Genomic DNA, 72,089 nt, shown 5'->3' with positions numbered 1-72,089 from the left:
AGTGCTGTTGTAGTCACAAAGCCAAAACAGCAATGAAAAAAGCTCACTCCATGCCAGCCAGACCCAGCACTCCTGGGAAGGAGGAGGAGTATCAAAGGGGGAGACAGGGAACGTAATCTCAGTAGCATTCCTGAGTGGAAAGGTGATACTGTGGGAATTCACAGTGTGACTGGACTATGAGTGGAAGTTTGGTGATTTGTCCCAAAGAAAGGGTCATTAAGAAAAGCAGTGAAAGAAAAAGCAAACTTGCATACAGTGTCTTTTAGATATGTATATGAACTATTGCAGGGATTGGATAAACATACAGTGTTAAAATGCATTTCTCAGATTAACGTAATGCATAAAGCACCTCAGAATTTGTCATCTTTTATGCAATTGCACCTTAGGTCTTTGAATACCAGTGATGTTAAACACAATTATTTTATACAGAATTATAAGAGTTGTTTTTGTAATTACTCTAGACCTATTAAAGCTGCAATGCATGAGAAGAGACAAACTTTTGAAGAATTCTTGGAAGAACAGATACAACTAGAAGAACAGCGTCTGGAGCAAAACCAGAAATTACAGGTTATTTATTATTACTTTAAAAACCTTCATTCTTCTTTATATATTGTGTCAAAATGTGATAGGTGCCTTAAAGTGTCCAAGGAAGATGCTTGCAGGGAAAGCTAACCCTGAATCCAGCACTCACATTCTTAAAAATAATAAGCCACAAATACTCCACTTGCTTACATCTTCAGAAATCCAGCAGAAATGTACCACGTAAATTTCTACTGATACATGGGATTTATTTGAAGAGGTCTTCAAACAGTGTCAGGAGCTTTTTAACATTTTATCATTTGCTTTTCTTCACTCATTTTCAGGAGACGAATGGATCAGCTGTCCAAAAACCAGTGATCAAGAGACCATTCCTGAAAAGAGGAGAAGGTTTAACAAGATTCACTAATGCCAAGTCTAAAATGACAAAACTTGGAGAAAACACCTCAAAATTTCAACAGAGGGCTTCAGATGATAAAAATGTTATTAAAGTGGACAGATCACAAATACAGAAGAAAACTGTGCCTCCTGGCAAAGAACTGGTTTCTGAAAATCCTTTTGCACCATGTAAAAAATACAACCACCCCACTAAAGTAAAACGTCCTATTCAGAAGACAGTGGTACTTAGGAATCACAATGGAGAAAATATCTTGCCATTAGAAACAAGAATGCAATCGGGAAAAAATCATGATGGACAGATGAGAGATTCTTACCCATCAGAAATGAACAACAAAATAGAAAATAAAGAAAACAGAATAGAATTTGCTAAGTCTAACACTGGCAAAATCAAAACCAAATTACCTGGTGCAGAAAAGTCTCAGTTGTCTCAAGAACTGACCAGTGCCTTTTCTAATTCTACATGTCCCATAGGTCACCCTGAAAAAGATTCAGAGCTGTCTTTTGAACTTTCATTCCGGAATAAACTGGAGAACTGGGAAAAAGAAAAAGAAAAGGAGAACCTAGAATTAGATGAATTTATCTTTCTTGAACAAGCTGCAGATGAAATATCTTTCTCAAGTAATTCCTCATTTGTGCAAAGGATCTTGGAACGAGACCAGCAAACTTTAAAAGGCCGTAGGATGTCTTCTACTCCTATCAAGGCAAAGCAGCAGGAAGTCAAGGCGCTGGCCCTCGAACTTACAAATGAGAGAAATAAAAGGGCAGACTATGTGGCACAGAAAAGTATAAATGATAGCCCAGTTATGCATACAGCCTCAAATTCAGGAACAGATTTTAGAATGAAGGATCCATTGAGTAAAACAGGTAGTGTAACATTCTCAACTTCTTCCATGAAAGCAGCTCCTGCTTTAAAAAGTAATCACTGGATTGTAAATGAAGATAGGAGTGAGGGTAATAGTGATACTACTACAGATTCTGAGAGTGAATTTGGGGACACATTGAAGCATGATGACAAAGATGCTAAGACAGCTCTTGTGACCCATAGAGAAAGTGATCCAGAATTTTTTGATTGTGGAAGTTCTGTTACAGACAGCAAAGAGAGCAAAAATGGGGATGCTGACCTTGGTTTGTCAGACAAAGATTGTGGTGCACTGTCAAAGCAAAAGATCAGAAAAGCTACAGAGGATCACAGAAGCATGTCGTGTATAAGTAGGAATAAGTTTGAGTTTGATGATGAAAGAACATGGAGTGATCTTGATGAAAATTATGTTAGCATTGATTTACCTGAAAAATATACTAAAACACCTTTGCAGATGGACTTTTCCTTTAAGAATGATACAACTGTCCCAGATAAAGCAGTAAAGAGAAAAGTTGCCTCAAAGAAAGGAGATGAAATGTCCAAAGAGTCTGCAGTGGACAGTGATTCAAATGGACCTCCTGTATCAAACCTGATGATGAAACTGTTTCCTTCACTGAAGCCAAAGCAGAAGGCACGCTGCCATCCAGAGCGTGAAACCAAACCAAATGTGGAACTGGAGCTGGGAGGTGAGAGAACAGCAACTGGTGGGAAGTGGTGAGGAAGGTGTATTGTACAAGTCTTCCCTACTAGCGCTTAAGCTCCAAACTGAAATGACACCAAAGGGTTTAAGTACAGACTTCTGCTGCAAGAAATGGCCCTAATCTCCCCCTACATCTCTGGCTGCAGATTGGTGAAAGCTTATTTTTAAAAATCTATTTAATTGGTGGGTTTGTTTGTTTGTTTGTTTGTTTTTCCCCTTTGGAGGCTTCAGCTTATTGACATATCTTGATCTGAAGCTGCTTGATCACTGTTTCTGAATGAAGGAAAACGTCTAGGGCAAGCTGAAAATGAAGCGTTACCTTCCTTTCCACCACAGTGGATTTACACCACAGTAGGGGAATGCTATTCACTGCTGGGTTTACTTTTTCCTCTTATGAAAGGACAGATTGGGGAATGAGATGCTACAGAGTAGCGCTGCACAAAGGGTCCTCGTGGTCCTGGTCGATGGCAAATTGAACATGAGGCAGCAGTGCCCTGGCAGCCAGGAGAGCCAACCCTGTCCTGGGGACATCAGGCACAGCATGGCCAGCCGGGCAAGGGAGGGGATTGTCCTGCTCTGCTCTGAGCTGGGGCAGCCTCACCTCCAGTGCTGGGGGCAGTTCTGGGTGCCACGAGGTAAAAAAAGACATGGAACTATTGGAGAGTGTCCAAAGGAGGGGAACAAGGATGGAGAAAGGCTTTGAGGGGAAACCATATAAGGAGTGGCTGAGGTCACTCGGTGTGTTCAGCCTGGAGGAGACTGAGGGCAGACCTCATTGCAGTCTGCAGCTTCCTTGTGAGGGGAAGAGGAGGGTGCCTGCCCCCTCTGTGGTGACCAGTGGCAGACCTGGGGATGAAACACAGGCCTCGCTTGACATCAGCACCTTTCTTAATTCATAAATATGAATTAAGAAAAACCTAAGTGTGGCTGCTGCATCTGACTGTAAGCACTTTTGCAAGGAAATGGCCTACACAGCAACATCAGTATTTTGTCTTTTCTGTTGAATACTTGGACTCTGAAACCCCGGGGATTCTTAGGTAGTGAATGAACAGCAAACTGGGATGGAAAAAAAGGCACTAAAACCCCCTCCATATTATCAGCCTCTCCAATAGATTCCCCATCAGGGATGGGTGTGAACAGACTTTGTAGTGACTAAAACTTGAAAAAATTTACCACCAAAAACTTTCCTGTTTGATATACCCTATACCATCATACTGTGTACATGTACCTGGCACATATATATGGTATGTACCCACACATGTGCCATATACACTCATGACACCCTTATACCTTCATTTTATTTCTCTGGTTTGGTGTGAACCCCTTCACACTCCAGTTCCAAATATAGCTTTAGTTCTACTAAGATGGAAGATATATTCAGTACTTAATATTTCATCACTACAAAAAGTGATGGATCTACTCCATATTTGAGGTACTTGAGTAAAGAGTGCAGAGTGTTTTAAAACATAATTTCGGTGTTATTTGGATAGTAGAATTTCTTTGCAAAATTACTGCTGTCTCTAAAATAGTATTTACTTGGTTTTTCTTTTTTTTGGTAACAGTTTTTAATCTGGTGTGTGATAATTGTTTACTTCAGTCTTATGAATGCTCTTTAGGTAACATGCATATGGCTGTGCTTTGACAGGAAGCACTGTTCCATCCCAGCTGCTGAGAGAGAGACTCGCTGAGCTGGAAAATGAAATTGAGAGATTTCGAGCTGAAAACACAACTCTGACTAAACTCCGTGAAGAGAGAGAGCACGCCCTGGCAAGTATCAGGTAAGGTTTAATTGAAACATTTTGGTGCATTCACTTTCATAGCGTGTTGCAGACTCTCCTAATGTCCAGTTACAACAGCACAGGTAAACAGTTCATGTGCTTCAGTTACAGTGGAGATAGGTCTAGACACCAATTGTTGCTTTGTGTGTATGTTAAACCGTAATTACACACAATTTATAGTGTTAAGAACCCCTGCTCAGTTAATATGATGTCCCTAAAGCCTGTATTTTGGAGGATGTATACTTCTGTTCTAAAGGATAACACAATCCTAAACTGGTCACGTAGAACTGGTCTTAATGGATTTGTTATTTTTGTGTACACACTGAGAATCTTTTAATTTGAACTGGAGCAATTACAAGTGGCATATAGAACAGAATAATTACCTCTGATGATGTAAATGGGGCATGCATGTTCCTACCACAGCCACTTTTGTTTTATTTGGGACCAGCATTGTGTCTTTGCTAATGTTTAATTTTTGACCTCCTATTAGCAGATTCTTTTCTCTGGTGCTTTTGGGGGATGGTGTACTAATGTTTTGGAAGAATGTAGCAAGATTTTAGCCAAAGCTTTTCTAAATTCAGGATAATGTTTGTGACTAGAAAATATAAAAATATGTATTGTTGGACTTCAAACACCCACTATGTGACAATTCTTACTCCTTAAATAAGTAATACCATTTATATGTAAATCTTCCCGGGGTAATAGATGCTGAATTGCAATCTGTGACCACAAAATACCGAGTCTTCACTTTTTTTCTTAAAATCCAGATGTGAAGGAGATTTGGGCTAAAACAACAACTTTGTTTCATAATTGTAGGAAAGAAATTGCAGACTTTGAACAGAAAAAAGCCCAAGAACTGGCTGAAATAGAAGAATATAAAAGAAAGGAAATTAAAAAACTGCAAAAGGAACGTAAAGTTTTTGAAAAATACACCACGGAAGCTAGAGCAATTCCAGATAAAAAAGAACGGGATGAAATTCAGGTATAAGAATATAATATTCTAGTCCACACAGGAACATGTAAGTTCACTTTAAGGGCAACCAAGAACTAAATTCTAACTTTGTTCAAAGATTACAAGTGATTTCAAGCTGGGAACTGCTAGCAGACGTGGGTTAGTGGTTAACTTGGATTAACAACGGGACTCCATGATCTTAAACTCTTTTTTCCAATCTAAATTATTCTAACTGAGACAGTCTTCACAATGCTGTTTGATGGTTTTAAGGCAAAAACTCATGAGCAAATCTTTTTTGTCACATTTCCATACTAAAAACTGCTGGGGACTGATAGAATGATCTTCAACTTTGAAACAAAATGGCCAAAGTTAAAATATTAAGTTGTAAGTTTTTATTCGTGGTACTGGATCAAAGCGCAAACTAGAATTCCACAAGGGTTTTAGTCTGTCTAAAACTCTTGTACAGTCTATGTAGTAATCTTTGCAATTTTCAAAGTTACATTTTATTATCACTTAGAGGTGTTTATGTATCAGGGATGTAAGGAACAACATCTGTTTGTTCCTTCATTGTCAGGATGTATGGTATATTAGATGTATGAACAAGCCACATTAAGCACCACGCAAGGATTTCCCTCTTCCTTCCCTACAAATTTCCCTTACTTCAAAAAACTGAATTGATATTTGCTAAACTAGGCAGATTTACATGTGTTTTGTGTGATTGTGTCCTCCCTGTTTTCCTCTGCCAAGATTTTTGAAGGGCCCTCCAAGGGTGGCATTAATGATTTTGTATTTCTGTCTCAAATGTATTTGTACTGGCCAGTCTAGCAAGTGTAAAGGATGCCAAAAGAAAGCAAGAAAAACAATTCCTCTGATTGGAGTAGAGCTTATAAAGTTGGTAGTCTAAAGTAAATAATCTCTCTTTCAGGGAAGAAAACTCTTCTTACCCTTCACCCCTGCGCTATTAAGCTGATTTGACTTTTTTGCCACTTGTGCCTTTTTTGCTTGTGTTTGAATTTCTATTAGAAATGAAAATATATCATTATATTAGAAATGACAACTCTTTATAAACATGCATTTTTCTAAGGCTTTAAAACAGCAGATTGCAGAGTTACAGGAAGATCTAAAACGAAAAGAGGCAAAATGGTCAACCACCCATCGACGCCTGAAAGATCAAATAGAAGCTTTAGTAAATGAGAATTTCGAGTTAAAAGAGGAAATCAAAATTATGGAGAAATTTCGTCTAGAAGCCTGGAAGAAAGTAGAAGCTGCTGGAAGCAGGAAGAAAGTAGAAAGTCCTGGGATGAGTTTAAATAGAGCAGAATCTGTAAGTTATTAATCTCAGTGCTTTAAATACATTTGTGTGAATACTGGTGAGTTTTCTGTTACATACTTGGACTCTTAACAGCTAATAACTTAGCTCTTTATTTTTAATTTACTGATGTGGGGACTACACTAGTGGTGACAGACACAGAATTTTGTTAATGTTATATTCTCTGCAAATGCCAGCGCTCACAATGTGCAGCATCCCTTTTGTTGTGGAACTCACCTTGGAAATTAGAAATGATGCAAGTATGAAAGAAAAATGATTGATGGAGTCTAACCTGTGAACCTTCTGCCCCTTTAGGATCAACCAGGCAAAGCAAGCAGTTGGCAATTGTCTAAAGCAGTTATATTAAGTTTTGAAACTATAACTATTATTCTGGATTGCTTGCATCAAATTACCATTCTGGAGTTGTTGATAGTGAGGGAGCTGATGGAGGAAGAGCTCCAAAGTGCAGCTTGGGCTACATCACACAAGCCTTTCTGCTGATTAAGTCTCAAAACTGTATAGTTTCTGAGGAAAACTTCCAGTAAATTTTATGTCACAAGGTCTATAAATTTTGTTGACTCTGTATGAACAGTTATGATTACATGTCACATAAATCACAAATGCTTCCTTTCTTTTAGTGTCTACCAAATAGAGGACCAAAAAGTCGAACAGCATCTCCGCTTCTTCCAGTACAGAAGTGCAGCAAGATAAATGGCAAAAGTTATTCACAGGCAAAAGGTAAAAATATTTGTCTATGCAGAGAATTCTCTGAAATCTTTAAAATAAAATGAATGTGAAGTTTTGCTCTGTGGAGTGCATCTCCACCTCCAAAGAAGCTAGAGTGGGAGCTGTCATGGGCTTGAGCATATGGATAAATACCTCATAGGGTGGGATTCTGGTGAAAGCTGTGATGAGACCAGTGTTGGAGAGAAAAATACTTCTGGTCATACTTGATGGTCTGGAGCACTGCAGAAGCTGCTTTCTGTAATCAAAAATGACATTCAACTCTGGTGTTCTCCAAGCTGCAGATGTTGGTTAAATCAGAGTCACAGAATGGTTTGGGTTGGAAGGGACCTCAAAGATCATCCAGTTCCAACTCCCCTGCCATGGGCAGAGACACCTTACACTAGACCAGGCTGCTCAGAGCCCCATCCAACCTGGCCTTGGATCATTCCCGGAATGGAACCATCATCCTCAGCTTCTTTGGGCACCCTGTGCCAGTGCCTCACCGCCCTGACAGTGAATTTCTTCCTGATGTCTAGTTGAGTGTGTTGATAGCATCAGAACTGCTGCGTCCCTTCAGAACCTTCTCTTACCAGGATCTGTAATCATATGGGCAATGCTGCGGCAGGTGTTCCTTGTTCACACTTAGGAGCAAAGGCTCTCTGCCATCCCAAGGGATAATCACGTATGGAAAGTAACCGCAGGGTACTTTTTTGACACCTCTGACAGCTCCTCCAACCACCATGTTAGATGTTAGAGGAGTATGTTCCAGAATTGAAGGTAGCTTTATTTTGGTAATATGATAGGAGAGATGTGGAAAAAATATGCCAATCAGTTCCTGTTAAAAGCTGATTTCATCTTCCTTTGTTCATTATAAGGTGTAGCTAATAACGTTGTCTAAATTACTAAGAGGAGCAAATCTTTTGTAAATCTACAGCCATGAAATAGGAAAGTGCATTCAATGTCCATTGTAATGACTCTTCAGTTCTAGCTTCTTGCTGACATGCAAAGCAATGGCAGTGATTCATTCTTTTCTGGGCATGTGCCTATTCTTTTAATAAATACCCCGCTTTTAGTTTCTACTGCAATTAAGAAATGTGGGTGTCCTGTATAATTTTAACTCTTAAACCATATTTTAATTTCTCTGTCCAATTCAACTATTACATGTATCTCAGTAGGAAAACTTTCTAGAACACCTGCATCAGGACCTGCTAATGACAGAAACAACTCTGAGGCAATGACAGCACTAGAAGATTCTTCTCAGACTTTTATGGTAGTAAGTCCTGTGTCTTGATTTTATTTTCAAAGTAGGGAAGAAAAAGCCTAAAACAGAAAAGTTAATGAGTATCTGGAGGGTGACTGATGAGGCTATTGAATCATCTTTTTAAGTTCTTCAACTTTTATTGTCATAACAGAAAATGGCTATGTACTAGTCAATGAAAGAGTGTTTTACCTGTGTCTAGTAGTTGCATTATTATTTAATTGCATTCTTCTTCTCAGGAAAAAAACCAAAGTAATAATCTCCTGCTCTTTTGAATTTTGCAGATTTTTTTATCTTTTAGGAGGCCTAAAGAAAGACAGATGTTCAAATGTTCCATGTAGGGCAACTGTGCAACAATCTTTTAAACAGTTGAATTAATTCTGACATTAATTGCTGTAGGTTGCACTTAGGCTTTAGAGAACTTGTTTCATACCATGATGTGGATTTCTTTAAGGAAATTAAGCACTGTGTTACAGCACATCACTGCATTCCGCTTTAGTCCAGACTACAGCTGACCAGAGATAACCAGTGACTGCTCTATTTCTTGTACCACTTGAATTATACTAGGAGTTGCTTAAACCCCAAATTGTGTTTATGCCTCTTCATTCTGTGATGTTGTTTCCTAAAACCTGTCAGCCTAGGAAAAAAGAACATAAAAACAAAACTTGATTTTTGTTTGTCATCTCAGGACACCTCTCCTAATGAACCGTACATGTCACCACCATCTGCTCCTGCATTTACAGGCAGTGAAGAGATTCAGAGGGAAACTGCTTATCCTGATGGAAAGGTAAAATGAGAGCTTGGCACTTGGAAATTCTGGAAGACAGCTGTTGAGGAAGATGAGTGAGAATGTGAGTGTGAGGGCTCAATACTGACCTTGCTCATATTTTTATTAGGTTGAGAAGGTTTTGAAAAATGGCTGTCACCTTGTATTTTTCCCAAATGGAACATGGAAAAAAGTGGGTTCTGATGGGAAGACTGTAACTATAACCTTCTTCAATGGGGATGTGAAGCAGATTATGCCTGATCAAACAGTGGTAAGTGTCCTGCATTCTTCAATAAATACTTACTTATCTGGATGCGTACATTCATTTAAAACTTCTCATCAGTTACACTAAATCGCGGTTGTTGTCTGCAGATTTATTACTATGCTGATGCTAAGACTACTCACACCACATACTCTGATGGCTTGGAGGTCTTGCAGTTTTCAAATGGACAAATAGGTAAAGAAATCATCCAACCCAACTGTCTGAATTACTGCCCATATATAGATATTTATGTAATAAGCATATTGTCTCAAAATACATTTCAGAGAAGCATTATCCTGATGGCAAGAAGGAAATAACCTTCCCTGATCAAACAATTAAGAATTTATTTACAGATGGCCAAGAAGAAAGTATCTTTCCCGATGGCACCATTGTTCGTGTGCAGCGGTGAGCTTTTCCTTCTCGGGTCCCTGGCCCAGGCAGGGGATGGGAGCACCTGGGGCTCAGTGACAAGGGCACTGGATGGGGACACAGGTGTGTTCCTACAGCTCCTAAAGGTTTACTTTTCAATGGACTGTACTGTGAACACACATTTACCGATCAGGTTTTGGGGTTGGGTGGGTTTTTGTTGTTTGTTTTTTTGGTAGCGTGGAAGAGGTATAAAGACAGTATATTGTCTCATACCCTACCCTAAAAGACTTCTCTATTTGCACATAATTCTAGAAAAAATATCTAGCAGCCTGGCTGGCGGGGGAAGGTGTGACTGACAGCAGATAACTAATAGTGCTCAAAATACCAAGTTTTAAACTTCCCTTGGACTCTAGCCGTGATGGAATTGATGCAGATAAAGTGCAGTGGAGGCTCTCAAGTATAAAGAAGCCATATCAGTTTTTCAGAAACAGGTGTTTGAGTATGAACCAGCTGAGACAGAGATTTTTCCACAAACACTGTTTTGAGAAGTCTTCCTTCATTTAGGCTTACATATCTGATGCTTGTTCTGAGACTCGTCTTACACCAATGCATAATCCTTGGGGTGGGTTTTTTTCCCCTTTAATGCAGAGATGGAAGCAAAACTATAGAGTTCAATAATGGCCAGCGGGAACTGCACACATCACAGTTTAAGAGACGGGAGTATCCAGATGGGACTGTCAAGACTGTGTACATGAATGGACAGCAGGAAACCAAGTACGTCTCTGGGAGAGTCAGAATAAAGGACAAGGATGGTAATATTATCATGGACACTAAATTGTAGAGACCATGTCAAAACTGCTGAAGTGTTAGCACATCAGCAAAAATAATGTACATTCTGTAAACAAGTGAAAATGCTTAAAGCTTGTTGTGTATATATTATTTATAGTTTTCTCTAAATAAATTTTTCAGTGGGTGCTACTACATTGAAGCTTTTCCTAATTCTTTTTTCCCTATTTCTACATTTAAGTAAGTTTATTGATTCAGTATCCAGCCCTGTGGTGTTAAAAGGGTGGTTTTTAATCAGCTGCCAGTGAACACTCCAACAGCTGTAGACCACACCTTATTTTGGCCATCAGTTCACTTACTGTTTGACTTAAGATACCAAAGGAATGGCAGTCTTGAGCTATTCTTTTTCCTTCATCTTATTTGCTTCACCTTGGAGTTAGGAGGCAACAGCAGCAGCAGACTGAAGTGTATGTTCTGTAAACTGCTCCTCTGTACTCACAGGGCTGACACAGGTTAGACTTGGGGACAGGCTCATTCTCCAAGCTACTCAGAAACACTGGAAAATTAACAAAAATCATCTCATGTAGTTTTGCCACCTAACAGGTATTTTTAAGCTGACTTGTCTTTCAAAATTCTGCAGTACCTACTATCAAAAGGTTGCTGCTGGGCTGGCTGCTTTAAATCTCCATTCTTGTGCACATGCTGAAAAATTTGTTTCCTTCTCTCACAAGGCAGAAGATACTTTCTTCTCCTTGCCTCCTCTGCCCCCTCACTTTTCTCCTCTACAAAGCAAGCTGTGTCCTGTGCTGGCTTGAAGGCAAAACCAGCAAGAGACTCCAAGTCAGAAAAAACCAATTTAATAGGAGAGGAAAAAAAAAGGTAAAATAAAATAAAATAAAACAAAACACATGCAATGGTACAAAAGATCACTGACAGAGTCAGAATACAACCTGAAACCGTGGTGGTAGCAGTCCAGATGAAGTGGTCTTGTTGAAGCAGTGTTCTTGCAGCAAGGTCTGGTAGCTCTTGTCCTCTGGGAATCCAGTGGGTAAGGCTGCCTGTGCTGTCCCAGATGCCAGATTATATCCAGGTGGGAATGCTTGGCTCCTCCCCCTGGGCGCAGCATCTCACAATGGACTGATATAATTTTATCAGTTTTGTAATGGGTCCTTGATTGCCTATTAAACAGAGATAGCTCCTGGAGGGAGTTATCTATGAGTCATGCAGGAAGGCACTGATGGGCCATTAACAGAAGATAGTCTGGAGGGAGGGGGCAAGGGAAACAGTGGTGCACAACTTAGTTTCAACATTTCATGTAGATGGTGATAGAATACATACTTTGGGCACATTTTACATTGTAACCTAGGACATAATCCACCCCTTATTCTATGACCATCTACATCATACCTAAATTAATACATTCTTACAGCTAGATAGATAGATATACACATATACAGAATGAAACCCTACACCCAGTTCTCACTTAAAATTAGGTTTCCCTGTGGTACACAACGGGTTTCCCCATCTTTCTGCATTACCCACCAACTGGAACCAGGTCCTTGAGCAAAAACAATCCCACGGATGGGTCTGCCTTTGCTTGATGTGGGATTAATCCAAACAGTTTTTCCTAAGATGCCTTTCATGTGTACCACAGGGACTTTATCTCCATCCACTGTGTGCAAGGGTTCAGACTGGGCAGGACCAGCTCGATTGATTGACCCTCGAGTGTTGACCATCCAGGTGGCTTTTGCTAAGTTCAGTTCCCAATTTTTGAAAGTCCCCCCACCAAGTGCCTTCAGGGTAGTCTTAAGTAACCCATTGCACCGTTCAACTTTCCCGGCAGCTGGTGCACGATAAGGGATGTGATATATCCATTCAATGCCATGTTCTCTAGCCCAGGTGTTTATAAGGCCGTTCTTGAAATGGGTCCCATTGTCTGACTCGATTCTCTCAGGAGTGCCATGTCTCCACAAGACCTGCTTTTCAAGGCCTAAGATAGTATTCCAAGCAGTAGCATGAGGCACAGGGTAGGTCTCTAACCATCCAGTGGTGGCTTCCACCATGGTCAGCACATAGCGCTTGCCTTGGCGGGTTTGGGGAAGAGTGATGTAGTCAATCTGCCAGGCCTCCCCATACCTGCACTTCAACTGTTGTCCACCGTACCACAGAGGCTTTACCCGCTTGGCCTGTTTGATTGCAGCGCAGGTCTCACAGCTGTGGATGACCTGTGAGATGTTGTCCATAGTAAGGTCCACCCCTCGGTCACGGGCCCATCGGTATGTTGCATCTCTCCCCTGATGACCAGACGCATCATGGGCCCAACGGGCTAAGAATACTTCTCCCTTGTGTTGCCAGTCTAGATCCACCTGTGATACTTTCACCTTGGCGGCTTTGTCCACCTGCTCGTTGTTGTGATGCTCTTCATTAGCCTGACTCTTGGACACATGTGCGTCCACGTGTCAAACCTTCACGGTTAGCTTCTCTACTCGGGCGGCGATGTCTTGCCAAATCTCAGCAGCCCAGATGGGTTTCCCTCTGCGCTGCTAATTGGCCTTTTTCCAGCGGTTCAGCCATCCCCACAGAGCATTAGCTACCATCCACGAGTCGGTGTAGAGATAAAGTCTTGGCCACTTCTCTCGTTCGGCAATATCTAAAGCTAGCTGGATGGCTTTAAGTTCTGCAACCTGACTTGATCCACCTTGTCCTTCAGTAGCTTGTGCAACTCGTCGTGTGGGGCTCCATACTGCAGCCTTCCATTTCCGGTTAGCGCCTACAATTCGACAGGAACCGTCAGTGAAAAGGGCATATTGTCTTTCAGTCTCCGGTAGCTCGTTATACGGTGGGGCTTCCTCGGCACGTGTCACTTCTTCTTCTTCAGAAGATAATCCAAAAGTCTCACCTTCAGGCCAGTTAGTTATAATTTCTAGAATCCCAGGGCGATTCGGGTTTCCAATACGGGCGCGCTGTGTTATGAGGGCAATCCATTTGCTCCATGTGGTGTCAGTGGCATGATGCGTGGAAGGAACTTTTCCCTTGAACATCCATCCCAGCACTGGTAGTCGGGGTGCCAAAAGCAGCTGCGTTTCAGTGCCAATTACTTCTGAGGCAGCTTGAAGTCCTTCATAGGCGGCTAAGATTTCCTTCTCTGTGGGAGTGCAGTTGGCTTCAGATCCTCTGTAGCTTTGGATCCAGAATCCCAGTGGTCGGCCCCGAGTCTCCCCAGGCACCTTCTGCCAAAGGCTCCAGGACAGGCCATTGTTCCCAGCTGCTGAGTAGAGCACATTCTTCACCTCTGGTCCCGTCCTCACTGGGCCAAGGGCTACCGCATGAGCGATCTCCTGCTTGATCTGGACAAAGGCTTGTTGCTGTTCAGGGCCCCAGTGGAAATCGTTCTTCTTGCGGATGACCAGGTAGAGAGGGCTCACAATCTGGCTGTACTCAGGAATGTGCATCCTCCAGAAACCTATGGTGCCTAGGAAAGCTTGTGTTTCCTTCTTGCTGGTCGGTGGGGACATGGTGGTGATCTTATTGATGACCTCAGTGGGAATCTGCCGCCGTCCATCTCGCCACTTTACTCCCAGGAACTGGATTTCTTGAGCTGGTCCCTTCACTTTACTTCGCTTAATGGCAAAACCAGCTTTCAGCAGAATCTGGATGATCTTTTCTCCTTTCTCGAAGACTTCCCCTGCTGTGTTCCCCCATACAATGATGTCATCAATGTACTGTGGATGTTCAGGAGCCTCACCTTTTTCCAGTGCAGCCTGGATCAGTCCATGGCAGATGGTGGGGCTGTGTTTCCACCCCTGGGGCAGTCGGTTCCAGGTGTACTGTACATCCTTCCAGGTGAAGGCAAACTGGGCCCTGCACTCTGCTGCCAAAGGAATGGAGAAGAAGGCATTGGCAATATCAATGGTCGCATACCACTTTGCTGCCTTGGACTCCAGCTCGTACTGAAGCTCCAACATGGCTGGCACAGCAGCGCTTAGGGGTGGGATGACTTCATTCAGAGCACGGTAATCCACCATCAGTCTCCATTCTCCACTGGACTTACGCACTGGCCATAGAGGGCTGTTTAAAGGTGAACGAGCCTTGCTGACCACCCCTTGGCTCTCCAGTTTCCGAATCATCTCATGGATAGGAGTCACAGAGTCTCTGTCAGTGCGGTATTGCTGTCGGTGTACTGTTGTTGTGGCGATTGGTACCTGTTGTTCTTCAACTCTTAGTAGTCCCACAGCACCGGAGTCATCTGAGAGACCAGGCAAGGTACTCAGTTGTCTGATGTCTTCTGTCTCTACAGCAGCTATCCCAAAAGCCCAGCGATATCCTTTTGGATCTTTGAAGTATCCATTTCTGAGATAGTCTATGCTGAGGATGCATGGGGCCTCTGGGCCAGTCACGATGGAGTGTTTTTGCCACCCATTCCCGGTTAAACTCACTTCGGCCTCCAATACAGTCAGCTGCTGGGACCCTCCTGTCACTCCAGAAATAGAAATGGATTCTGTTCCTACATACATTGATGGCATCAGGGTACATTGGGCACCAGTGTCAACCAAAGCCGTATATTTTTGTGGGTCAGATGTTCCAGGCCATCGGATCCACACAGTCCAATAGATCCGATTGTCCCTTTCCTCTACCTGGCTAGAGGCAGGGCCCCCCTATTCCTGGTCATGGTACACGTTGCTTTCTTCCTGTAAATATGTTCCTGAGGTCCCTTCAAGTGGATCAGTCATATCATTCTTCTTATACTGTCTGGGGTTCTGTGCCTTTGAGACTGGAGCAGTGTTGGCTCTAGATGAGCTCTTCATGGTAGGTGTCTCTCTCTTCAGTTCACGTACCCGGGCTGCTAAGGAGGAGGTGGGTTTTCCATCCCAATTCCTCATGTCTTCTCCATGCTCCCAAAGAAAAGACCAGAGGTTACCCCATGGAGTGTATCCTCTCTCCCTGGCTGGTGGGTACCTGCTCCTAATGGCAGAGACTCTTGTTGGTTCTGGCGAGATGTGGTAGATTTCTTCCTTAAGTTCCTTTTTCAATTTCTGATGGCCCTCTTCAATCAAACTCCGGACTTGCTCAGCCAGCCTTGTTTCCATGGATGAGACATGGGTACGAAATGGGGCAGTGACAGTGTCCTCATAAATTCTTAGTTTATTGACCAAGACGCCCACCTTGTCCTCACCTTCCCTCCATTGCAGCGTTGCCAGGTAACGGGAGTACATCTCTGGTCTAAGCCGTGCAAATCTCAACCACATCTGCGATGTGCACTGGACATCATCTGGGCTTTTAGGAAATCTCTCGTCTTCTGAGAAAATTATCTCCAGCACAGCCAATTCCCTCAGGCATCGGATACCTTGTTCCATTGTGCTCCATTTTCCTTGGCGCACCTGGAGGTCTTCTTTACAAAGGTATCTGTCCCTCACACTTGTTAGCAGTCGCCGCCAGAGGCTGAGAGTTTGTTGGGTTCTCCCGATCCCCTGGTCAATGACCACGTCCCCAGACAGCGATCCCAGTTGCCTGGCCTCACTTCCATCCAGAATGGTGTCATTGGCTGCAGCGTCCCAGATGCGGAGCAGCCAGGTCAGGATGGACTCGTTTGTCTGGCGGGTGAATTCCCTCCGCAGGTCACGCAGTTCACCCAGGGATAGAGAGCGGGTGATGATCTCTGGCTCTGTCTCTTCTGCTGGGTGTGAAGGTCCTGCCACATCCTCATCAGTCATTATGCGGACTGATTTGCTCTTTGATTTCTTCTTCTGAACAGGGGCAACTGCCACTGGTTTAGGTTGTTCTGCTTCGGTGACAGTTTGTGTGGAGATGCTGATGGCACCTTTGGTTTCTTTCTCCTCTGTGACAGCTTGTGTAGACACTGACACTGTTGCTTTGTTTTTGGTTCCTTTCTCCTCTGTGATGGTCTGAGTAGATGCAGAAACTGTTGCTTTGTTTTTGGTTCCTTTCTCTTCTGTGACAGTCTGCGTAGATGCGGTTCCTGTTTCCTCTACGACAGTTTGTGTAGACACGGATGCCGTTGTTTTGCATTTGTTTCTTTTTCCCTCCTCCTCAAGGAGACGCTGCACCACCCCATGTAGTGTTTGATTTCTAAACATGGTGCAGGCCGTGCAGAGAAGGCAAAGAAGAACTAACAACAATATTATACTGTCCTTGACACCTAGAGAGAACTCAATACTTTCGAAAACTGCTGTGCCATACCTAAAAGACTGGAAAAAATCATTCTTTATCCCTCCCCACAGGGGCTGGGTGCGATTGTTGAGAGCCCAGATGTAGCATTCTGGACCAGGACAAGAAAACAAAATAGACTATATATTCCGAATGATGCTCATTGCCTCAGAGGTTATTATACAATAAACATAATAGACCAATAAAGCGATTTTGGTACCATACCCTGGTCTACACATGAGCATTAAGACCGGCAAATACTGCCCCATGTGTGGGAAAATGTAGAGAGCTAGGTATAAGATATATGAAAGCATGTTGAGTATCATAGCGGACAGCTGTTTGTGGTTTTGGTTTTTTTTTTTCCCACGACAAAATTGTAATCCTGACTTTTCTCAATACCTCCTGCCCCACGTTGGGCACGAAAATATATGTGCTGGCTTGAAGGCAAAACCAGCAAGAGACTCCAAGTCAGAAAAAAACAATTTAATAGGAGAGGAAAAAAAAGGTAAAATTAAATAAAATAAAACACATGCAATGGTAAAAAAGATCACTGACAGAGTCAGAATACAATCTGAAACTGTGGTGGTAGCAGTCCAGATGAAGTGATCTTGTTGAAGCAGTGTTCCCACAGAAAGGTCTGGTAGCTCTCATCCTCTGGGAATCCAGTGGGTAAGGCTGCCTGTGCTGTCCCAGATGCCAGATTATATCCAGGTGGGAATGCTTGGCTCCTCCCCCTGGGTGGAGCATCTCACAATGGACTGATATCATTTTATCAGTTTTGTAATGGGTCCTTGATTGTCCATTAAACAGAGATAGCTCCTGGAGGGAGTTATCTATGAGTCATGCAGGAAGGCATTGATGGGCCATTAACAGAAGATAGTCTGGAGGGAGGGGGCAAGGGAAACAGTGCACAACCTAGTTTCAACATTTCATGTAGATGGTGATAGAATACATACTTTGGGCACATTTTACATTGTAACCTAGGACAGTCCTTACTCTGTCTATGCCCTTTATTACTCACAGGGTGGCAGTGAGAACTGTGCTCACTCACCCCCAAAAGTTACGTGGTTGGGTGGAGACAGGTCCTGGCCTTTTGGGTCAACCTGCTCAAACAGCAGCTGTTACGTAATTCAGGGCTAAGTTGCTTTCAAGATGGGTGATAAACAACGGGGTTTTTGAAAATGAGCATGAGCTGTCTGGGGTCACCTAGGACATGTCTGATTAGCACCAGAACAGGTACTGAAGTGTGGCAGGATCCTTCCACAGCTTGTCCTGTTGTGCCAGGGCACCGAGGTCAGCTTTGGACCCTTGCTTTCATGGGAGCTTGAAGAAGAGACGTGTGCAAGGCTCTGTGTGCATGAGCACAGACTGAAGCACAGCAGGGTCCCTCTGAACAGCAAGAGGCTGCTTTACTGGGAGGGTGACTGAGCCCTGAAACTACCAGCCTGGAGAGGTTGTGGAGTCATCACACAGCCTTCTCCTTGATAATCTAGACAAAGCTCTTCAGTGAGAGACTAGGAGGGGCTGCTACTTACAGGTAAAGGATTTTAGCACAATAAACAGACACCCAAAGAAGCCTCACGAACTACAGCAGTAAAGGAAAACAAGCTTTCATGTGCATGCTGACCAAACTCTTTATTCCCAAACTCCGAAGTGAAAGAGATGTAACAACACCTGAAAGTGAAAACAGAAACCAGCAACAATGCAAACGTGTTTCAGAACAAAGACAATAATGCAGCCCCCACTGTTTACTTCCTATCTGGTGCTGAGTGGAGATGTCTGTCACCAAATAAACCTGAAACACAAACAAGAGTTACATCACAATAATAAAACTATCATCTTCCCTCTGAGTCTTCTAATGAGACACCAGAAGTGTTCCAGCACCAGCTTTTGATCTGATTCTTCACCACTATGCATTAGTTCCATCTGTTCCTATGAGAAGGGTATCACAGAACAATACTTAAGGCTCCAAGGCCAGAAAACATTGACAAGTGGATACATAGTTTCACTATTTCAATATTAGAAAGCGTTGGGAACAGAAGATATTCCTATCTGCTAGAAGAGTGCTTTTTAAATGGGAAGGAAAAATATGACATAACAGGGCTGGCCAAGAAATCTGAAAATCCAAGTCTCTGGTATTCCCCGTGGATAATACAAAGTGTAAATCTCATCATTAAAAATATTTCGTGTTTGTCTAGACATGTCGATGCCAGTATGTTATCATGGATGTTTGCAACCACCGAGAACCACCAGCATCTGACACAGATTAAAAGCAGAAAATGAAGATGATTAGTTTTGATTGTCTGGCCAGAGAACACTGCCACATCTGCAAGCCGCATTCTTCACTTCATGGCAGCAGAAGCTCTTTATGTTATACCATCCTGGGGTTCTTTGTTTCAGTGCCTGTAAGATCTTAAAACTGTGGGTTTCAGATGTGTGGACAGAAGGAATTTTTTTTTTTTTTTTTAATAAACTCTAGTCCACATTACTGGCAGTTTATACTTGGCTTAAAACTTTTGAAATCATCCCTCCTTAGTGGCATGAATTTGTAGTTCATGGTCACTGTACTTACGTGTCAGTCATCCAACTCTGCAAGACCCATTTCTATCAGCTTCAGATGAACCAGATTTTTGTCATCTCCATACAAAGAAATGGTAACCTCTGGTGAAACAGTCTGAAAGTTTACAGTGTTGACAGTTACAGATTTAAATCTCAGGCTGATACTGAAAGATTTTACTGGCTGCACTCACTGTCTAAATGGAACTATGAGTATAAAAAGAATATCTCTGTTTTTAAGTAGAGAAATCTAGTTTTAAAATAATAGGACTTTATGATTGCAGAATTAACACCATCACACCATTTTCTCTTAGCATTCCTTCATGGTAAATGGTTTTCAATTTTAAACTATGAGGGTTCACAGTAAAACAAAGACTTAGAAATTAGAGGGCTAATTTTTCAGCTCAGCAAGAAATAGGGGGGGAAAAAAAAGTAAGTAATTTCTTACAAGTATGGAAGCAGAGAGAGACTTTCCTTCAACACAGTCCAGCATGGTCCACAATGCTTTCAAGCTCCATTCTGGGGAATAAGGAATTCTTTCCACGTTTTTATCACCTGAAGCGGGTCTAAATCCAGCCAGCAGAACTCGTACTGCTTGCACTGGATACTTCAGCAGATGACAAGGTATGTGACGCAATCTGAAACCAAAATGAGAAGTGTTTCCCACAGCAATCCCCCAGCCAGGAAGGGCATCAGGATGGCTGAGTGGCTCACACCGCACATTCATGGTGCGGGAACCAGGATTGGAGCGAGTCCCTGCTCTACAGGAATATGCCAACATCAGACCCTGCAATTCCTCAGGCAGGGCTAGGCCCTCTGAAGGACTTAGCACAGGAACTGTCAAAAAGCAGCCCAGCATCAGTGACCCCTCCCCGAGAGGGGAACACAGATCAGAGCACAGGAATCCAAGTGCAGATCATCACCAAATCAGCTCCACAAACACTCTGTGTTCCAAACCCTTCACACCTTAATGTGCTCTAGACACTCTACTGGAAATAGGACCTGGGCTTTACACTATCATCTTCTCATTCTTTACCTTTCTATCCCAGAAGCAAGGGAATGGGGAAGCAGAGTAGGAAATGCAACTCTGAAACAGAAGACACTGTTCTCTAACAGACCCTAACAGACTATAAAGCACAAAATCTGTTCAAATCCCCATTTCTGCATTATCTTCAGCAAAGAAGTGTACATTCCACAATAAGTTTGAGAGCAAGTCATTCTTTTTAAGCAGTACATATGTGTGTGTATATATATATGTACTATATACAGGTTCTATATATGCACTGTAGTACTATGTACTCTCCATATATACAAAAATGTATATATATGAGAAATTCAGACAGGCTTAGGGAACCCTAAAGCTTGGGATGTTTGAGACACTCAGCTACCATCTGTGCCGGCACAGAAGCAGTCCAGAGCATCTCAGCGGTGTACAGAACAGGGATTTGAATTTCCATTTTCCACACAGGCAGAGCAGGGTGTGTCCCACTCAGATACTCCCTTATCCTTGGTTTATCCCCAGCTGTCTTCTGTGTAGACTACAGTCACACAGGGTTGGGATTTGTTTGTATACCTGGAGGGCTCAGCCCTTGTTTTGAGAAAGGTTCTCAGTTGCAGAAGCAGATTAATCTGAGCCCACTCACAGGTTAAGTGACTGGAGATAATGGAGAAATCTGATATTATAATAGCGGGCTTCTCAGAACAACCTGAAACAGAAGCAGGTGCACAAACCCCACACCCTGCACACAGAAATTATTTAACCAGCCAAACCTCTTTCTCTCTAACTGAAATCCAACAGTAAATGATGGTAAAATACATATGTAGGTAGTTATATAAAAATTAATAATAAATAAAACCTACATTTATTTATAAGTACATATTTAAGGATGTAAATGCATTTTTTTCTTACTTATTTACCTGCTTGTTGGTGCAACTAAGTAAGTACCATAGTCAACAAACTGAACCAGAATCTGAATAGGGACAAGCTGTGTAACAGAGAGGAGCTTTGCTCTATACCATAAGCCATCCACATACTCTGCAAGGCAAGGCAGTTCTGTAAAAGAAAGAAAAAAACCGAACCCATCACACAATGCCCCAGAGTACCCACTGCAGTACAAACTGACCTTGCAAATCCACTTTACTTCGTGACCAAGATTAAGTCTCCTCTTCCTTATCAAAATTGTACAATGATTTTGCTCCATGCATCCTCCAATTCCCTCTGAACTCCAATCCAATCAGTACTACACAATTTAAGTCACGTTTTTCTACCTCACATGGCAATGGTGAGAAATAACAGCAAATTGCTTGGTGAAAAGAGTGATTCAGTTCCATGTTCCAGCTTCTCAACTCGAGCTCATTGGCACAATCCAGTTAGTAAACAGACTGATCTCCAAGTGACCAGATGCAAGTCTGGAAGACAGGAGGTGGGTAACACCTAAAACCTCACCCAGAGTTTTATGAGTGGGCAGAATCAAGTACCAGCGAGAACTGCTTTCTTCACCAGCTTTTAGACAGCTGTACTTGTGTTAGTTTAGACCCAACAGCTGTGGACATTAAAGTGGTGCTCCTTAGGGCTCACACAACTTCTAAACCCTTCTAACATGGTTTTCTGTACATAACTTTTGTCTTTTGAATATTTAATAAAAATTTCACAGTTCAGTGATAGGTGCCTTTAGGGAGAAGTTTTATTATTGCCACATGTGACCTAAAGTCAGTTCATAGCTCTAACAGGCATCAGGAGTCTGAGTTCAGTCCACTGTTTTCCAGTGGAGCAGAATGACACAAAAGCCTCAATTTAAAGAAGAGTAAAAACGTATTGCAGTCTACCATGTAATTTTAGTGTGATGTTACTCCCCACTCTCAAACTTTTATTTAAAGATACATAGAAATAGAAAAGAAAACTCAGGATCTCTGAATATCCACAGGAAACAACAGGGAAAAAAAACCCCACACAACATACCTTTTTTGAAGTTTGTTAGATGAGGAAGGGTCTGCACAATTTTATTGCACCACTTCAGGGCTTTATTAAGGCTCTCTGAGTCACGGCTGGCAGCCCTCACTGTGGCAGAGCATTTAAGGTTTCCAGAAGGATCAAAACAAATATAAACCTATTTAAAGAAAAGGCTCTGATGTTACTATTTTTGCAGGTAATTTAGAAACTAAGAATTGCAACCATTATTAAAAGATTACTTTTAATCCAGATCCCATCTTTGAAAGGTTCAGCACCTCCCTGCTCCCCTTTCTTCTCTATTTCATCATTCAATATCCACATAGGAATCTTTTACTTGACCAGTGCACATGACATTCAGCCTTTTGCCTGGGAGACTGGATAGAACTCCAGGAAGTTGTGTGGACTTACACAGAATTCACCACTGTTCTGCTGCATAAAAATCCAATGACCTACTTTCTTATTAAAAAATCTAAGTACCAGACTGCAGTAGAGTAATTCTGTAAATTCATTTTTCTAGAGAAATAATTAGTGTTTCACTGCCCCCACCTATGAGGTTATTTCAACTAAAAGTTCATTCGAAGATCTGCCCCGCACCAACAGCTCAGAAGCATTTTGCAGCCTCTAATGTTCCAAGATTGCCAGCTGTGATTTCCTTTTCCCCAGCTCTGTGGGACTGTGGCATGTGAGGTGCTGACCAGACACACTTACCTCCTTAGGGGACACCACGTGGGTAACTGTGACAGGAAAGGTTTCTCCTGGAAGAGGCAGTGGCTGCAGCAGGTATGAAGGTGAAAGGTCTCCTTCAAATACCCCCTAGACCAAGAGAGACTTCAGCTGAGCATCAAATACAACAAAATAAAAATAATAATAACTGAGTAACAAAATAGAAACTAACTTAGGTATGACTTCTGGTTCAAAGGAGTTATAATAACAGTAAGCAGTGTGTCCTTGATGAAACAAACTGACATCGCAATGTACAGATACAGATTTTTGTCAGCACAGCAATGCCCAATTACTTAGTTTAGAAGAAAGATACTTTTGCCCAGAATCTTCTTTTAGAACCATGTATTTTACAAATTGAAGTCTACATGTCATTACTGCATTTGGTTCACCAAAAAGTAAACCCTGGTGCATTAAATTATACTTTTAGAAGGATACATGGCACACAGCAGAACTAGATCACAGGTCATGAAGAGAGTTCCTATTATCTCTAGTGCTTAAAACATGATGCATAACAAAATGTACAATTTCTCCAAAACACATTTTTACACATTTACTTGATGAACACTTTTCATTATGCTCTGAGAAAAAAGTAGAAGCAACATATGTAACTGGAAAATGAAACAACAAATTATGACCACTTCTTTTCCCCGCAGGATCTGACAGAGGATGCAGTACAAAAATATCATTATGTTCCTCAAACTTTGGAAAAAAGAATTTTTTCCATTCAAAGTATGTAGTCCTACAAGTAAAGAAAGGATGTTTAACTAAATCATAGATACACATAAACTGAATGCCAGATTTCTGCACAACTATCAGGGGCACTGTCAGTCAGGAACCATCTGACTACAGTTGGACACACACACCTGGAATGAGGGGCACTGCTGTAAAGCTCAGCACACCTGGAGGTTCTGATGCGCTCTCCAACATCCTGCTGCTCTACCAGGAATCTTTCAGGCTAATGCCTAAGCTAGGATTGTCATATGGTAACAAAGACCAGCTCCTAAGCTCATCTCTTTAGCTCAACACAAGCACATCTCAAAGGCAGTGACACCGCAGCAATGGGTGCAGTGAGCTCTGCGTAAGCCACTGTTAGCAACTGCAAGGCTCACAAAACAGAATAAAGTCCTTATCAGCTTAACTCACCCCAAATCACAGATCTGAAGCTGTGAAATAAAGTTACAGAACTATAGAATAATATAATACATAATGGTTACACCTTATGTAAAAATAATGCATTTAGCTGTCTTGTGAGCTTGGCTGCTGAGTCTCTACAGCTAAAACCAAAGCTGATTGTATCTGAACGTGCTCAGAGCTGCCTGCTTCCCACTTCTGCTGTTCCTGAGGTTCAGCTCAAGTTCTGGATGCCTTCCTTCTTTTCTGGTCTACAACTGACCACTTCTGATGTCTGTTTTCTTAGTAATTGTTCTGAGTCACTTATTCCTGGAATGGATCTGCTTAATGCTATCACTTCTCGAGGAAAGCACTTTGGGCTTTCTGAACACTTCTTGCTCACAACCTTCTCACACAGCTTTATTTTTGTTTTCCAGATTTAATTTTTGTGATAAAGGTACAGATCTCATTTCCAGATCCATATTTAGTTTGTGGAAAGCTGCCGTGTTGAGCTGACCTCATGAAAATGTAACAAGAGACTGATTTACAATCAGGTTTTCCATCGTCACTCAGTTCTAATATACACTGAGGGATTTTTCTAACTGCATCATGAGCCCACTGGCAGACAACTTGAGCCTTGCACCAACAGTGACAGCAGCAGACTGTGCTGGAAAATTATTTCCTGAAGTAAAGATGTATGTTGGAAAGAAAAGTACATTGGCAGACTTAAACAGAATTAGGAGGAAAAAAATGCAATAACAAAGTCTTAGAAATTTAAATAACCTGATCCTCAGATTTCAAGGAACAAAAAATGAGAACAAATACAGAGAAATTACCTATGTACAGGTTTTTTTGGTTTTTTTTTTAAGAAAATGGAGTTATGTGGAAACTTCAGTCCTCCCGGACAGAACATCAGGTAAGTGTCCCAGACTCTTGGGATAAATAACCTAGGTAACTCCCCTATAAATCACTGGGTTGATGATGAAATACTTGATTTAGTTTACTCCATCCTTGGATATATTTCCATGAATAACTAATCCCTTCAAGTGATAAAAGTATTACCCTATTCCTAGTATTTCAGAGGAACACAAAAACTAGCTGGACTTTAAAGAGAAGTGCAAAAATCTCATTTCATTACAGAATCCACGAACAAACTCTTGGCAATTTGCTGTTCCACACAGTCCTATCAGCATTTTGTAGCTCCCCCTGCTGTGCTGCAGACCTGCATGCTCAGTCCTACTGCTGCTTACAGCACAAAACCACACAGAAATATCTAAAAAGGAACAAATCCTCCTCACAAGCAACTGAATAATCTTTCCAATGTCAGAATAGCAACAAGGACACACACACAAGTCTCACCAGCTCGCCCATGTCCTGGCAATCTTCAGCAATGCAGTACTTCTGGTATGCCATGAAGGACGACAGCGATATCCCCCCAAAATACAGGCTGATGGACAACTTGCCCCATGGTTTATCTGGTAATTCCTATTTACACAGGACAGAACAGGACTGTGATAGTGAAACTGGGACTGAGGTTTTAGAAATAGTGACCAAGAAATTCAAATCTCTCATGGTGATGTGCATAACACTCAAAGATATAACACCAAGATGCCTATTAACATCAGTTATAACACAAATGGGAATAGCTCTCTGTCTGATATGGCAGCACTAATTCCTCATTCTAACACTGAACTATTATCCCATGTTTGCCCACTCAAACCCTTCCCCTACACAATTTATCATCAAACTGTCTGAAATGGCTTGCTTTCAGACAATGCAGATGTTGTGTTTCCCTATAATTTTAATAAATAAAGTGCATCCATACTTAATTATGTCAGAATTTTATCACTTAAAATAGAATTTAGAACTATTTATGCTGCTGATAGGTAGATTACTTGTCAGAACAACAACTCAATATGAATAGGATGTAAAAACAGCACTAACCCTAATATTTAAGGCCTGAAAACTATAATAAAAGTAAAGTCACAGGAAAAGTAAGTTTAGTTGTGGTTTCTGTTTTGTCTAAGCAATACATTTACTGCATACTCCTTCATGTACCATTCTTAATGCCAGTTAAAAGGAAAAAGACAACAAAAGGTTAGCTTCTTTCCACATCCATAAATAAATTAGGCTACCTCAACATGAATTTCAACCTCTTCATTTTTCAGAAGTTCTTGAAGGTAATCTACTGCATCCTGCTGCCAAAAATTTCCAATCTATTTGGAGAAAAGCAAAAAACTCACACATTAAGATGCTAACAAGGAATATTCTTCCTATTCTTAGGGTAGATGGAAATACACAACTACCATAAAAAAAAAATCTGACTTGAAAACACACATCATTAGTTTGATTTACTTACAATGATTTAAATACTGTGTGCTATTTGGCGCATTAAAATTTATGTGATCATGCAACCCACACTTTTCAAAACCTGAAACGGCTTAGAGAGATGCTGCTTGCCAAATCTAACCAATACTATGTACACAATAATGTATGTGTACAAAATGATCTGAAGCATAATCCAAAGAATGACAATCTAAGGTAACATACCAACTCGTATGCTTACAAGCCTGTCTTTCATAGAACCACAGACTGGTGTAGGTTGGAAAGGACCTCGAAGATTGAGTGTCAACCCTTCTGCTGTGGGCAGGGGCACCTTTCACTAGACCAGGTTGCTCTGAGCCCCTCCAACCTGGCCTTGAACACTTTAGGGATGGGGTATCAACAACATCCCTGGGCAGCCTGTTCCTATGTTTCGCTACCCTTGTAGCGAAGATTGTCTTCCTAGTATGGAATCTAAGCCTGCCCTCTGCCAGCTTGAAGATATTCCCCCTTGTCCTATCATTCCATGACCTTGTAAGGAGTCCTTCCCCAGCTCTCTTGTAATCCCCTTTAGGTACTGGAAGGTGCTGAAGATCTCCCTGGAGTATTCTCTTCTCCAGGATGAACAGCCCCAGCTCTCTCAGCCTGTCTTCACAGGAGAGGTGCTCCAGCCCTCTGAACTTCACTGCCCTTCCCTGGACTTGCTCCCACAGATGCTGCTCTTCAGGTGCTGTCCTGCAGACCTTTGATCCCTCTTCCAGGTTTGGCAGCCCTATGGACTAAAGATGCTCCTCCTCTTTGAGAGATGGGCCCCACAGGAGCCCAGCAGACCAGACTCCTCAAAGCGAGGGCCATCATCCAAGCAGCCCAACCACTGGCCACGGCAACAGTCCTGTAAAGATTTCTTACCTCACCAGACTGGACTGAACCTTCTCTCTGGGAAACAGGACTGATGAAGAAACTACCAGCAGTCCACAGATCTTTACAAACACTCCTGGGATCTGCAAGCCCTGCAGATCCAGCCAGGAGGAGTCTGAGGAGTATCACTGGTGTCAACAGCAGTAGATAACTCATGGCAGCGTGTAACAGGGCCTGGCAGTCTCTTGGTGAGATCCCCAAAACCAACAGGCAGGAGCACCATCCCTCTCTAGAGCGTGGGGTCAGCACACGGGTTCCTCTGATTCTCAGAAGGGAGCTCCCCCTCCCATCCCCAGAACCTCATCAGCTGCACTGGGGTTACACAGGGAGCAGGGTGCTGCCCTCCTCAGCCCTGACCTCTCTCCTGAGGTGACAGCTCTGTCCTCATCAGCCTGAAGAGTGATGAAACACTGCTGCAAGTGCACCTCACAGTCTGGGTGTTGCAAGCTTCCACTCTTCTACATTATTGCCCCTTCTCTCTTTTACACGTGCCGCTGGGAGGGTTTCTGGCTGTTTGGCTGTGGCTCCACTGCAGACTGCACTTGGAACCAGCTATCCAACTCCTCCTCAGCCTCCCTGATGCTACAAAGCCCTCTCACCACCTGCTGCACAAGGTTTTCGACCTGGGCATGCTGCCTTTCGCTGCCAGGTCTGCTGCCTGTCCTTGCCCGACACATTGCAGACAATCCCCTGCCCCACCAGCCCTGCTGAAGCTGCAGCCTTCCTTCCTCTATCAGTTTAACTGCTTCCAGCAATAAAAGAAAGCTGGCAATTTCATTAATTTGCTTTTACTAAGTGCACCATTCAGAGTAAGCAAGGTGTGACGGCATGTGAAGACGTTATTTACATGCCGATTACTTATTGACAAAAACCCCTAAAACAATTCACCTGTATTGGTTCAGATTGTTTCCTACACAGCAAAGTTCAGAATGTTAGAAACACAGTTTGGCAGGTCTTGAAAATTTCAGATTGTCTGGCCACTCTGCATTAAGAAACCCAGGACTTACTTTTTGTTGCTGCTAACGCAAAACGAACTATCATTTCGGAGCGTCCCCCTGCCAACCCCGCAGCGTGCTGTCTCACGAAGGTTTAACTCCACTGACAGCTACCTTTCAAGCATGGTCCCCTCATAAAGCAAACCTGTGGGGTCCTGATAAGGACCTGCTGAAACAACCCTCACCACCTCTTCTCTGAATGCTTGCAGGCAAGAGAAGAGAGCAACAAATATTCTCCACCCTTCTGACCAAGCAGGGTGTTGATTAGAGTCAGCACCTACTAACGCACAGATGTGCCACTACTCACCGGCAGCGTCTTGTAGAGCTGACAGGGGATGCAAAACGGAGGAATGCCGGTGTAAAACGTAGTTGGGTACAGGTGACATTGAGGAATGCTCTCTATGTAACCGTGATCTATGTACTGTACCTGTAGGAAACGCAGAGCTTTTCTGAAATCATTCCTGGTTTCTACATGAAGCTTAGTAAGGGAATGCATTCATTTACGGCTTTATTTTTATGGAGGAAAAAAAAAATGGTTTGATGTAAGCAGGTGATGTGAAAAAGTGGAAAAGCGAGAAAGGATTAAAAAAAGTGATATGGCAGATTAGAAATTCAGTTTGTAAACCTATCTTGCAAGAATTCCTACCTTTTGGGGAATAACCAACATGAGTTTAAAACCGAAAGGAAAAAAAAATTGTGAACTAGGATAGATTTTGGACATCTGCAATGAAAAGTCATGAACAGACTCAAGAGCTTAGGTAAGGTTAACTGCTAAGGAGAAGAAGCTCTATACCTGTGCAGCAGAAAGAATTCGAAACAGACAGCCAATACTTTTTGGGTGGGGATAGGGCAGGCACGGGCCACTAAACCTAATTGTTTTCAAAGCATTCTATATATGGTAAGAACAGTCAAACAAAAAACCTAAAAGGGATTATTTACAGGAGATCAAGAGCAGCTTTTTACTTAAGAAAATTTATCATTACTAGGGAAACTAAAGGAAAAATTGTGACAACTGAAACAGGCAGACAGATTTGATCATTAAAATAAATGTAAAAATGAGGACAGTAATCAAAACTTTTAAGCAGAATGAACATCTGCATAGTCAGGTCAGTTGAATGAAAAAATGTGAAACCCATTATTTATTTTAGAGGATTGGATTCTATGTCTTTTTCAAACACACATATGCAGATTACATACACCCCCTCCCCTCCATACAATCAAACTTACCTGAAGAATGCTACCGCTGACTTCTACAATTTTAGCTCGATACCACACAGTATCTGATCCTCTTACAACACAGGCTTCTCCCTTTTTCCAGCAGTAGGGTATCAGGAGACCAAGGCCTTTGAAGGTATTTTGTATTTCAGACATCAATTTTTTTAGTGCAGTTTCTTGGGAGATGGGGTTAAAAAAAAGAAAAAAAAAAAGAAGAAGAAAGATTAAAATTAGTCTCTAACATTCATGCAAATTATTTCCATCACTAAACCCCATCAGATTCAGATGAAGACACGTATAAACATAAAATACATGTACATCTCCAAAACAGATTTTCCAACACTGATACAATATGTATGTTAAATATCCAGTATATGCAGAAGAGTTACTACTTAAACAGTAAACTGTGCTTCCAGTTCTGAAGTCACTGGGAATTCTGATTTCTAATCTCAGAGGAACTTATTGAAGAGTCTGTAAGTTTTGTGACTGACACCTAAGTAGCACTAGTATCAGAGCCAAACAAAGCATGAACACGACAACAACTCCCAGACCACTGTCTCAGCGATAGACACCATGAAAGAACACAGAAGTGTCCAGAGGAACCTGTTCAGCTATGGGTACAGCTTACAGCAAGAACTGCAGGAAGAGCACACACTTGTGCAAGGGGGGTTACTGTAATTTGAATTTCAAAGTTTTATGAATAAATAATCTAGTAGTTAAATGTACCTGTGGAGCCAAAAAAGACAGAATTTACGTTCTCATATGTAAATGTTTCTCTAAAGCACAATAACCTGACATGGAACTGAGGAGTGACACTGCACCTATCCGAAGAAAATGAACCTCCTTCAAACAATACAAACACAAAACATTGCAAGCTATAGACTGTACCACAATGCAAATAAAGAGCTGTATCTTCACCACTTAGAAGTACATTACTACATTTACTTTGTCAGTCAACAATACAAAATAAAGCACTAGCTGCTTCACCCATTACAGCTTAGAGAAGAAAGGCAAGTAACCTGCCCATCCAAGTGCTTTGGATTTCTGGATTTCTTGGGAGGGTGGAAGGACAGGAAAGCTGATCTAAGGACAGAGAGAATCCTTGCCCCTCACACCAAAGGAGATCACCTCCCCAGGAGGAATATTTCAGAAGAGTGAATATGTACCAGAAAGGTGCTCTGGTATACATTCTGGTACCCAAGAGCACCCAAATTCAAACGCATTTTCTTCTATATAAACTCACCAAATGATTTTGGTATTATATAAATAGTTCCATCACTTCCAATACAACTCACTACAGCCTGGAAAACTTTTGCTTCAGGAACAATGGGAGATTTATATACTTCCTCCATTCCTGAATGAGGCTTGTATGTTTTGGGTGATTTTTGTTCACTCTCTGAAATCGTGTAGTTTTCCTCTGGAACAGATCCATTTCTCGCACGTGCAGTTTTGGAATTACAACCATCCAGCTGTGTGTTCTCCTGCTTGAAATGTACTTCAAGATGTTCCTTGGAGACTAAACAATCCCCATCAGCTTTACCAGTTCTAGAAGATTCAATCAAGTATCAATATATTAACCTGCAAAGAACTTGAAAAGTGCAAAACTAGAAAATAATACAAGTAAGAAAACCAAACACACAGAAGGGGCAAAGGTATGTTAAAATACTGTCAAGCATCTCATCTACAAACTTGAAGAACTGTAATGTGGCATGGATACAATAAATAACATTATACTCAAGTAAGTCCACTGAAGATGGAGTTCTGTTGCTAGAACTGTAGAGGACAACCCAATTTTTTTGATTTACTTATTAATTTGGTCAGATATGAACATCAGAGTCTTAGAGAATATAAAAGAAAAGTGTCCAAACCTTCTGCTTCTAAGAACCAAACCCTGTTCAATAAGGTATTCAGAAGTATCAGTCATTTTTCCTGTTTCATCTTTGCAAAGAATTTTCACAGGCAATGCACAACCCACATCATTTTCCTGGAAAAAATGGGAGAGCTGGACAACATTACAAATATGTATTTCCTCTAAACTACAGGCATGTTTTTCATTTTACTGGTACTGACTGTCAATCAGACATCCTTGAACAACAGATGCCTACGTGAGAAGACACAAATTTATTTAATCCATATGACGGTTCCAATCATTTTGCCAACTGTTCTACACATGACATTAAAAAAAAAAGTTGTAGAATAAAAAAAATTTTGCTTTTTCCCTCAGCCTTTTTTAATAGAGGCAAGCACCAAACACTTGTTTTCCAGCAGGAGATTTAAACCCATACATAAATAACTTCACTCAACACTGCTTTAATATCTACACACACTGTAAAATACCACTGGCAGCTGCCAATAGATGCTGAACAAATCAAACCCTTCTAATAATCCTGGTCTGGTTTTTTTCTTTTAAACCATGGAGAAGATCAATTACTAATGATATTCATACAGCACTGGATTAATTATTTCAGTCTCTGAGGCTTGAAAACTAATATAGTAGCTGCTGAAATAATTCTCATCAAGAACCTGAGCAGCTTATCTGTCCATAAAGGCTGTCAGCATCCGATGACCCCAAAGACACACTTGCTATTCTTCAGTAACCAAATAAATCAAAGATGAAGTTCTCTCCACACCGGGTAGCCAACTCCTCTAATGCTCCAGTGAATAACAAAAGTAAAGCAGAAAGAAGAAAAAGCACCTTCTTCCCTAGAGCAAACATATATACCACCAAGTTCTATTCATGACTTTTTCAAAGGTACAATATTCAGAAAAAAATCCCAAATTACCAGACAGCCTGACAGAAATTTTATAAATAACACTGGTTTTGATTACAGACCTGTATGACTATTTTCACTTGTGCTCCAGTTAGGTAATAGGATAAGCATTCACACACTGTTGCTGTCCACTGTGTGCTTCCACCTGTGGGTCTAACAGAAGAAGTGATACACTCTAGGTACAAAAGAAGTCGGCATCTCCTGAGCATAACCAACTCTTCCCCTCTACTAAAAACTTGGTTTTTTTTTTAAACTGTCTAAACTGTTACAGAAAAAAAGAAAAGAATCTGCTTAACTATTGCACAGTATAACCCTTAGAATAAACTCCAAACCTCTATTAAATAAATCACAGCCACCAACCCACTTTTTATTCAAAAAGCAAACCACATCCAAATCTTACATAATCAGTGCTAAAAAAGGTACATCATTGTTCGTTTCTAATGCTGCCTCTCAGTATAAAAGAAGAGCTACCTTATTCCTGTCAGTGAACACTCTATTGCTAACATCCTAATGGTCTTCATGTTCTCCTCAAGTTTTCTTAGACAGCTGACCTCCACTGTTCTTTCAGCTCCAGAGTCGTAAAGTAGTACCTGTTACAGGCAAGAAACAACGGAAGAGAAAAAACCCACAACCCTCTTACTGTTATCTGTAAGAAATGGTAACTTGAAGCATCCCTGAGGAGGTTAAAAAAATTTCAAACATTACTGGGATTTAACAAATGTCTTTTGCACTGAAATACTTCATCACAACTCAAGCAACCACCACAGCAAAGAGACAAACTGTACAAACATGCTCAAAGGGGGGTTAAACAACTTTCCTGATTTTTCAGTAAACCAAGAAACACTGAAATAGCTCTCCTCCATCCCTTGCTTTTTATTCTGATGGGGTTAAACAGCTGTTTGAAAGCTCTTAGGCTCAGAAAGCAAATGATGCAAGCCTGAAGTACACAAAGTCCCATTTCTGCTTCCTACTAAAAAAACTCATGGGCACAACCTCACGATGGTGGAAAAAAAATCAACACCAATCCAGTCCTGAATTATCTGTATGATCAAAAAGCCATTCTTACTTTGCAGACACAATTATCTAGTCACAAAATGCTTTTTCTGGCGCTTGTTATTTTCAAATTGGCTTGAAACAAAACGTACGTACGCAGCAGTGCTGGGTGAGCTTACTGTGGAAAATGCTACAGCTACATGGCACAGTGCATCTCCATCAGTTTAGAGTTCACCCAACTGCATGACTGCAGGTGCTCCTGTGCTGCTGCACTTGCTTCAACTGGCTCCATCTTTTAACAAGGATCATGAAGTTTGAATTACTGTGACCCTAAGTTTCACACACCTACTGGAATCTAAAAGGAATTGTTAGACTATGGCTTGGGAATCCATGCCGAGTTCCAAAGGGCAGCAAAAAGAGAGAGTCAGCCTCATGAGCCTTCCTCAACTACCATATTCCCTGCTAAAGGCACCTGAGCTTTGAAAAGACAGTCAACTGATCTGCAGTAATGTACACAGCATGACAAACTCTCAACAAAAGCAAAAGACTGTGAGGAAACATTAACACAGAAGAAAGAAATAAAGATTTAACCTTATTTTATTCAGTGAATGCTTTCAAGTTTAGAAATAAAAGTATGAATCTTGTTATGGTAAGAGCTTTACCTCTGCACTTGCTTCAGAGACAATCCTGCTGATCTGCCCTCTCTGCCACTGTCCCACATCGTGTATGTAAACAGCACAGTGCATTTCACTCTCCCACTTCACAGACTCTGGCTGGGAATCTTTGTAGATGGAAGCCATCTCCTCCTGTAATCTAACATTCAAAAAACCGATTTTCTAGCAATAAAATGTAATGCAGTAAATAAAGGACTTATTCAGTCGTTGTTTAACTAGCATACAATGAAGACTTACAGTTTTAACAGATGCAGAGTATTGCAGTTTTTCTTCATGACATGTTAGAAATACATGAAATGGGAGTTACAAAACACATGTATCCTGATTAAAAGTCTGCAAACCTATCATGTTAACTCAGGCACTAGAATTAGTGTGAGCAATCCTCAGTGCTCTATATATCACTCTTTGAAAACTACACTGTTTTCTCTTGACAGCTTAAGAGCATGGTACTCAATGTCATAACTACATAAATGGAACTCTAGGTAGTTACAGCCAAGAAGATGAAAAGATAAATAAATAAATAAGCAATTTGCACAATCTTTTAACTATCTTCAAAAGTAGGCATAACTACCTGAATGTTACCTAAATATCTACCAAAGGCAGGCTGATATACACTCTTGTCTAGAAATTGCCTTCCAACTTCCTAACAGGGTACTGGAAACCTTTTGAAAAAAAATGTTACCTGCTACCACTACTAAGAGTAAGTTCTAAGACTTGGGATACAGGTTTTTTAAACCAGATTTCTAATGAGGGAAGCAGGAGAGAAGAAAGAGCAGGAAGATTTAATCTTTTTGGACAGTCCTGCATTCATCAGGCCCCAATAAAATTGATTTGAAATATGAGTGAGATCATACACTTAATTTGGGATCAGCACTACTTAATAAGCCACAATATAGTGCCAACATCTCTTCTGCTCCTTATACTTTCCTCAACAAAGGCAAGTAAGTCAGCAGCCTTCAAGAAGTACAGTGTCAAATGCAACTCTCATCATATACTTCACCACTCTGTAATAAGAACACCTTAGCTCAAGTAAAGTTATTTGAATTTTAGTACCTTTTCAGTGTACTTTCTGATGATAGCAGTAGTACAAAAATTTTACTAGGAGACACAACATGACTAATCCTCCCATGTAACTCCTTGTTACAAAGTGATCTGAAATCTCCTTCGTCCAGAGGTTCCATGTCCATAGGAAAGAAAGCTTCTGAGGTTTTAGAAATTTCTTCTAAAGGATCATCCCATATTTCATTGGGCCTTACTTCAGTTCTTTCAGTGTATCTGTAAAAAGAATATACAGAGAATGGAAAGTTTAAACAGATTTTAAACAAAGTGCAAAAGACTCAATAACAAAACGACAGGAATTATTCAACATGGAAGTGAGTTGTAGCTTAGAAACATTTTCAAGTGCTACTTCTGAAACACTAATGATAGTAACATTTTTATCCTCCAGAAGGTATCCTTGCACATTCAGGAACAGAAGAGATGGCAGAGGGGTCACCAAGGTCATAAGAACAGAAGATCTGGAGTGGGCCTTTTGCCTCACCAAAAAAGGTACAAAGGCCCGTGGAGGGCCTATTCTAAAGCACAGGAAGAAGTGATGGAAGGAGCAGCATGGACAAGCTGCTGTGTCCTGACCCCAGCTCCCTGCACCACTCACTGCCTCCTTGAAGGGACTGAGTGCAGGAGAGGAAAGAGAGGTGCTTGGAATAAACTTGACCCTGGGAAAGTGGGAGGGTAGGTGCTATAAATGTCTTCTGTGTACCTATGCCTGAATTAGTAATTAAATGTTAATGCTAATTAGTAATAACTAAGAAAAATCAAGTCTGTTTTTCCTGCAGCAGCACTTAGTAAGTGACTTCTCTGAGTTTATTTTAACCAATTAGTTTTCTTGCTTGAGTTTCTTTTATCTTCTCCCGAGTCCCACTAAAGAAAGGGGAATGAGCAAGGGATCATAAAATCCCCCTTATTCAAGGGATCAGTGCAACACAGCAACTTATGCTAAAGGAATATACCTCCCTGACTGAAGGCTGGGAGCAGGTATCTAAGTACAGATGGGACACAACAAAATACCCTTGTGACAGGGAAAAACCAACTCAGCTGTTCGGGTTGCATAACTTACAAAAATCTTACTAAAAACTGTGACAGTATTAGAGTGTCACTAAGATTTAGTTTCATTTCTGAGCTAAGAGAAAATCCACTTATATGCTTCCTCCTGAAAGAGATTTCCTTTTGGAATGAAACCTTCCCATTTAATGATATATTTCCGTCAGTTTTCAAAGATTATTAATGAAAAGTAACTACAGATTTTCATGAATACAGCCCATGGATTATCTCAGTAAAAAGCCAGCAAATTAAATGCAGCAGTGTTATCAGCCTCATTTCCTCCACCACACTTCCCAACTCTTCTGCTGCTGTCAGCTGGTTACTCAAGTGATTTCCAGCAACAGACCTCCCAAAGAGGTGACTCACCCTAGGTGCAGGTCTAAGACAAAAAATTCTTTTTCTTACTACCTGGGAATGGGAACCTTAACAGTAAACACTTTGGGAAGATTTGGCACTTGGGGACACTACAAGTACGATGCAATCATTTGATCTCCATTTTTTTGACAGGTACAACTTCAATACATTAGTCAAGATTTAGTTTGAGAATTCAACTATCAAACTGCACTTCAAATTACACCAGTTGATGAATGCGATTTGAAAATTAATTTATTGCAGATGTGGCAAATTTCAGCCACTGGAAATGACACACCAACAGCAGCAGTTTCAACACACAAATTCTGTATTTCCAGAAGTTATGCACAGTGTATTTACCCAGGTATGTAGGATGCTAAGTCTTCCTCAACTAGCTGGCAGTTAATACTAAATTTTCTCCCATTATCAGCAGAGGCATTGAAGAGTTCAACAGATAAGATGTTATTATCTAAAATTTCTGTGAATGAATAATATCAACATAATTAGTGCCAATCAATGACAGTATGAAGACTATGGTTTTAGAGGAATGACCTATAGTACTAAAAGACAGAATTCTCCAAAATTACATTTGATGTACAAAATAATTGATTCTGAACATCAATGATATGCAGATACTTAAGCTTTGCACATACCTATAAAATTAACTTAAAATACACCAATAACCACAAAATGCTTTTGTACAAAAACTCCAACTGCTACACATAATTCCATTTATTAAATGGCTTCCAAATCATCATTCCACATGGGCTGAAAAGTAAGTAACTATATATGAATGATATATGGTATTGAGAAAAATCCTACTAAGGCATATACATGTTAACCAAAATTATTTTTCTATTTTGGCAATATTTTAGAGCAGCAGCAATCCCACTCCAAGCTACCAAAGAAGTCAGGAAACATCAAGGACAGCTAGTCCTTTTGGAAACAAGCCCATGTGAATAACCAGAGTACTTCTATCATGCAGCACTGATGTGGTCTGTAAGACAGGACATGAACAGAGCTTTTGTTGCAAGCATCTGTTATGTCTCCTTCAATCAGAGGATAGAATTTATTCTCACCCCAGGCTACCTCTACCAGGTATAAATTTGAAATGCATGAGTATTTCAAATAAATACTATTTTAAATATCAAAGTGACTGTTCCTACATTTGAGTCTACTTAATAATATGTAAATAGAAATTACTACACTCCTCATAACTTACCAATAACTGAACACAGCATAAGCTTATCTTCAGTCATTTCTTCAAATCTTTCCTTGGCTTCTCTGTTCCACTCACTTGCCCCTTTGAATGGCTCAATGCAAGCCAGCCTACACCTGATTGCCTGAAGAGTAACTCAACATTATGCATCTAACATCACATACAGACCAAGATCATCTCATTACGATTGAACAAGCTTTGCTTTGCACTCATGCAAGACAGAACCACCTCGGCTTCTGGTTCCACACTGCCACAACTGATTTAGCTCAAAATGATCCCTCCCTTCCCAGCAGCTGAGCATGAACCTCACATTCAGAGACCTTCTTGTTGAAATACAAAGAGTTTAAAATGTCTTTGCATCCCTTTAGGGTAAGGCATAGTACTGGTGCAGAGATGACTGAAGATTACTGCACAGAGGATCACTAAAGATTATTGCACTTTTAAAATAAAAGCCTACTAGCGTTTTCAACTAGTTAAAAAACACCCCTACCGATATATGACGTTTCAAAGTTCAGTAATTGTGATTGGTAACGAAAACTTTCAAATGAATAGCAAAGAAAAAAATTTCTATTTATGTGCATTTTTTATTTGACAGAAATACTTAGCCCTTTTCCTTCCCAGTCAAGTTTCCCCCCTTGTCACAAGGGGGACACTCCAACCATTCCTCTAGTTTAAAAAAAAAAACCCACCCAATTTTAAGTGCTATAAACCAAACAAAAATGTATTTAAATCCCCCCTGCCCTCGCCTTATTATCATTTAAAAGGGAAAGAATGTGAAAATTTGTTTGGCTTATTATGGAAATAAATTTAAGTGTATTAAATACATATAGTACACCTCTTCTGCAGCGTGTACACTGCAGAGCAACATTAGATTTAATTTACATCTGAAAGATATTAAAAAAAAAATTAAGAGTTTTCAGTATGCACCCAAATCATTAAGTGAGACACTTCATAATGGTGGGCAAAAAGGAAGTTCCTTAACATTTTTTTTACTGTATGTATTTCAGAAGGTGAACATCTCTCTCCTTCCCCTCTCATTCACTGAGATGCTGTTAATTTTGAGTGTTTAATCCAGGCATTTACCTTTTCTGGAAAGCTCAGAAACTCCTGTTTCACTCTGCGTATGTCTTTGTTAGTTAAGCTAGCAATGTTGCCATAGTCAACGTATTTTACCAGAACTTCCTGACAACTTGGCAGCCCTTCAAGGAAAACAAGCCAAGTTATTTTAACAAAACATTAGTACCTGATACAGGTTAAAGCACCAGGATTTCAGAGCAGACCCCACATTCATGCCATATGATCACCCAGTATCAATTTTTTTTAATTTTTATAACCCTATCAAAATGAGCATTCTTTAGGAGCCAGCTCTTTTAGGTCCCTGACATGACAGCCCAGGCAGTTTGGCCCCATTTGTGAGACACTGGCACACTAAATGCATGCCAAGTAAACATGGAAGCACAGACATGCTACACTGCCCACACACAGGCAACACAGACTCAGCACAAGCACAGCCCCCCAGTCCCTTTGGAATTACTACAGAGAATTATCAACCAACACCAGATACACTCACAGGTTGGCTGGAGCAGCCAAAGCTGCAGTTCCAACTGTAATAGTAAGAGAAATACTACTTTAAATGATTATGTAATAGAGTATCAATTCTCTCTAGAAAATGGAAGATGTTGCATTTCTGTTTAAAAAAAACCAGCTGGATAAATCAGTCTATTAAGAGCAAAATAATATGCATTAGTACTACTGACTTTATCAAGCTACCTGGCAGCACCATAATTCCTAGTAAGAATACTGGCTGGATGTTACTGCTCATAGCCAGCATGTGACTGACCCACCAGCTCGTCTGATTTTGCAACCTAACATGAGAGCAAAAGAATCAATACTTCACCTATAATCTGTGCTCTGTACCAATTCCCGTCCTCCTGTTTTGCAATGCAGGCTTGGCCTTCAACTGGGCAGAAAATTTCCAAGTTTTTACCATTCTCTTGTTCATATATCTCCTGAATTTTCTCTGGAAGTGCTAAAGATTCCACACTCTCTCTCTGAAATAAAAACAACAAAGCACACATACACAGCAGATAATCTTTTTTAATGGCATTTTTTCTCTTTAAAGGGATAATTTTTTTCCTAGTACTGTACTTCCCAGTTTTCCCTCCAAAATTAAAGTGGTCATGAATACATAAAGTGAATTAAAGAGCATAACAATTATTGAATAGTGCCCTGTTCAATCACCATTCTAACCAGTAAAATACTGCATACCCACAAAGGAAATTAACCACGTTACGTCTCTGACAAAAATTTTCTGGGGTTTTAAGAATTCCTAGAATTTAGCTAGGCTCAATCAAAGACTGTTGAAATTAATCTCACCTATTTATTCTAGGAAACCTACCACTGGTAACAAGTAACAGAACTTTACAGAAGTTGTAGCTTATTTAGTGTGGACTACAAATAGCTCAACATTCAACTGTTTATTCATAGTTTCATCCAAACAGACTTTATTCCTAAACTTACCAAGCGGAGATAGAAATCACTCGGACTATTAATGTGACAAACCACAACAAAGACCTCTTCTCCTTCCTGTGGAATATTTGGTGGACTGTAGTGAGAGATGGTGCAATTTTCCAACTGACTGGGAAGCTGTAATTTAAACCTAAAGGGTAAACAAAGTGAAAATCTGAATAAAGTCAGTCAAAATTAACGGCAAATGAACCCTTTCATATTCAAATGTCAAGTTTCCCATTGAAAAAAACCCAAAACGATCTTACAAAAATTACTTGATTCGAACTTATATGTATAGCTTAAACTTCCCCTCTTGCAGGCAGTGCAGCCAATTATCTGTAATGCTTTTCCCACTGCCTACCAGCCAAATCAAACAGATGCCAGGCTCATTTCTGTGTGGTTTTCTGTCTGTGACAGACACCAAGAGCTTCTCATTTAGCCCCTGTTATTTAAAATTTGTACAGAAATATGTATTTTGCCATTTTTTAAAATAAAATCCCCTATCGGAATTAAGCCTGACTCAGGCAAATGAGTATAGCATGGTGCTTATTGGTGAAGGTGAAAAAAAGGAAATCAACAGACACCGCTGAAGGTTAGTACATCCCACATTAATATATGGAACACTGCAAAAGCAGCCAGCTTAGTAAACGTCACTTGGTAAGCATTACTCTGTTATTAGTTACAGCACACAGGAGTGTGAACCAAAGGAGGACACATACCTTGCCAAATCTAAGAAAACCAATGCATCCTTGAGAGACAGTGGTATGTTACTGCTTATTTCATTAAATGGAGGTTTTCTCAAATCCACAATGAGAACACCATCCTCTTCTCTAAACACCACCATTGAAACAACTTTATTATTCACCATTTCTAAAAATTTTGTCTTTGCCTCCTCTCCCCAACCTTCATCCTGTATTAGAAAGAAAAGTTACTGAGGATGTCAGAGCGTAAAAGCAAAAAATACAAACTGCAATTAAAAATAAAACAAATGCAAGGAAAAAAAGCATAGATGCATCTTAACAGATTAAATACTGAACATGGTCAGACTTGTCTAGTCCAGGACAGCACTGAATAGAGTTCTTTTATTATAGATTAGTACATGCATGAAACTGTATAAAACTGAGTCAGATCAAAGGACTGCAGTTTCCACCATGTTTCCTCTGAAGATCCCCTCAGACTGTTCTGATACATAAACCAGAATCATCTTATCTGTTTCATTTCATGACTTTCCCAAGAATTGAGAGAGCAGAAATGTAAGTTTCTCTTCTTGTCTCTTTACACAAATGCACAACGTGATTTAATCAATTTACACACTGCTGCTCACCACAGCATCCTGTGTAACATTTTATCTGCCTTGAAAAAGTCTGTCCAAATTTATTTCTCTGGGTCAAGTTAATGCATTTCCCAATTGATACTGCAAATCTGCGCATTTTAGGCACAGAAAAAAAATGAAAGCACATATAAGGAAGTAATGGTAAAAACAGATGGTAAACCCCTCAAAACTGACCAACAGTAAATACTGTCAGAAATGCACAGCTGTATTGGACTTTTTTCATTTCCATGTGAATGAATATGGCAAGAATAAAGCAAGCCTAATAAAAACTCAATGCTGTAGAAAATACTACAATATATATGCTTTTTTTTTTTTTGTAATGGAGTAAAGGTTGACAGTACTTTATTTGTGGTTATACCAAAAGAGAATAAGTAACACTTCAAAACAGTGGCAAAAAACTTAAGTAACAGGTACAATCTCTGAAGAGATTCTCTTAATTTTTTAAGAAGCCATTCATTCTTTGTTTGGATGACTTTAGAAAGTTACTACTTGCATAGTTATCAGATAGACACAAAGTAAGAGGACCAATTTTGCAGTCTAAACTTCACAAAAAACATGTCTAAAGTATGAGCAGTGAGACTTAAGCCTGAAATATGCACTTGTAGTCTCACAGGCAGACTGCTATAAGCTCTTGTTTCTTTTCCACTGAAAGCAACACAACACAATGTTTTACAAGACAATATAAATTTTAAAACCACACCCCCATACTCTTGAGTTTCCTTCTGTTTATACTGGAATAAGATAATTTTAAATTCCAAATTTAAATTCTTTAACAAAAGTCTTACAAAGAAGTTCCTAAAATACTTCAAGCAGTTTGTACTTACTTCATTTTTGGGAACAACATCCTTCAGTGAACACCGTACTGCTAAAGGAGGAATGGCTGCAAGCTCTGCCTCAATGTGCTGGTCAGGCTTCCTCACAAACATACAAATGTCATGGGTTTCAATAGTTTGCAGAGTAGCAGGATTAGGCTTCTCAGTGGGATCATACCTAATGTCAATGGGAATAATGCAGCACTGGCTTAAAAGCAAAATAACTCAAACCCAATGCCTAAAACCCCCCAAACCAAACCCAACCCCAGCTTTTATTACAAGTTATTACTGCAGTAATTGACATGTCATAAATGTCAATAAAATAAAATGTTAAAGTCTCAGTAAATCCCTTTTTTTCAGAAGTACATGCTCTCTTTTACAACTCAAGTCTCAGTTAAATATTTTAACGTATGTAGGTTTGTACACTTGTGCACTTAAATACAGAGCCACTTTTTCTGAGGGGAACATGTCAGAAGAGAATACCAGAGCTATTTGGGTATCTGGTTATCCCCCTGTGTAAAGGTGAGGAAGGACTTGTTTCTCAGAGGAGATCTTGAGTAACAACAGTCCAAGACAGCAACTGCAGATAATCACCCCTCTCTCCATAAACATACCCTGAGAAAATCAGAACCACAGAGCTTCCAAAATCAATCAGGAATACTTTAAGCAATGCAACATCACGTGCTTTGTATCTTATTGGACCACAAGGCTTCTTCCTCTGGTTTTTACTCTCTACAGGAATTAGCTCAGTGATAGCTCCACGGCACCACATTCCAGTGTCCTTATGCTTAATGAAAGTTCTAGCACCTATATGGAAGCAAATACAAAAGGATTAAATTCAGTATTTTCAAATATTTCACACTGAAACTATTATTACAGTTCTGCATAATGCTCCCTGTTCCCACCCTCCACACAGGTAGTGTGTGGAGTGCTACTGCTACAATTACAAAGTGCTACTGCTACAATAAAGACACAAAGACAGTAAAAGCCCTGTCTCCATAGCCACCAGAAGCTCCCCTCACATCCACTTACACAGTGTTTTTAAGGCTGGCAGGTGTTTGGCTTGTATCAAGAAGTAATTCCTGGCAAACTTTCTATAGTTCTGAATAAAGTGGCAAAACCCCCACTGACATTAAGTTATTACTTTCAGTCAGTCTTTTGAACACATCATGTGGAAGTGGGTAAGATTATCAACATGAGGGTTAGGAAACAATTTTAATGATTTAAGAATGTAAGCCTTTCTTTTTGATTTCTAGAATTGTTTCTGTCCAGTCAGTGAATTTTATAAGGACTGCTTTACTACATAAGGGAGTGGGGGGAAGAGGAAAAAAAAGAAAGAATATGATACCAAAGAAGGTATATTGCAAGGCAGTATTTTAAGCTTGTAGACCTTTAGAATTAACCATTTACCTAGTTCCAAAATGTCTGAAGGCAAGAGATAGGAACTCTTACTAGCGCAGAAGTTTTCCAATTTCTTCTGCAAAGCAAATGCTTCTTTCTTCTGTGAATATCTCCGAATATAGAAATGACATGGATTTATAACATGGCTTACAAACACCAATTCCGTCAAACCTGAGTAAGACATAACACAAATTATCAAACACCCCACAAGTGACTCCAACCGATATTATCGGGCATATGACTGAGTTTACCTTGCATTAGTTATGGTAATATTATCTCAAACAGATTTTAATCTGACAAGTCTGTTCATACTGTTTCAAACTATTATCATGTTTGCTTCCTGATGAAACTGGTCATTTGAACCACCTCTCTTATGCTACCCTCCAAAACAAAAGGCTGTCTCAAAATGCAGTAGAATGAATTTAAGTGGGTAATTCAGAGTTTTTATTTTCTCTAACAAAGATGCAGAAAGCTTCTAGAAAGCAGATCAGAGATTAAGTCTCCTACCTTTAACAACATGTACGCTAAGCAGTTCCCTGTAGTTATTCAGTGTTAGTGCATGAAGACCAAGGAACTAGCCAGGAGATGACCCTACGAATGCCAGGACTCATGACTAAGCATCCAAATCCTCTGTACTGCAGGTACCTCCTTCCAGTAGGGGGGCAAGAGATAGGTTTCTCTTTCTGAAGCTACTCAACAAAGGTTGTCAATGGGTAAGAGGGTTTCAGAAGCCCCACAACCCCATCCTTACAAGAGTAATTTATACCACAAAGCTTCCTGCAAAGACTGGACAACAGCATGTAACAACATGCCCGATCAGGGCACACCAACCAGACAGATTCACATTATCGCGGAGCACTGCAACCTCAGTACCGCCATCTATGACTGCAACACATCCCGGGTGAAAGACTGCACAGAATCTGGCACCTGAAACTATCTGAGCAGGAATCCAGGACTGTGCTTCCAAGCTGAGGAAACGCTGCATCCAGAACAGATACCAGATTTCAGTTGGCCATTTCCAGTGTGTAAGATGGCATCTGAATGACTTGGAAGATTTCCCCTACAGGGACACGGCCTCTTTTGGATCACCCCGGTCACCATTTCCAAAGAGGGAAGATGAGTCAGCTATCTTGTCTTATATACAGAATCATTAAGGTTGGAAAACACCTCTAAGGCCCTGAGCACCTCCTCCTGCACTCCAGCCCATCAGGCTCTGCTGGACTCCCTCCTGTGTGACAGTGACTGTCAGTACCGCAGGCTCCAATGCTGGATACAGTACTCCAGATTCACTCTTTGACAGAGGGGAAGGATCCCTTCAGATTACTAGTACAGTCCAGGGAAAATCCAACAAGCTGTGGAACCCAACTGCTCCTGCCAAATATTACAGGACAATGGCCTGGGAGAAGATTCAAGAAGCGGAGGTAACTGACAGAAAAGAATTCTCCAAGAGTCAATGACAGAAACTCTGAGGTGACTGCAATAACCACAAGTCAAAGTAAATCATGATAGCAGAGCGTGCTTTCGACTCTCTTTGAGAGAACTTGTGATAAAGTTTTCAATACGCCAAACTGGAGGAAAAAAAAACCAAACAAACCCACAAACAACAACAACAAAAACAAACCAAACACCCCAAAACCCCACAAACAAAACAAAAAACAACCAAAAAACCAAAAACCACCACCACAACAAAAAAACACAACAAAAAACAAACAAAAAAACCCAAACCAAGCCACAAAACAAACAAACAAAACCCCCACAAACCCCACCCCCCAAAAAACCCCCAAGAACTGAAACAGACACCGATGAAGAATTTGCATGAGCCAAGCACACATAATATAAGACTCAAAAATAAGATCACGCTCAACAATGGAACACTGAAAGCATAAGGTATTAAAACACTTGCCTTCCATGTCATCTTCAAGTATTTCTTCTATTATGACATCAGGCATTTCTTCCTGGTCATCAAGGATTAGAGTGCCTTGTCCATTATCTTCACTATATTTGGGAAAAATTTTATTTGGAAACAAATTAACATAACTCAGCCTGTTTCCGGAAAAGCATGAGTCAAAGCAAAGGTTCTATTAAGAGTGCATCACTATGTTAAAATAGGCCTCATAAGAGCTGCTAAAAATAAACTGAATTCAACTTTTTAATACCAAGACAACAAAAAACCAGTAATGTAACTCCTAAATCCTAGAAAGAATTGTCACAGACACAGTACATGTGCTTAGGCACAGCTTTCTGCAAGAGCTACCCCCCACCTAGATGATCAGACACCACAAGTACAAATGCAAACTACTTGAAAAAAATTACTCAAAATATGGTTAAGACAGCTCATGTTGAAAACAAAAGGCATATCAGATGCTTTTGTACAAGAGATACTACTCATTCTCATATGTAGGATTTCCAAATACTACAGTATGCAATAAGCCTTTTTTAGCATATTCAAGGTTAACTACAACAGCCCTAACAGCAACTCCATTTTTTCAAGTATTAGTCAAAGACCACAGAAAAAAACCAACCGAACAAAACAACAAAAAACCCCAAACAAAATAAAATACCCTCTAATAAAATAAAAGCAACTGTAATTTTAAAAACAAAAGGAGTTTTTTGTTAATCTTAAGAAATTTCTTTTGGCATTTGACACAATCAGTATTTAGACCATGAACTGGAAATACTACCAATTTCTGGACTTGCTGTTTATTTTAGAGATTTATGCATTTTCATGTACTGAAATGATTAATATCTCTATGACATGACTACAAACACAGCAGACACAGCACTCAAGGACACGGTTTAGTGGCTGCCTTGGCAATGCTAGGTTTACAGTTGGACTCAATGATCTTTTCCAGCCTAACTAGTTCCATGATTGAATCATTAAATGCCAACTGAAGTTGAAAAGTGCACAGCATAAATAAAACCTGGATAACTTCAGTGAATCAGCAAAATATACTAGAGCAAAACACAAGTAAAACCAAAATGTCAGAACTGCAACTGGACTGACTAGACTGCTGACTAAAATACCAGCATATAAAGACCTGCTTAGCTTTAATATACTCCCAGAATTCAATAAGCACCTACAGTTTTTTAATTTCATCTCCAGTAAATACTTAACTATTAGAACAAGTAAATTACTGTACCTATTCTCTTTCACTAAAAAATACTTACTTCCCTGTCATTCCCCATTTAATCTCACCCAAATTTTCTAATGAAGATGTAATCTCAAAAGCATTCAGGAACAATCTCAAGAGAAGAGAACAAATATTATAGAAGGTGACAAGAATACCTAAATTACTTTGGCAGTTTGAGATCTATGGTGCTTTTCAGCACAATATTCATGGAGGGGTAAAGTAAGTGATTAATTACCTATTCCAGTTTACTTCTTCCTACAAAAACCAGATTTGGCTGCTCATTTATCTTCATGTTCACACTTAAAAATTCTTGTCTTATGCTTTCTCCCTCATGCACAGAGTACTGCAATATTCACTCAGTTTTCATGTCTATACTCAGTTTAGTTCAATATATCATTCTGCACAGAGACAAAGAATTTTCTTTTCTTTGTAAAGAAAAAACCCATAACTCAATTCCAAAATATATGCTTCTGTTTATTGCAACACTATTAACTATTTTCTTTACCAATGAAAACCAGCAAAATCTTTTAAGCACTTTTACATTTAGGCTAATGGAACTGTGAATGTAACTTAAATTAATGCCTTAGTTTTCCTATCCGGTTTTAATTAATGAAAACTGAAAGGTGAATAGTATTGAACAACTGTCTGTGCTTCTCTCCCACTGCCCCTTCAGGAACGTATCCACTCTCCTGCAATGTTTTATGTCTATAGCATGTACTTCAACTTCTATGCAGCTCCTATGTGTGGCTTTTTTCACCTCTGGTCTAATCTTGGAGTGGCCCAAGGTATGTAACACTTTTATATTTATCCTTCATCAGGTCTCCTTTGTCCCCTGCTCAGCTGAAGTTCTTTGAAAGTTTTCCAACGCAAAAAAAAAAATTAGGTTTTGTTATGTTTCACCTTTAAGTTGGCAGAGTTTACCATTGTGCATTTAAACAGGCTTCTTTGAAATTGCCATTCATCACTGACAGTATCTTCAAAATAGTGACTTGGTAGGAAGGGCCCAAGTTGTCCAAGAGAGGATTTTATAGATTGTTTTACCCACATTCTAACTCAACTAACATGACAGGTGGGGTCCTAATTTTTGTCTAGCATTGGCATAACCCGCCCAAGGATTGGCTGAGTCATCATCCCTGGAGGCGTGTGGCTAAGAGAGCTGGGGCTGTTCTGCCTGGATAAGACAAGGCACCAGGGAAACCTTACAGCACCTTCCAGAAAGGCACAAATTTTCTGGTACAGCCTCCTGAGACAGTTTAAAACCATTATGCTTGACCTAAGGGAATGCCAATCCAGATGAGATAAAAGGAATTTCTTACAGCAAGAGTAGTGAAACAGCAGAACAAATGGCCTGGAGAGGCAGTAAATACTCCATCCCTGGAAAGGTTTCAGGTCAGATTGGATGGGGCTCTGAGCAACCTGATCTAGCAGAGGATGCCTTTGCTCACTGGAGGGCACTTGGACTACACAATCTTTGAAGGTTCCTCTCAAACCAAACCATTCTAGGATTTTGTGATTTAAAAGACATGCAGGCATTACACTTACACACATGGTAAAGCTGGAGCTGGTAGTGTTAGGTTAATGGTGGGACTCGGTGATCCTAGTGGTCTTTCCAACCAGAATGATTCTGTGATCCTACAAAAACTGTTTGCATTTAGCCCACAAATAATCAACTTGCTAAGCTTCATTTCTCTGTGCCAGTCAGACTGACACCCCTCCACTCTATTCCCAGCGTGGTCCCACATCCTGCAATACAGTGGGATCCCCAAGACGTTCCAGAGCAGCACCATCTTTGCTCTGCCCCTCCATCATTTTGGAGCGTGTCCATTATACATTGGAACTGCAGCACTCTTGACCAGCCTTTTGGCCAAGTTGCACAGGGTCAGGTGCACCTCAGCTGTGATCTACTGTCTTACTCATTTCTGCTACAGAAATCATCAGTCACTTCCACTGAGGACAGCATGGCAACTGGGATTTTCCATAACTTTCCTTAGACATCAGTAAAGCAAAAAGCATTTAGGTGTTTCCTGAAGGTCAGAAACTAATTCACTAAAAAAATAATTAAGCCACTATTCTCCCAATTTATTTCTATTTGTAAGGGAAGGAGAAGTTTAAAAATGGCAGAGGTCTGGTCAAGGATTTTTAGAATACACATGTATTTATCTACATTTCAGCAACTTGTATGTGCTTTCTCCATGCCTCACATGAAGGCTACTGCCTGTTTTTAGTGAAGAGTTTATACTTATGCCTATAAGTAGTAGTTTTTCAGTCAACTGAAAGTGAAGAAGCTCAATTTCTGCTGTTTAACTGTTCCATAAACAGTTTTTGTAATTCAGATAACCTGTGCCTCCTTTTACCTCCCTGTATATCTCCCATTCCAGTCATTTACCTTGAAAGTATTTTTTCCTTTAAATTCTTCACTCTTGAGAGCTCAGCCTCCACTGGCAACTTCAAGTCAAAAATAATCTGAAATTAAGAAGTGCAATCTTAGCTTCCGTTAAACTGAAAGCAGATTATACAGACAGCTGTTATCTATGACACCTTTAATTTTATGGTAAAAATGAGAAGAGTTCAGCCAACAGCTAATTATCAAATATGTCTTCTTGCCTTATTAAGACTTAATGGTTGGGATTCTGTAATCTAAGCATATGAACAGAAGCCAAAGTCCTTATATTCCCTTCGTTTCAACATCTAATGATAAAGTGACCTCTAAGTACAAAGGCAGGCCTGTAAGTGGAGAGTGGTGGCTGTCATTTCCCAAGAAATCTCACTGGTAAGATGGAAGTAAATGACAGGAAAAAAAGGAAGGATTAGTTTTTTTCTGGGTCAGAAGGACCCAGTTTCCCCATATGGAAAGTGACAAATGGATGCAGGGGGGAGGATTCTGAAAAGCACATTTCTTCAAAGAACGACAAGACCAATTATTCACTCTTTTTCTCAACACAAGGCCTACTAAGATCCAAATGAAATAATTGGGTGGCACATTTTGAAAGAACAGAGGAAGCTATTTTACATAAACCTCATTTTAAATAGTAAAAGGTGGAACTCACTGACACTACTTATGTCTATATACAGATAATGCACATATGTACACACTCATGCACATAGCCACATGCTTAACAATGACATTTCAGATGTTTCACAAGCTTATGACAGAACGAGGTAACATTTATCCAGTGCAATGAACCTGATGTATCCTACTGATACTAAAATCCTTAACCTTCAACTTCCCAAGTTTCCTGAATGCTTCCTCCAAGCATCTTTCCTCTCTGTTGCCAGAGACAGGAGGCTTCAGAGGATGGAGCTTTGCTCTAATACAGCACGGCAGGTAGCACGGGTTTCTATGAAGAGCAGACATGATGGAGAGAAAGAATGAAAGTAAAGGCCTGGGACCAAGAGGATCAAGTGAGCGTGGCTATGGATTCTGGACTAGTTCAGTGAGAAAGCTGGAGAGCTCTGGAATGGAAAAGGTTTGAGAAACTGAAACACTTTTTCACTGATCAGCACTGTGTCAGCTTTCCTAACCTCCCCCTCCATTTCCTGTTTCAGACACCAAACTCTTCAGGGCAAGAATTACCTTTTTTTCCTTCACATCAGTTACAAGACTGTAACTTCTGACCAAGACCAAGTACAAATTCCGTGTTGTGAAGAGGCAGGGTAAGGATATAATACCCCAAAAACGTCAGTATTGAAGTCAGCAAACTGGGACCAAACTTTCAACCCAAATATGAATATATTCCTTAAAGATAAATTATTTCACAGTGCAAGAATGTTACTACCTGAGCGAGATCACAACAGCTTCTTTGGGAATGTGAAAATTTTAATTCCTTTGCCATCCTAATGGCACCAATCAAGCGCTTCTTCTTTTCTTCGATGACTTCCTTAGCTTTTGCAATGCTAGAACTGTAGTTGTTGATATTTTTCTTTAATTCTGCGAACAATTGCCTCTTCCTGTGTTAAAAACATTACTTTTCAGAATTCATTAGGCACTCGGCTACACAGACTCAAAGCTGAACTGTAAAACACAGCTGCCACCCACACAATACAAACTGGATACATCTCACACACAAAGATCATCTTCCCTGAACAGTGTGATGTAGGGGCATGGGAAATGCACTCTGTCATCAGAGGAACGACAAAGTTGAAGAGTTCACATTGAAAAAGTATTTATTAATTAAATATTAGGAACACTCTTCCATTTTAGCCTCCAGATATTTCCAAACACATCCAGCTGAAGTTGGACCTTACAATTCATTCTACTAAGATAAGACTGAAGACCCCCCTCCCAACCCCCCTAGAGGCTCTTCTGGAAACCTGAGCTTCAACACCTCTCTCCCCACAATCTAAAGATATAAGTATTTGTGAAAATCCAGAAATTAAGTGGCCTTGGGCTTCTATCAGCTTGATAATGTACAGAAAGTTAACTTAAAAATGCCTCCTATCCCTGCTGTTAAAATTTATTATCCACAGTAAGAACATTATTATGGAGTATTAAAATCTCAAAATTGAGCTTTTTCAGAAAATTAACATTATGACTAGTTTTTCTTATTTTTTAAGAGCAAAGACAGCATGAGCCAGTGTTTTAAACCATGCGAATCAGCTCCAAGTTGCCACAATGAAAGGGTAAAAATGAAAGACAGGTACTATGAAATACAGCTATGAGAAAATTCTAAACAAAATTTTAGTCTTTCATCTGAATTTGAAAGAGGTTTATGGTAACAGTAACTCACCCATGCCATGCTACAAAACTAGATTACTACCTTGACAGAAGAATAAGAAGTTCATCAAGTGTTCTCTCCGCAGCTTCTGTAACTTCATCGTTTTTATCCTTTACTTTCAACTCCAAGTATTCCAGCATCTATTTTGTTCAGTATGAATAAACACGTATTATTTCATTATTATTTTATTATTATCACAATACTACTTCTTTTAAGATTCAGAACAGAATCAGTGAACAGTATGACAGTAACCCCAGAAGAGTGAGTGACATTTAATCAATTATAGCTCATTACAACCCTCTGTTTTCTCTAACTTGGAGTCAGTTGGCACTGTTTGAATCCTCCTCAACTGAAGCTTTTAGGTCTATGAGACAAGAAACAAATTTTGGGCCCACTGTCTCACTTTCCCTACATGACATTCAAACACAGCACCATATGCAGATAACAGCATGCTGAGATTTCCGCTGTTTTTAAAAACTCATTGTGAGCATAAAGAGAAAATTTAAAAAAAAAAAAAATTCTTCCTCTGGGTAAACATCAGTTTTGTCACTACAGTTATATTTAATGAAGAGACTACAGGAGAAAAAAAAACTCCATAGTGCAATACTGCTTTGGCAGTTCTCAGTCTTTATTGGAAAGCTGTTGCAGGACCACAGTCATACCCATGGGTTATTATATTATAACTTCTGAAGTGGGAAGTTTTTACAAGATGCTACTAGTGTATGAGTTAGGAATTCCACATAGCTTTGCTTAATAGAAAGACTGGCCATCAGAAAGGGACTGGAGAACAGGCCTCACTGAACACTTCACACCACTTAACAGAATTAAGCTTTTGAAACATTAAATACATCTATACTGTGTATCTTACAAGTAAAATGCAAACAGATGGCAAAGAACTGAAAGCTTTTCTATAGCACATTTAAGATGAGTTAAAGTTTAAATAAATTAATTATCATTGATAAAAGTCAAAAGTTACTCAATAAAACATATTAACAGCATTTTCAGGTATTTTAGGATTCTTTCTATGGTTTATACTGTGCATATAAATGTATTATTTGATTTACATTTTTCTGCACATTCTATTGCATTTTTTACTTCTGCTACCCTCCTAACATCTTTTCCACCTTTAAATGCAGAAAGAGGCACACTAGAATGAAAAAGTCAGAGTAGCTGCTAGAGCAAAAAAGCTGAATTTTACCCTGATCCAAGGAAACAAACTCAGTACTGAAAGACTCCCTTGCATATGGTTCTGCTGAATGTATGTACTGACCTATTAACTTTAAATTATGCACACGCTCAGTACTCCTCTTCAGACTACTACTCAGGCTGTAGCCTGGACTTTAGGGATGTGTACTCACAGAAATAACATGAACAGTTGGAAGACAAAACAGGTAACAAAACACAGGAAGGAAAAGCACATTTAAATAGTGTGTTAATGTGTGACTACTCACAACAAAACCACCCAGTCTAGGAGAGTCATGGTTTACTTAACTGATTTTCACCCACCTTGCTTGCATCATGGAAGTGGCCAAGATTACTAACAGCTATGCCCAAAGCTTCATCAATATCTTGCCCAGTGTTGTTCTCCTGAGGAAAGGTTTGCCAATGAACATGAAAGTTGCTTGCACAACTGAAAGACAAGATGGTCTACAACCACTGGCAGTTTTCACAGAGGCATTTGATGTGGGTGACTGATGAGCTATGTGAAGACTGAGCAGCTCCATAACAGCCATCAGGGACAAAATACTTGACCCACCTGAATTTCACTGAGAACATTTACACTGTAGTATTTCTGAAGCAGAGTCTAAATCTGTTTGTTTAAACAATTCAATTGCATACGCACACATGAAAAACAAATTAAAACAGTACATGAAGAAAAAGCAAAATAAAGTTACTAATACAGAGAAAAGAAGACAGGAAAGATTGAAGAATGGGAATACTGCAGCCTAAAACAAAATATTTAGGAATATCACCTGGGGACCACCCCCCCAAAAAAAAATGTAGCTAGCTCCCAGTATTTTGCTGATACAAGAAAACCATTTTCAAACTTTAATGGGCACTGTAACAAAACTACCTAAGAAATTGCATCAGACATCTGAAACTTATGATTTTTTCAAGGTCAGTGTACAGGACAATCTCCACAGAAGAACACACAACTGGCACTGGATATATAGTTCCTTTCCAGTCACTTTAAAATATCCACAACTTAAATTCTCCTGGTTCACAAACCTCACTCAGAAAGATGAGGTTAGGAAACTTAATAGAATGTTTAAAGAGAGATCCATTTGTCCAACAACCTTGTTGCCCTGAGTTACTGTTTTGAGGAGGTGAGCATGAGCCTTGCAGATGCCCCAAATTTAAAAACAAATAAAGAAGTCCCCAACTCAAACCTTGTGAAGCCTGAGGTTATCTTTTAAGAAAATCTAAATTCAAAATACATCCCTGCACAGCAGCTGAATAGAATTAACAGTCTTCAGATATGATCTCATTGGGGGGTCTGAGCTGCACTCATTTTGTCAAGTTATTTTATGAACACTGGAGCTATACATGCATTCTATGATAAGACAGAGCAATAGCACATTAACTGTTAAAGCTGCAGGGTTTTTGTTTTACAAAATGCACTATTAACTATGTGTATACAAAACCAAGTGAGAATATAAGGAAATTCCATGTTAACACACCATGTCAGATGATGGAGCTAGAGCTGATCCATCACTCAGCTCACCACAGGAAGAAAATGGGCGCTGAACATCTTTCTCTTTGGTATTGTGATTGAAGAGCCTACAAACAAAAAACTTCTAAAGAAAAGACCTATGCATTTTATATAAAGTATTGAGCTTCCTACAAATACTTTACAGGACTATTTCAAAATCTATCACTAAATACCTATACACATCTATCTGTGTAACAGATGAATTCACACATATAGCAGATATCCTATTAAAAAAAAAAATCTATCTATCTATATATCTATCTCCTTTTATTATAATCCCCTTAAAAGTAGCTATTTTTCATCTGACAATTTTGGCAAGACTGAACAAACCGTAGTAGCTGCTAGTGATTCTTATCTTGAGTGAGAGTAAATGCATGACTATGAACATTCCAGGTTTCATTTTTCATTTGTTACTGTTAAAATCTTTAGAATACACAACACCAGTGACACCAAAACCATTTACTGGCAACCTGTTAGGAAGGCTCTCAAATTCCCTTGTATGCTGACCCACAGCAGCTCTTCCTCAAGATCTGACAAGACTTCCAGAGGAACAGTCTGCATAAACCAGCCTTATTCCAGGGAGGGAGCCTTGTCTTGTCCTTCCAGGGCTCAGCTTGTTGTGTCTGACCAACAGTAAGAGCAACTGGAGAACACTGCTGCACAGACTGACAGCCACATGTGAAATCTTTCACTTTGGACAAGGTTAGCAGGGTGTGTTACATGCACCAAACTCAGAAGATAAAATTCCTACATCTTCCTTTCAGAACAGGCTCCTTATGCAACACACCTGAACAAATTATCTGGGACTGTCCTTATTTGAGTGAACATTAATCTCCGCAGCAATAACACTGTGGGGGGAAGACACCCACTTTAAGACTTCCTTCAGGTTCACACTGACTGGGCAGATAAACAAGTGAATGTAATTTAGATTTGACAACAGAATATTGCTGGCATCTAATCTGTATAGTTGTGACTGGTTATCGAAACAGAAGGAGCAATGGGATCAGCAGGTGGTGGAGGGAAGGAGGCAGAGTCCTTCCTACCACAGCCTGGCATTTCAGCAGATCTCTCTCCTCTGAACCCTTGTCAGCCATCTACCACAGTGCCTAAAGCTTTCATACATTTTCAAGCCAAACCAATTTGTTTTTTGGTGCCTCTCAGTGAAACAATTTTCGTACTCAATGTGTTCCTACAGCATCAGGTAATCATACCAAAAACACAACAGTGAAGTTTACAGAACACATCAAGAAAATCAGCCCAATGAAAATGTCTGGAATCACTTACTTGAAGTCTTTCCCCAGGATGGCATTTAAAGACATGAAAAGTCTTAATAAAGGTTTACCTTGCTTGTCTTTCTGAGCTGCTACCACACAGCTCAAGTTTAAAGTCCATTCCATTCTAAACTCAGAGGAGAAAAGGAAAACAAAGTTCAGCCCCAGGGTTACAGCCAAATCCCAGGAACAGGTATTCTATAAGCCTATTTTCACCTCCAGTATCCACCCCTGCCCACCATTTCAACAAGACCAAGCTTCAAGGTAAGTGCTGTTGAATTGTACAGGGGGAGGTCTAAGGAAAGAGCTCCCAAGAGCCATCCATAGCCATCAGTGCACCTTTGTGATAAATAAAAGATGCTCCTAGTAGAAGGAATCCTGACTTCCTGTTTGTACATAGTATTTTCTCCATTATTACGCAAAACTTGCATGATACTGGATTCCTGAACCAGATTCTACAATGTACCTTTTCAATAAAGCTTCATGGCAGAGCTTAAATGCCAAAGATCTGACTCATCTGTATTTTGCAATAAATGCTAAACCTGAATTTCATAAGAGGAAAAAAAAAGGCATTTCATGTTTGTCCAAAATATAGATTTCTATGAAACAATGGCATTAATGTGTCAAGAGTCATGCACAAGGCATAGATGCTGAAAGAGAAAACCTCAGAACTTATGCACTACTGGGCAAACTGAAGTGGTTCTTTAGTATCTTTTTAAGTCTTTATGTGGGAGCTGACAGAAAACATATGTATTTATGAACTGCCTTCTTGCACACAAGAGGATGGAACAGCTCTGTCAACATGGGGCACTAAAGAGAACTGTAAAAACACACCTTCCTAAACCCAGGCTCTGGACATCTGCCGTGCACTACACAGCAACACTGTGTAACGAGAAATGCTAACAAGCACTTGCTGGGGATGCAGGTGGTCATAAAGCACAGACCCTGAGCCCACAGGGGACCTGAGCCTGCTTTAATCACTCTCAAGGAAAATTCACAAGATCCTATGATACTGCTACTTTACACCACCACAGTGACTACTGAACTAAAAGCTTTAGATCCACTTACTTCCAGAGAAGAGAAACAAAACAAACCAGCGTCTTCATGCTTCCCATCGCCATACAACACTGTAAAAGCAAGCACAGAAAAACCCACTCCTGTAGGGCATCCTAATCCATGAGACACTCAGAATACACCATCACCAGAGTAATCTTCTATACAGCATTCAGCAAGTCAACAGGAATCAGAACCCTGTTGGTTTTTTTTTTTAATAAGAGAATTTAAGAGCTAAGACTAGAAATCCAGACAGATATAAAACTTGAGAATTACAAAGACTGACTTGTGTGTACTGATTAGGGCATTATCTGCTATTATCAGCTATATATATTGTTGCTACAGTCAGCACAGGATAATTATAAGAAAGGAAAAAAAAGGCAAAAAACCCCACACATTCAAGAGGCGTAGTTAAATACAGGAAAAAAATTGCTTTGTAAACACCCATAAATACTAGGCATCCCATACAATTTTTCAACTCTTGGAAAAAAGTTACGCATGCAGAAAAACTCTGAAAAATAAGGTTTGCTTTAGAACAAACTTGTCAATCATTTTGTCAAGAAAAGGAGCAGGAGTGGAATCAAAACAAATTGATTTTTCTTGCTAAGGACGGGGTAAGCAGTAACAATGTGTTAATCAAACCTAGCAGCCCATTTACTATCCTTAACAGATCATATAAAATAAAAATTAACAGTGAGTCGTGCACACAATAAAACTGCAGGAAATAAAATATTCCAAAGCCTTACCTTCCTCACTGAGAGCTTTTGACACAAGACACAAATCACCATTTCTCTGATGTGGTTCTGTAAAATGCTCTTCTAGTAGCTTAGAAGATTGCCTCCAGATGTAAAAGTAAAGATTTCAGATCATCAGGAATATTAGTAAGAAACTAATTTTGACTTCCTGCTCTTTTAGAGCTAAGCTCACCCACTTTTACCAAATGACATTATGAAGAAACTGCAGTTAGCCAAACACACCACAAAAAATTTGTTACCTTCTCTTAACTGGGAAAGTACTTTAGCTCTGTAACACTGAATTCATCATACATAGAGGGGATACTACAGCTGTTAGGCATGCAGTTTTTTCAGGTAACTAGAACTAGCATGAACAAATTGTTACATAATCAGCTATAAATAAGTAGAAGGAACATGATTAAAACATACTGAATAAATCAACAGAGCTAACTTGTAAAAAATACATACAGACCAATATGATATAGTAGCTGACAGCATACCAAGTTGCATTTAAAATGTCTCTGTCCATGAACCTACTCCAAATACTGAAACTTTTGACAAACTGAGTATTTTACTCACATACACAACACAGAAAAATGGACTCACTTGCAACACTGCAGAACACAAACATTACTTTCTATGTCTTCTCAGTTCTATTCGCCTGTAATTGTGCTGCGTGAGCTTAAAAATATTAAAGCCACCATCTCAAAATTCACATACCTCACATCTTTCATCCTACTTCTGGGAAGCTCTTTATTACTATCATCCAACAAGAACTCTTCCCTTCCACTCATAGTGCCTGACATAAAAAAAGTAACAAATTCTTTACAACACAGCCCAGGTCATCACTTGAGCCAACACTACAGGTTCGGGTCATTTAGCGAAGAGCAAAATGAAAGCGAGAGACACAGAAATCATATCTAGCACACACCTACTTGGTTCTTAAAAAGCAAACCTATATGCAACAGAGCAGCAGCCTGCTCGGCACTGCTCAGCGGCTCCATCCCGCCCCACCTAGCGCTACCGGGCACCCCAGGAAATCGCCACCGCCGCCCTTCCCGCCGCCCTCCCGACCGCCTGTCCCCGCTAGCATGATTTCTCCTTACCGCAATTACCTCCGTAACCACTCCCTGTCCGCAATCCACCTCCTGTACAGACCCCGACTCCCTTCCTTAAGGACTGATACGGCCCCCCGCACCTTCCGTGGTTTCTCTGGTTGTTTTTTTGGTTACTGCCCGAGCGGAGCCCTCTCCCCGCGCTGCGGGCGGCCCCAGGGGCGCTCAGGGACGCGCCCGCTCCTCGCGCGCTAAGATGGCGGCCGGCCCGGGGCGCCTCTCGAGGCGGCCGCAGCCAATCCCGGGCAGGCGCGAGGGGCGGGGCGGCCGCGCCCGGCCGGGCCCTGAGCCCAAGGGATGGCGTGCCCCGCGTGTCGCCGTGTGACACCGGCCGCGCCCGGCCGGGCCCTGAGCCCCAGGGGTGGCGTGCCCCGCGTGTCGCCGTGTGACACCGGCCGGGCCCTGAGCCCAAGGGATGGCGTGCCCCGCGTGTCGCCGTGTGACACCGGCCGGGCCCTGAGCCCAAGGGATGGCGTGCCCCAGGGATGGCGTGCCCCGCGTGTCCCCGTGTGACACCGGCCGCGCCCGGCCGGGCCCTGAGCCCGAGGGATGGCGTGCCCCGCGTGTCTCCGTGTGACACCGGCCGCGCCCGGCCGGGCCCTGAGCCCCAGGGATGGCGTGCCCCAGGGATGGCGTGCCCCGCGTGTCTCCGTGTGACACCGGCCGGCGGCCGGGCCCTGAGCCCAAGGGATGGCGTGCCCCGCGTGTCTCCGTGTGACACCGGCCGGGCCCTGAGCCCCAGGGGTGGCGTGCCCCGCGTGTCGCCGTGTGACACCGGCCGGGCCCTGAGCCCCAGGGATGGCGTGCCCCGCGTGTCTCCGTGTGACACCGGCCGGCGGCCGGGCCCTGAGCCCAAGGGATGGCGTGCCCCGCGTGTCTCCGTGTGACACCGGCCGGCGGCCGGGCCCTGAGCCCCAGGGATGGCGTGCCCCAGGGATGGCGTGCCCCAGGGATGACGTGCCCCGCGTGTCTCCGTGTGACACCGGCCGCGCCCGGCCGGGCCCTGAGCCCCAGGGATGACGTGCCCCGCGTGTCTCCGTGTGACACCGGCCAGCGGCCGGGCCCTGAGCCCCAGGGATGGCGTGCCCCGCGTGTCTCCGTGTGACACCGGCCAGCGGCCGGGCCCTGAGCCCAAGGGATGGCGTGCCCCGCGTGTCTCCGTGTGACACCGGCCAGCGGCCGGGCCCTGAGCCCCAGGGATGGCGTGCCCCAGGGATGGCGTGCCCCAGGGATGGCGTGCCCCGCGTGGCGCCTTGTGACACCAGCCAGCGGCCGGGCCCCGTGCACCTCTCTCTCGCTGCTCCACCAGCGGGGTCGGGGAGGAAATCGGGAGAGTAAGAGGTGGAAAACCCGTGGGTTGAGGTTAAGGCGGTTTAATAGAGAAAGCAAAAGCCACGCACGTAAGCAAAGCAAGATGAGGGAGGGAGTCACTGCTTCCCTTGGGGAGGCAGGTATTCAGCCATCCTCAGGAGAGCAGGGACCCATAACATACAATAGTAGCTTGGGAAGACAAAAGCCATCCCTCCAAACATCCTGCCTTCCTCTTTCCCCTCATTGTACACAGAGCATGATGTCAGATGCTCTGGAATGTCCCTCTGGTCAGTTGGGGTCACCTGTCCTGGCTGTGTCCCCTCTCAAGCTCTGATGCACCAACAGCTTCCTCACCAGCACGTCAGTACAAAACCTGACAATACAAAAGCAGAAAAGGCCTTGGCTCTATGTAAACCCTGCTCAGCAATAACAAAAACATTTCTACGTTATCAGCACTCTGCTCTGCACAAATCCAAAACACAGCCCTGTACCAGCCACTGTCTAGGAAATTAACACTACCCCAGCCAAAACCAGAACACTGCATTAGAAGCCATTAAGTCCATGTTTTGGGGTTACTTTATTCTACATACGTTCTTGTTGCAGAAAATGTAAGGGATGCTTTTGCAGTGTTTTGTCACTCGTGTTTTGGCTGTCACAAATGTAGCATGATACTCTCCAGCTATCTGTTTAATCACCTCTAGTGAAATACAGTTAAGTTTTAAACATAAAAAATACATGGATTTTCCTCTGCTGATGTGCAGGTGTTAAATATATGAGTTTCTTCTTGGTAGAATTGCCCTGTTAAGGTTTTGGGCTTGACATGCTCAGAGTTAGGTTACCAAAAGCTTATTAAGATTACCAAAATTTCAGGAAGGACATACCACTGATAGTGAGCACAGGGAATGTTGAAACACAAACCTTACTCAAGGTTTTCTTAATAACGGGGTGTACTGCAGTTGGTGGGCCAAGGCAAACAGTATTTGTGTGGAAAAGAGCCAACAGAGGAGAGACTACAGTCCTGTCTGCCGAATGGGCGGGACAAGAATTTCAGGAGCAATGAGGAAGAACACAGGAGGAAAGGAGCAGTGAAGTTCAAAAATTAGGCAGTTCTATGGAGTAGGGCCTCACCCACTTTTGGTAAAACACCCAAATCAAGTTTGCATGGTTTTTTTATATCTACACTTGAATGAGCCTGATCTGTGTGTGAGGGGTGGAACTTTCCAGAAGTTATCACCAAACTGATTTCCCTTGTAAATAATTTCCCTCAGATGGGACGAAATTAATCATCTCTCTCTATGAGACCCATAAGAGCTAAACCCCCTTCTCCTGCTCTGCAAATACCAGTAGTCTTTCCTCTCTGATTCTCTCATCACTTTTTGCAATGAAGCTGAAATCTCAGGTGTTTTCTCAACATGTATTTAGATTTGGCAATTGTTACTCCACTCCGAAGATGAGGGCAGGCTTGCACACCCAAAATTTTGTCTTCATCTTTCTTATTATGTGTTAATTCCCATTTAAAATTTAACTCATAAACAATTTCTTAAGATAATAACGAGTAACAGCTGAGGAGTAAAATGTAGCATCGGTGATGGCAGACCTGTTGTGGGTATAGCAGAGAAAGGGAAATGATAGGAAGGTTTGCTTTGATTAGAAGTCTGAATGCAATTTTAAACCAGCAGAACATGATTGTCTAAAAGCAGTGTAACTAGCTATGAGAAACCTAATTAGGCCTAATTAGCTCTTTAGGGGGAGGACTTGCTTATATTTCTGTTAACCGAACAATAGCAACACATTCCCAAATTGTAGTTTTCTTATTATTAATTATGTCAAAATTTAAGAATACATAGCTTCACATTCTGTTCTCCATGCCTTTGCAGAGAATTGTAAAGATGTGCATACAGGTGATGTTACGTATCGTGTATATATTATGGGTTTTTATGGCTCTGTCAGCCTGTATCTGAAAGAATAAACGAACATACACATCATCCGTTCGGTTTTGCCCTCACACCACTCTGAAAATCTGAAGACAAAACCTGGTTAAGCATTCCTAAAAAAGCGGTAGTTTTCCTGGAAGGAAGGAACACCTTGTGCCTGTGCTCAGATCACGCCCGGCGCTCCCTGGTTTTGCGCGGCGGTGTTGAAGCGGCAGGGCCGGTGTGTCCCGGGTGGGTCCCCACGAGGTGGCAGCATGGGATAACGCTGGCCGCGCCCGCCGCGCGGTGAGAAGTGTGCTGCCATTGAGGGATGCTGCTGAACAGACCGACGGCTCGGGTGGGAGCGCTGCAGTTGTGTTCTAAAGTCACAGTCAAATGCAGCTTGAAAACATATGTTAGGTCAAGACGATCCCATGTAGCGCTACAGGCTCGGGGAAGACTGTCTGGAAAGCTGCCTGTTGGAAAAGGACCTGGGGGTGCTGGTGAGCAGCAGCTGAACATGATCCAGCTGTGCCCAGGGGGCCAAGAAGGCCGATGGCATCCTGGCCTGGATCAGCCGTGGTGTGGCCAGCAGGAGCAGGGCAGTGACCGTCCCCCTGCCCTGGGCACTGCTGAGGCCACACCTCAAATCCTGTGTTCAGTTCTGGGCCCCTCACTGCAAGAAAGACCTTGAGGGGCTGGAGCGTGTCCAGAGAAGGGCAGCGGAGCTGGGGAAGGGTCTGGAGCACAAGTGCTGTGAGGAGCAGCTGAGGGAGCTGGGGGTGTTCAGCCTGGAGAAAAGGAGGCTCAGGGGGAACCTCACTGCTCTCTGTAAGTTCCTGAAAGGAGGGTGCAGCCAGGTGGGGGTCAGCCTCCTCTGCCAGGTAACAAGTGACAGGGACAAGAGGACACAGCCTCAAGTTGCACTAGGGAGGATGAGGCTGGACATCAGGAAGCATTTCTGCATTGCAAGGGTAGTCAAACAATTAGAACAAACTGCCCAGGGAGGTGATGGAGTCACGATCTCTAGAGGTGGAGACTGGATGTGGCACATAGTGCTGTGGTCTAGTTGACAAGGTGGTGATTAGTCTGAGGTTGAAGTCAATGATGGAAGTCTTTTTCCAACCTAAATGATTCTATGATTCTATTCTATGATTCTGTGTTTTCTTGATAATCTTTCCTGCCATCTGTTATTTCTTCAAATGCATAATTGCATCTTCCTTTCTCATTGTCTGTATCTTGTCTTTTCTCAGCAAGAATTTCTGCTTTCAAAATTTAATTACTAAATGCACTAAAACTGCCCAGTGTTTAATTTTTAAAATTGTGATTTAGATGATAGATTCTGCAAATGTGTATCTTGGTTATTTGGTATGTAATCGGTATTAGATTTTTTTCCTGTACTATGGCTGTGTGATTAAGTGCTAAGCAGAAACAGAGTCTTCCCCTAGATGCTGTGTGATGGGTTCCATGTGTGCTTGCAAAAGGAAGGGTACCTGTTACATCACTGCAGGCAGGGCCAAATCACACAATTCAGTAAAGTTTGTAGGTAGGGCTTCTGCAGGTGTATTGGGAGTATGATTTCTTTAATTGTGCAGCATTAACAATTGAAGGTTTATACATTAGATGGGTAACTTTAAAACGCTGTGGTGGCTTAACACAGAGACACTGATACCTCAGAAAGTGTAGTTAATGTTGACTCCTGGCTCATAGTACTTATAATTAATTATTTGAAGTATCACAGATTTAAGTAATTTATAATGTGAAAGAGATTTTTCTTTTCATGATTATCAGATTTTTTTTGTTAGCCCGTATGTACATTTGTGATTTCTAGTTCTACTCAATGTGCAAAATTTCTGCTCTAACAGTACAGCTGGTATTTTCTTCTGTGATATTTATATGATGATAAATAGTTAATTTTTACAGCTCTAGTATCTGGCAGCAGTCACTCAAAATTTAAGAGTTATTGCTTACTTATGTTCATTTACTATATTGCTTTTATCACTGTGCCTAAAATTACTTTTTATGACCAGTTAGTGTTGAGCTAAACGTGTGCTGTTGCTGAAAGGGTTGGTCTTGCATTTTTCTCATCCCAGGTGTGTGTTCACACTTTCTCCTAGTGTAACCACTAGTGTTTCTGGCACCATACTGGATGGATTAGTGAGCTGGTTGTATAGGTTGCTGTTGAGTAACCATTTAGTTTCCTCATAATTCATACCAAGAGCCTTGGAGCCTTGCACTTAACAATGCAATCAGTGGCTGTTCTTACTTGGGCTTAGTAGTACCACTACAGAATCAATAATCACTTACTAGTGGTGCTTATATTCAGTAGCTATTATTTATCTAATTTTCTGTGAATGAAATTAATTGCAGGGTATGCCAGACACATTTTTCTCATCCACCTTGTTGGTTAAAACTAACAAGCTCTTTGTAAGGGTAAAGATGGACAATTTGGTCCTAGGTACTTCTGTGGCATTGGTGCTGAAATCACACTGCTTCTTTTCTCTAGAGAATCTTTCTTTCTGTCTGAAACACAGTGTGGGAAATTTGCTGAGTCTGCCTTCGGATATATTAAGAGTAAAAATATGACAGAATTCAGAGGGGTAAGAGTGTTTAATTTAAAATGTTACTGTGATTTTTACCACACTGTTAGTGCTTGCATCAAGCAGCCAGATATGGTATGGTGAGTTAGCCTGGTCCATTTTGCTCAGCTGCTGAGTCTTGTAGCCTGACAGAACTGAGACTTTGAAGCTCCATCTCTCTAGGCCCACCCAGTAGTGAGGTTTGAGTATGTATTCCCAATTTTGATTTATTATTGAAAAGACTACAATGCACCTTGACCACACAGTATAAGTAGGGATGTCTAGAAGTAAAAACTTGTTAAACAAGCAAGCTTTTTCTGACCTCAGCTTTCCATCTCTGAAACTCAGTACGTCTGTAGCAAGGCACAGATTTGGCTCCCATTACATAAAAGAATATCAAACAGAGAGATTTTTCTATCCTGTGGGATCTGACTGAAGCCTATGTGTGGGCACTGATGTTGGTTTGGGGGGGTCTTTCAATTGCATTTGTTTGTATGGAGAGGTGTAAAAGATGCTGAAATCTTTCTCCAGATCAGCCATTGTTAGGCTCATTGAAGATAAAATTCTGTCTCTAGACAAACCTAACTTTCTCTTTTGTTTGTAAAATCTTTAAGAAACTTGGTTTTGCAGCAAAAATTCTGTCTGGTCCTATGATAAAGAGTTCTCCTAACAAATTGCATTCTCTTGTTAAGAAACAAATTTATTAGAAGAACTTTTGGAATCACCTATGCAAAATGAAAGTGAAAAGATTTGCAGTATTTTTTCAGCGCCTGTATACAAGGTTTCAGCAGTTCAAAGTGTAAATATGCAATATTCCCTTCACAGCAGGTTGTTGCAAATAGTTTCCATGTGCATCTCTATAAATTTCTCAGCACCCCCCTGAGCTGCTCATGTGTGGTGTCCCTTATTGGACCTCTCCATAAGACAAAACCATTAGTTTTTTTGTCTTTTATTATCAACACATAGAAAATTGTTGATGTCTTAAGAAGGCATTTAGAGGATTTACTAGTTAGAATTCTTCATAATGCACTCAAAATTGGTAGTGATGAGGGAAGAGTATGGATTATTTCTATCCTTAAAAAGGCTTTATCTGATGGTTAAGAGCTTGATTACTGAAACCACTGAATTGACGGTTTAGTACCATATTCCTCCACTAACTCCTTGCTGGACCTTGAGCTAGTTAGTTGATCATCATTTCCCCTTGTTTATTTTGGTTTCTTTGTGGTGTTCCTCCAAAAGTATAGACAAAGAAGCTGGATGGCTGTTAGGATGACAAATATTAAATAACATTGGTTCTGAATTCTCTTGCTTTACTGGTGAAAGTGATGTTGTTTAGAAAGAACAAGATTAACACCCTGTGGCACATCCATTCCAATCCCTGTCATTGTAATTATTATCAAATTAATTCTGGCTATTGTAAGAAAGAGAAAATATTTTACTAGAAGGTACTCTGTCTCTTAACATTTTTGTGGTATTCATGCATAAAAGAAAAGGAATTAAATCAATCACAAATGGAGAAACTGAATTTAAAGTGACTGCTAAGCAAGTGGAGCACATATTCTCATAACTGTGAGTGTTTTACTTTTCAATCTACACAAGCCATAATATTAAAAATCCCAGAAACAATATGTTTGTGGGCCCAGAGAAACATGATTGTATGCCTGTTGTACCTAGAGTTCCTGGAAATTATCTTTGTATTGTTCGTTTTTTGTGGTGCACATCTGCTGTTTGAAAGTGTAAAGCATTGCTGTTATGTATAAAGCACATGAGAATTAATATGCTCAGAGCTTTTGTGGAATAAAAAAGAAAAAGAAGAGCTGTATTTTAAATTTCACTTCCTTTAAAAATACAAGAAGATATCAGGAACAGCAAGTCTTTTTTGTTTATTTTGGCTGGTATAGCTGTCTTAGCTGTCTGCTTCATCCTTTCTCCCCCCCACAGAATAATACTTGAAATGTGTGGTTAATAACTCCTATTGGTATAAAAGCTATCTTTTAGTGCATTCATATGATGCTGAGCATAAAATTGAAGTTGATAATTATACATGAGGAAAAATTACTCTAAATCACAGGAGTATTCACTTTTATCCTTTGTATTTGAAGGTAAAAATTACTGTGAATGATTAGAAATGCATTAGAATGATTAGAGATTTCTGTAGAAAAAAGCTTCCATGGGTTATAACTCCTAGGACGGCTGTTGCTGAAGAATGGAGTATAGGATAGAGCATTCTGTAAGAACTTGGGCAGGCATGGTTGTTCATTCCTTCTCAGTAATTGTAAGAACTAGAAGGCACCTGATGAAATGATAAAATGACAGACCTTAAGCAAAAAGCACTTTTGAAAACAATCTGTAATTAAACATTAAAAATGACTTCCTACAGAATTATAAATGTATTAAGATATGATCAGTCAATTTTATGGTCCATGAATTAGAACTGTTAGAATGGTGCACACATGATTGATTGTAGTGCTGGTGCACGCATGATTGATTGTAGTGCTGTTAGTCTCTCAGTGCTCACAGGAAAAGAGTTTACTAAGGGAAGCACCATTCCATAATGTTCTAGTTTTATATGTTTGCTCAAAACCCTACTTATGGCCACGGTAAGAGGTAAGGCCACTTTTCTCTAATTGTCTCTTTGTATACACCAAATTGCTTGTATTTCTGTGCAAATAAATTCTGATCCCAAGAATCTAATAAAGGTCTAGTACAAAAAGTTAATATTACAGTTTTAGGAGAACTAAATTCTGCCATGGCATGAGGTTATTACGTATAGATACAATAAAATTTTAACACACATATACTTATTTCAGGTGTGTGATAAGTTTTCTAGTGGTCTAAATGCACTTTTAGCAAGTGCATTTTTGCATTTGTATTAGCAGTAATAAAATAGTTACATCATCTCTTTGTTATCATCGCTGAAATATATTTTGAGCTTCAGTGTATTCCATGGTTGGGTGAACATTCCAATTAACATATTAGATAATACATTGACTTTAACAAAAATGACACTGTGAGTTGAGAATGGGAAAAAGGGTTTTTCACAGGAAGATATAATCCTTCCAATATAGACTGACTGCTTGCTGTTGGAATGCAGTAGAGAATCATTAAGAGCAGTTAAAGCCCAGGATTACATTTCTTATGGTATTTGTTCTAGCACCTTATTTCATTTAGATGAGAGATTTTGTGAATACTTACAATGTGCCTCAGGTTTGTAGTATTTTAGAGAATATACAGAGAAGATTTATGACATGTAATCAAGGACTAAAAAAACTTGAGCATTTTCCAGTGTCTGTTTTCTGTGAGGGAAATGATTTACTGGGTTTTCTTTCTATGTTATTTTCTCCATTTTCTCAGTCACACTTGTCAGGCTGAAACAATGCATGGAAGCTCTTTGCCGTAACTCGCCTATGTTCCAGGAATCACTGGAGTTCTAAATGGAAAATGTGAAACCTGTTCTTCTAAACTGAACAATGCATACAGACAGATTGGAGTGGTAGAGCAGTGGCTGGAACCAGGAGAAAAATACATCCAAAATTTTCAAGCAGACTTCAGTTAAAATAATGGAAAATACTAGAATATAAGCAGCAATGCTAGAAATTCTTCAGAGTATATTTCCATGTATTTACAAAGCAGTGCTCAGTTACATTCCAGGCAAAGTTGATCAGCTCATCTCTGGTCAGTTGTTTTCAGTCCTTCCAAGCAGCTCATAGGTCTAAGAGTCCTGGACACATATTTAGAAATTCAAATCAAGTTGTTTTCCTGGAGTTGCTGATGAGTCCAGGAAAAGACATTGATTTGAAAATGTAGTTTTGTGTGTGAGGTTTTTTGTTTGTTTGTTTTTGTTTTTGTTTTTCCCCAGGTGCTTTTATAAAACATCCATCTCAGACGTGGTTCTGAAGGGAGTTTACAGTTGAGAAATGCCATTAGGTAAGACAGGTTGTTTCAGCCGCTTCTGGATGTGGGATTGAGGGAGAATTACTTGAAAATGTAGAAAAGAGATATGGTGTTTGTGAAAGTGTAGGTGGGAAGAACGGACTTAAAGAGAGAAAGCTTGACAAAAATGTATTCATCCCTGCCCAAAATAGCCTTTGGAAAATATTACATGGTTTTACTTACCTTGTTTTTTGTGTTTTGCTGATGTACCCATAGAAGATCTTCCTTGGATTGATAAGATCCCCTGAGTTGTAGGAGTTCTTGGGGCTAATGACAGCATGGTGTTTTTCAGGCTTCCTGCAGTATTATTTAAAGGTACAGCTTCAAAAGGAGCTCCATTTTGATAAGGCTGGGAAGAAATGAAGTTGGCAAAATGTCAGTATGACTTCACAGAGGTACCTTAGAGAGACCGGCTGAGATTGGGACATTTGCCTTACAACCGTCCACTGACATGAATTCCACCCAGATGATTAAAATATTTAATAATGTGTCTGGAAGAGTTTTCTCTTCTCTCCAACCTGTGCAAGTTCTTTTGCATCCTGTCTGTGCATGTTAGCCGTGTCCTAGGTTTAGGAGTTAATAATTCTTTCAAGTGTGACTGAGAAAAGACCAAAGTGCAATAGGTTACTACAAATGAAATTTTGAAGGAGTATGCAGAAGGTGCTGAACATACCTGAAATCTCAGAAAAAAAAGAAAAGGTTTCATTTTATGCCTATTCACAACTTTTCAAAGTCAAATTAATTCAACCCAAGTGGTAAAATAATCTGACCACAGGGAGCACACTTACAGCGTGTCTTTCTTTTTGCAGAGTAGATAAAAGAGCATTTTTTATGCTACAGTATTAAAGAGACCTTTTTTATGCTCCACAAGTCATGTGTTTTTATCCACTCTGATGGCAGATTTCAGAATTATCCTCCTAGTATTAAAATTTACAGAATCTTATTTTTCATGTATTTACATTACAGCTTTATATAAAAAAGATAGCTTTGTGATGCTATTACTGATTTCTATCCTTTGAGTCTAAAATCCTATACTGTAAATTTATTTGCAATTTGCTGTAAATTGGATTAATATAACTGCCACTCTAGAATCATTCAATTAAATTAATAACATTATCTGAAATTACATGTTAACTTTTTGCGAGGTTTTTCAAAGATTGTAAAAATTAATTCAGTCAGCTTGGATTTCCTTATTTTCTTTATGTAATTGTGTTTTCTGTTTGTAATTATTATTCTAATTAGTTGATAAAGATTTAGGACAAAGAATTAATTAAAAGCCATGCACAAGCTTGTTTGTGTTTTTCTAATAAGATATAGCATTTGCTTTCTCATGATTCAAGTGGCAGGTTATGTAAACGTTTCTATTTCTGATCCTTCTAAGGCTTTTGTCTCTTGTCTATTAAGTATTTTGTCAGGGGGAAAACATGATCATCGAGTCGGCAATCTGCCTAGGATTTCAGAATGGCATGAAAATAAATAATTACACATGATGAAAACATTTAGGATATTACATTGTGATCATTTCATGTCACTGGCAGACCCATTTCAGGAAGAAAAACAACATTACATAAAGTCTAGTGGTACAGTAAACAAGGGGATTTAAAGACTGATGGATATCACTGTCTATTCTCTCCCCAGGGTAAAGTATTGACTGTAATACTTTAAAATCCCTTCCCCTTTCCCCTTCCTCCATGACAGAGAAATCTGCAGGTGTCTGATGAGTACCTTGGCTTTGGCAATCTTTAATAGCTGTTGTTGGAGCAGAGGACCTCATTACATAGAAGGATTTCCCTTCAAGATAACCTGAATTGGTAAACATCTCACCTTGCCCATCGACTTAATCCTCAGGAAGAACAGAGCTGCTCAGTTCCAGACTCGAGGCCTGAATAGTTGAATGTCTTTGTAATATTCACAATTCTCTTCAGAATCCAAATATATCTGTGATTCCCCTTTATTTATGTCTTTTATCCTTGCTCTGACTATAATTCTAATATTCATCTGATCTTCTGCTCAGAAGGAAAGTTTTACTTTGTACCACATCAAAGGAGAAAGTAAAAATTATCATGAAAAGACAAGGTGACCTAATTTAATGTAATTAATCGACTGTGTTTAAAATAGCTTAGATATGTCTGATTTTCAAAAGTATTACACTTCCTGAAGCCTAGTAGAAGATGGTGGCATTAACATGCTCATGAAACAATTCCTATGCCCATATGCATATGGAAACAGAAGCTTTTTACAACTCCTAAGGAGCTATATGTTTATCTATACTTTCAAATATTTATCTTGACCTCTGATCTTACAAACTTAATCTGGATCTACTTAATTAAAAAAAACAACTTGAAAATATTTTTAAGAAATATTCAAGTAACGTTGTTACATCCTTGCTTTTTATCAGCCTTTGTGCTTGGAAACCCTTGGAGTTGGGAGAGCAACTTCCATCCATCTTCTAGGGGGAGCCTGCTTTAATATAACTGGAGTCACCTTGGCTTCTCTCATTTGGGAGCTGCTTATTACTGAATGAGTAACACTGCTTCACATGGCCCTTACCCTGAATTAGTGGCAGTTCAGGCCAGTGAAAGTAGACTGACTGAACACATTTTCTCTTTGAAAGAAACAGAGGAACTGTAAGTTCTGTCAGTAAGGAGTTGTGGATAAAACAGGTTATTTATAACGAGAAATTGCTTGCTCTAATTTGTGAGATACAGATTTTATTTACAGGGGTGGATCTTAGGGGCTTTTTCTTCAACTATAGCATGGAAGATAACAGATACTGTACACTATGTTCATTGGATATGACACAGATTCACTTCAGAGAAAGGCAAGAATTCTTTGGGGCTGAGTGCTTCATGGTGCAATAGGTTTTTGAGAAAGAGAAATGTTTGTTTTGCTGTGTGGAAGGAACATGTCCTCTCCTGCCTGTGCCATATCTCCTCTGTGACCCACCTGTTTTCTGAGTGACAGCCTTTTTCAGATGTTTTTCTGTCCTAGGACCCTTAGTACCACTTTCTTCCATCAGACATTGCATTGTGGGTGTCCTCAAGTAAGATGTAAACTGGATCTGTAAAGATGCTGTAAAAGATTTTACAATCATGCAGTGTAGAAGTCACAGAGTAAATGGGAGTACTAATGGTATGTTAGTGTGAACAAGGCAAGTGACATCTGAAAGATCCTAAATGTACTTTTTTGTTTGGCAAGTTTTGATGCTCTATTATGTCAGTTTTTTGGGGAAGCACATGAAGAAAAAGATGGCCTGGTTGGATAGTGCCCCAGGGAAAGCAGCCAGACTTGTCAGGGGACAGGAAAGCACAGCCAATGAAAAGAAAATTAAAGGAATAACAGTGAGAATTTGTACTTTAGCTAAAGCAAAGACTAAGTATGTTAAATACTATGGAGAAGTTCAAATGTTAAGGAGAGATAAATACTTAGTAGGATAATTGATATTAAAAACTACTGCACGCCTTAAGAATATATTAAAAAAACATCTCTCAGGAGCAATATTTGACCCTCGTTTAGAGCAAGGTATATGGACATGACCTTATAATCTACCTATTGGCAGTGATTTTTTGGTGACTGCCTGCAACATTTACCTGGAAATAAAAAAACTCAGAGTGCTGGTTTATAAGAGTAGCGTGCTGATCTTGGTTGGAATAGAGTTAAATTTCTTCACAGTATCTGGTATGGGGCTGTGTTTTGGATTTATACTGGACACAGTGTTGATGACACAGGAATGTTTTTGTTATTGCTGAGCAGGGCTTACACAAAGCCAAGGCCTTTTCTGTTCCTCACTCCACCCTACCAGAG

The 72,089-nt window shown here is 40.6% G+C and overlaps 2 protein-coding genes across 21 annotated transcripts in view; one reads left to right on the top strand and one right to left on the bottom strand.

Moving 5' to 3' along the window:
- The window catches only part of CENPJ (centromere protein J), a 16,606-nt gene extending 5,765 nt beyond the window's left edge, over positions 1–10,841 (top strand). For 3 of the 7 annotated variants that reach the window (XM_040057142.2, XM_040057143.2, XM_040057141.2), the window contains exons 6-17: positions 462–567; positions 864–2,481; positions 4,141–4,273; positions 5,090–5,255; positions 6,310–6,549; positions 7,173–7,272; positions 8,433–8,533; positions 9,207–9,305; positions 9,415–9,555; positions 9,657–9,741; positions 9,831–9,951; positions 10,564–10,835. In XM_040057142.2, coding sequence (XP_039913076.1) covers positions 462–567; positions 864–2,481; positions 4,141–4,273; positions 5,090–5,255; positions 6,310–6,549; positions 7,173–7,272; positions 8,433–8,533; positions 9,207–9,305; positions 9,415–9,555; positions 9,657–9,741; positions 9,831–9,951; positions 10,564–10,756 — 3,103 coding nt within the window. In that variant the 3' untranslated portion in view covers positions 10,757–10,835. Of the gene's footprint in view, positions 1–461; positions 568–863; positions 2,482–4,140; positions 4,274–5,089; positions 5,256–6,309; positions 6,550–7,172; positions 7,273–8,432; positions 8,534–9,206; positions 9,306–9,414; positions 9,556–9,656; positions 9,742–9,830; positions 9,952–10,563 lie in introns of all 7 variants that reach the window. The other 4 variants (XM_040057140.2, XM_040057146.2, XM_040057144.2 and 1 more) reach the window with 4 other exon arrangements.
- A 7,638-nt stretch (positions 10,842–18,479) lies between these two features.
- On the bottom strand, positions 18,480–58,743 carry RNF17 (ring finger protein 17). 14 transcript variants are annotated; one of them, XM_040055148.1, is made up of 36 exons: positions 58,541–58,736; positions 58,155–58,233; positions 57,447–57,538; positions 56,716–56,774; positions 55,719–55,774; positions 54,345–54,444; positions 53,170–53,250; positions 51,706–51,803; positions 50,725–50,896; positions 49,335–49,411; positions 45,721–45,812; positions 43,827–43,988; positions 43,031–43,223; positions 42,429–42,594; positions 40,991–41,181; positions 40,284–40,422; positions 39,661–39,814; positions 38,847–38,962; positions 37,767–37,887; positions 36,905–37,022; positions 35,147–35,368; positions 34,082–34,232; positions 32,898–33,016; positions 32,489–32,579; positions 31,524–31,639; positions 30,899–31,200; positions 29,668–29,831; positions 28,748–28,867; positions 26,341–26,421; positions 25,565–25,690; positions 23,081–23,185; positions 22,382–22,529; positions 21,340–21,475; positions 19,871–20,060; positions 19,439–19,540; positions 18,480–18,661 (listed from the first exon to the last, which is right to left on the bottom strand). In XM_040055148.1, exons 2-35 carry the CDS (start codon positions 58,226–58,228, stop codon positions 19,442–19,444), a joined length of 4,431 nt encoding a protein of 1,476 aa, XP_039911082.1. In that variant the 5' UTR covers positions 58,229–58,233; positions 58,541–58,736; the 3' UTR covers positions 18,480–18,661; positions 19,439–19,441. The 14 variants fall into 14 exon arrangements, with proteins under 14 accessions (XP_039911082.1, XP_039911096.1, XP_039911089.1 ...); XM_040055149.2 differs by having other exon boundaries at positions 18,484–18,661; positions 58,633–58,743; XM_040055151.1 differs by having other exon boundaries at positions 18,484–18,661; positions 43,869–43,988; positions 58,541–58,735.
- Positions 58,744–72,089: the final 13,346 nt, after the last annotated feature.

The sequence above is a fragment of the Hirundo rustica genome, chromosome 2 (assembly GCF_015227805.2).
Source record: "Hirundo rustica isolate bHirRus1 chromosome 2, bHirRus1.pri.v3, whole genome shotgun sequence".
In the NCBI taxonomy this organism is placed as follows: domain Eukaryota; kingdom Metazoa; phylum Chordata; class Aves; order Passeriformes; family Hirundinidae; genus Hirundo; species Hirundo rustica.
Note: the sequence above shows the minus strand (reverse complement) of the source record. Positions and strands in the feature narration are given on the sequence as shown.

Excerpts from the sequence above, each read along its gene's own strand:
- RNF17 (XM_040055144.2), bottom strand. The coding sequence starts at position 58,228 with ATGAGTGGAAGGGAAGAGTTCTTGTTGGATGATAGTAATAAAGAGCTT. Across the intron at positions 42,595-43,030 it reads GTGGTTCTGATTTTCTCAGG|GTATGATCCCACTGAGAAGC; the intron begins GTATGTTTATGG and ends CATTGACATTAG. Across the intron at positions 23,186-25,555 it reads TGGGCGAGCTGGTGAGACTT|GGGGTATTTGAAGGAGACCT; the intron begins GTGTGTGTGTCC and ends CTCTTGGTCTAG.